Genomic DNA, 71,569 nt, shown 5'->3' on the forward strand with positions numbered 1-71,569 from the left:
CTGGAGATCACCACCTTAAAGACCAGGAGGTACCCTGCCTGTACCCTCTGCACTGTGGTCCTGTTCTGATTCCAGGTCTCAGCATAATCCCTGACCTCAGGAGACCACAGACTGCATCCAGGTATTTTCCAACCAAAAGCCTGTGCTCCAGTGTGTTACTCTCCTGTCCCTCTGGCCACATCTATGGGCTCAGATGTGGCTGGATGGATCTCTGGGTCTCCCCAGCAAATGTAGAGACACAGGTCCACAGGAGTTACTCATAATGTTGCCATGCCGATGAGACACATCCAAACTGACATCAGGATGACATCCTCTCCCTCAGCACTGACTCCTTACCAAAGCCACAGTGCTGCCATATTTTGGATTCATTACCTGCTCTCATAATGAAAGGGCTATTTTTTAATCCAAACAGGTTCAAAACCATCACCCCTGGCACTTTTTAACCTCTGTAGAAATCTGAAAGGTTTTCTCCTGAAAGGACACCTCATCACAGACTACTTTGGTTTGACTTTTGTGGTGTGTCCTTTCTGTTGTGGTTTCTGAAGATGTTGCAGGATTTGCAGAGCTGGCAAAGCCATGGAGCTGGGTGGAGGGAACCCATGGTGCCTGTGCTTACAGACTATGCTAATTTTATTTTTGCTTCTGGGTGGGAAGCCAGCAGTTTGGTTTCAATCCCAATTTGAATGTGTCTTTCTCAGAGTCTGGCTCTCTTCTTGTGTAACACTGTGACGCTGAGATATTCTGGGACACTTTTACTAACCATGGCAGAGATGCATTCCTGGAGAATGGAGTGAGGGTGTTTTTCAGTGCAGGGCCACATGTTTGAGTGATTCCAGCTGGGAAACCCACTCTCTCTGGTGGTCTGATGGAGCAGAGGTTTACTGACCTTCATAAAACTGTGCCACCCACTGCAGCATGACTGCCTCCCCCTGTCACACACATTCCCCTTCACTCTGCACACCCCTGTGACCTGGGGCTTCACCCTTGCTTCTCCTGGGCTTGGGCAGGCAGAGCAGTTCAGAAACAATGATGGCAGAGAGAAGGGAGGAAACAAAGCTACCCAAGAATGACAGCAGGTTTTACTCAGGCTCCAGTGGATGCTTTGAGGGATCCAACATGGCTTTTCGAAAAACGGTTTGTTACATCCCTAATTCCAAATAATCCTCACTGCTGAAATGGGAAGCAAACATTCTCCACTGTGATCCTGCTTCTCTCCTGCTCTTCAAAATAATTGAGGAGTGATTCTTACACAAGGTGACTGCCAAACCTAGCTCCTCTTGTCCCTTTATCTTCATTCAGATGCTAATGATGATTTAAACCAATGTTTGTGATTCACAGGCCTAAAGCAAAGCTAGGCAGAAGGTCTGTAGACAGTAGGGGAGCCAGCTCTTTTAACTCTCCTCCTTCCCTAAGTCAATATTAGTATAAGCAGCAATGAAAAAGGCCAACACACGGAGAAAGAATTTGAATCCAGGAGAGCTGCAGAAGCTGTCAGAACAAGCAGCCTCACAGGGCAAAGGGCAGCAGAGACACTGGCAGGTGCTAAGTGGGCTGGGGGACCATTTGTCTCCCACAAAAAAAAGCACTAGACTGCTCAGATATTTACAATGGCTTCTGTCCACTCCAACTGTCCAACTACCTATACATTTTAACCTCCCCTAAGCAGAGCTGTGTGCCTCCAGCATCCCTGTTAATGCAGAGGCTCTGGTTATGCTTCTGAGTGCTGCTCTGATCAGGCCCCAGCTGTACAGCTGCTAATGTTTCTGGAGTAAAGCATTTCCTCAACCCTTCATCTTGTCAAGTTGACTAAATCCTACAGTGTTTTGGAAAGGGATAATCTGAACAGGCTTCATAGATTCTTTCAGTCTACCAGAGATTCTGCTTGAAGCTTGCTTAGCAAGAGATTCCCAATCAAGTTTCATGGAAGTTTGGATTTCAATAATACCTTTTTCCTACAGTAGTATATGATGCATTGGGAGAAAAATAACTAAGAAAAGAAAAATATTAGTTTAGTGATGGAAATGATGGAAAGGAATTGCAAGAATTTATTTGGATTTATGTTGGCTTTACAAAGGTTTTCTCCTATTGCAAAGAGTGGGAGAGAATATTCTGTACTCTCTTGACAATAAGAGGAACATGTTTGTATTTCCTTTGACTATGAAATAAAAAACAGAGATGGAGTGACCTGTGCCTATTCCTTCTTCTTGGTGTCCATGACTGATGGACAAAGAGAACTGTTCTGAACTGAGCATTGCTTTGTATCCTTACTGCTATTCCTTCAACACTTAGCCTGTTAACAAGGGACAAAGGAAACAAAACATGGATGGGAATAGGGGCCAGGTTGGTGAGGGATTACCCCACACTTCCCTTTCTCTGAAAGAAATCTCGAATGTGTCAAATCAGAATGGGCTCCATCTTCCTGGCCCTTCCAGTACATGTTCCTTCAAAGTGGCAGCCTGGGTTCTCCTGCCGTGTTTGCTTCCTGCAGCCTCCCAAGGCACCCATGCAGGGCAGAGAAGGGTGGTGGATAAGCTCACTGCTACAGGAGATTGTGTGATGTGATGTGTTAGGGTGCTTCCTAATTCTACAAACCTGCTCAACAGGGAGATTAAAAGATTGCTCTGTGAAAGAGTCAGGTTCACCATGGTGTCTTTGTTCACTGATTCAGCAAGGAGTTCAAAAAAAGAAGGCTGGCAAGGCCTGACACTCAGGTACTTCTGAAATAACAAAATAGATTTGACTCCTCCTACATACCAACCCCACTCAAAAAGAGCAAAATACATTTTTCAAATACATATTCTTCATATCCCACAAGAAGGAATCAAAGATAAATTACTCTTTCCCCTTCACCCCTTCTTTTCCTACACACCCTAAAGAGAGATCTGGTTAATCCATGATTAAAATCTGGGGCCAGTCAAGAGAACGACAAATATCCTTGTGATTTCATTGGGGCTGAAAGGCAGACCTAACAGAAATGGATCAGCAATTGCAATCAAATTATGGTGACATATTTTCTACAATGAGCATGGAGCTAACAAATACAGTGACAGTGGACATAGAAACTGTTAAATGTCATCTCATTTTCTTACAGAAAATTGGGTAGCAATTTATAGTATTTCAGCATTTCTCTAGGAACTCCTTGCAGAGGTAGCTTTCCAGGGATACTAAGGAACCAGACGATTGTTCCTTCTCAATGTGTTGAGTTTGGCAGACAGATAACAAGGTTTGCACCATAAAAAACCCGTGTTGATTAAAGTATAAATTCAGAATTATTTCAATGCTTGTGCTGTGGCTAGAGTAGTGAAATTCATTACTTCAGCAACAAGCAGAAGCTTGCAACTGCCACAGCAGCATTTGTATTCTTTTAATGGAATTTGTTTTTTGTTTGGACAATGTCCTGCAAAATTAAAAGTTCCTGTACATAACATTTTAAGCACAGTTGGTTGTCAAGGGTTAACTTGGTCAGTGGAACCTAAGTGAAAGTTTTAAAATACTGCTGTCATAGAGAACAAATGCCTTCAAAGTGTCTATAGCATATGTTATTTAAAAGAGCGCTGAAATAAAGTCCTGGTTTTAATTATTTTTCTTTGCAGAACTTCTCTAACTTTATTGCCAAAGAAAAGACTTCCAGAGCCAATTTTTAATCTTAATTATACCAGATTCAATCTGGAATATTTCCCTTGAAGTTAGAGTTACACCAGGTTTACACAAAGCAGAATCTGGCCCAGTTTCCACATTAGACTCTTTCTCAAAAGATAATGTAGATTAAAAAGCAAAATATCTGACTAAAAAAAAAAGCCAGCAGTCTAAGGATCATAATGTAACTAAAATGCTGCTGTATCCTCTGTTCTTGAGCCACATCAGAGCTTTCCTGTCAAAGCCTGAACTGTAACTTCACATGCATGGTTACGGGAACCTTTACCTGCATTTTCCTCTCATCTCACTCTCTCATTTCTCTCTCCACTACCACCTTGCTCAAGAGAAGTGCATATAACTGAGTTCTCTGGAGGATTGTCAACAACAAACAGGCAAGTGATCATGTAACTGAGGCAGAAAGTGCTCTGCAGAATTACATGAGGTACAGACTAAAACAAGGGGATCTCAGAGAAGAAGGCCAAATAGTCTTTTGGAGAAGTAAAAAAAGAGAGGAACTGTTTCCCTTGACATTTCAATGTTTCAATCTCTCCTGTGCCTGAACTTAAAAAAAAAGGAAAATGAGGACATGGGCATTGGCCGCTTCTTGGGATGGCTTGAGGTGTGATTGCTGCCTGCTTGATGTCTTCCATCACTGATTAGGGCCGTAGAACCTTGAGTACAGGAGATGTGCAGGGCTGCAAGGAGAATGAGCACGTGATTCGTGCCTTCTGCTGGCATACCTCCAGCACGATCTCGGCAAATATGAGTAAAAGGAGTGAACTAATTCAATGACTAAGAGGAATGGCTGCTTTCATATCCAGGTCTGGAACATTTTGCTGACTGTGACAAACTCCTTGCAGCTTTGCAACTCCTAGTGGTGACTCCACACAAACTCCAATTCTGCAAGCTCTTAGGAAGCATTAATGCATTTCCATCTTCTCAGTCCTTGGGATGGGGCAGATCCAAGTTCAGAAACACTCCATGCCACAGAATAAGAGGGACAATGTTTTGTTTGCAGGGGTATTTTGGAGCATGAAAGATTGGGTGAGGAGAAGGATCCTTTTAGAAACCTAATTGCAATTAATAAACCTTGGCTGTTGCTCCAGTATTTCCACAGGAAATCACCCCAAAGGTGTGTGTTAATCACTAAGTGTCAGAAGAAAATCTGTTGTGAGATGAAGCAGAAAAATGCCATCCCTTGCCTGGAGCATGGGCGACTCTGGGTACTCGGTAAACAGAGACCTTTCTCTCCTGAGTCTGACATTTTATAGTGCTCAGCCAATCTTGGGTCTTCCATGGTAAGAATGTATGGTGGACATGATCAGCCCAGGAGTACGTGGGGACCGACGCTGACACAGATGCTGGCACATGCCCACCGTGTCACAGCGAGCACGGCCGCGACATCCAGGGTGGCCTGCACACCATCCAGCCCCCCGTGCAGAGCTCAGGGCTGGGCTCCCAAGCACAGTAGCCCGAGGGGAGCAAAGCTGGTACTAATAGCGAATAGCTGCAGAACGAAAGCAGCTTGGTCTGGCTGTGGTTTTGTCCTGCTGTAATCCATTAATTGCTGCAGCTCGAAAGAACAAAGGCAGGGATAATGGTCTCGGGAGTTACGAACCGAAGGCAAACCTGGGCTGAATCAGCAGACGATCCTTTGATTTCAGAGGGAAAACTTATCATTTGCGGCACGGGAGGAATTTATCTCTCTGCTTTGCTCGCAACACGCCACATCCCCGGAGCTGCTGAGCCGGGTGCGGGCTGGACCTGCAGGGCAGGAGTCATTGGGTTCCCGGACAGCCCCTCTCGGCCGTATTGTCCGGAGCCGGCCGGTCTCTGTGCCCCTGCCGAGCTCGGCTGCCGCTCCAGCGGGCTGCGGTGCCCTCTAGTGTCGCGGGGCGGTGGCACTGCCCGGCGGTGGTGCCCCGGTGCGGCGGAGCTGCTCCCGCCCGTCGGTGCCGCCGCGGGGCCGGGGCTCCCCGCACGGGGCCGGAGCGCAGCGGGAACCAGGCGGCGGCGAGGGGCCGGACGGGGAGCAGCCCCTTCCCCCTTGCTTTGCCTCGCCCCTAGATTGCGTTCAGCCTGCTTCTGGACCAGAGCGACGTGTTTATTCTGTCTCAGTCAAAAAAGTCAGGGCGGGAGCAAAAGGAAAAACAAAGTCTGTTTTTCAAAGAGTAAGGCTTCCACGGCTGTTTTGGCATCATATAATGTCGAGAGCCAAACGCAACAATGAAAGCAAAACAGCTCGACGTCGTGGCATCAGCGGCCTCGGTGGGAAAACGACGGGCATGGGGAAGGAAAACGACGGGCGCGGGGAACTACCTCAAACAGCCATGTGGCGAATAAAAATAAAGGCTAGGGAGGGCAGGCTGGGCAAAGTTAATTTCTTTTGTCTGGCTGCCTGTCCTCCCAGTGACACGGGATCCCTGCTATTCAGAGCCAAATTCTGTTGAACAAACAAAATGAGGGAATCTGTACTCGTGGAAAGATGGAAAGAAATAAAAATCTAAAAATCTGGTAAGACTGTAAATGTACACAAGACCCTGCCTCCGCCAGAACACTTTTCCAGAGGGGCTCGGGCCCTTGAGTTCCCGTGCTTAGCTCTCCTTCCAGGTGGGGCAGCCCTCGCCGCTGGATTCCCTCCCTAGGCGACAGATGTGAGCACAGATGTGAGGCCGCTGTGCTTTCTCCCTCTCTCAGGGGTTTGAGGGGTCTCTGCTCAGGGCTGTAGCTGCTCCTCACGCAGGGGTTCCTGCTCTAAAAGGTAAAAAGGGTGACTACTGCTCCGTGCATCGCGGAACGTGGGTAACGATAATGAAACCCAGACAAGCCTTCCCGTCCAGTCAGAAGGCTGCGGCCCCTCAGCGGAGGTCCCGCGGAGCCCGGGCCGGGGCACCCCCTCTCCCGGGCCTGCCCGGTCCCGCCGGTGGCCACACAAGCCACCTATTAGCTCGTTCAATAGGCTTATCCAGTTAAGCGCTCCCCTGCTCGCCCTTGGGAGAGAGCCGCAGGAAAGGATTTATTACTTGAAACAAATTGTGATTTCCCCAGGGAGGGGGATGCTGAGCGGGGAGGGGGTGTGTGAAGGGGCCTCGAAGGCTCCTAGCCCCCCTGGAAGGGCCTGAGAGCCGAGAGACCCGCCCCGCAATAACGCGGGCCGTCGGTGCTCCCGCTGCCCGGGGAGGGGACACACACACCCCCCGCCCGGCCGGGGACAGGCTGGGAGCACAAACAGGCCAGAGCGGCTCTAGCCCGGGCACCGCACTCTGAGACGTGCAGCTTCCATCTGTTACCGCATAAACACAGCTAACGGGATGCTGTATGCTGCAGCCCTTCACGGGAGGGGAAGGCGGGAGGACAGGGAGAGGCAAAAAACCCCCCACCCCCAGCCTGTCCTCTCGCTAACCCCACGGCCCCCTCGCCTCCCTGGACGGGACCCCCTGCACCACGCGGGGCGGGAGGCAGAGTTCAGCAGCCGTCCTGGAGGGTTTATTTTAACTACCACCGCCTCTGCGCGGGACCATTCCATAGGCACAGCGCCGAGGGATCGGCCCAGAGCGGGCAGAGCCCAGCTCCCGCCGGCTCGGTGCTCGGGCCCTTAGTGAGGGCAAGGGAAAGCTACGTCGGGGAAAGCGCCACCGTTCCCACAAGGGTCCCTGAGCCACGGAACACCTCCGTCCCTGTCTCCACAGAGCCGTCGGGCCCCCGCCAGAAGGGCCAGACTGGCCTAGCAGGCAGCCTCGCCAGTCGCCCAGTTCACAATTTTTATTTTTGGCTGGGTCTTGTGAGATCCCACGTGGAAGCCGTTAACGACCTCTGGATAATGATCGTGACAAAGGCATTATTCAAATGAGGCAGGTAATTGCAACCAGAAGGCACCTCCTCCCCTTGCCTTTCTCTCCTTTCTTTTCGAAAGAGTAACTCTCGCATTACATCCCATCCTGATGGTGTTTCGCCAGGAATCGCCCTGCACGTCGAACCACACACGCTCACGCCGGTGCAGCGCGGCCCGAGCCCTACAGGATCGCCCCGGCGCTCAGGCAGCTGATGCTCATCTTCACGGGGTTTAAATTTGCCAGAGCCCGCAGCTCTGATACGAGTAATGATAAAGCATTTCCCTCCGTAAATTAAGGGGTTCAGGGTGCTGGGTGTGCTCGCCCTCTCAGATGGAGAGTTCCAGGGTGCGGTGTGGGGCTTTTTTTCCTCCTGTGTTGTTTGTTTGTTTGGTTTAGCTTTTTTTCTCCATGTTTTTTTGACTCTCTGGGAGCCTGTTGTTTATTCACAAGCATTACGGTATCCTGTTAGCATTCCGACCAGGGGCTGCTCATAGATCTGACTCCGATGATTTCCTGGAGGAACATGTGGAAGCAATAGCGGGGTTGTGCACTCGCCCGAGCCGAGGACGCGCTAGTGGAGGGCGTGCAAAGGGCCGGGAGCCCCGAGAGCCCAGGCAGGGGCACCTCAGCCCTGAGCGTGCATCCTTGGGACGTGGTTCTCGTTTCTGCCTCTGCTCTCTTCGGGGCATCTTCGTTTCAGAGGCTGAACTCTCCCTCGCTTAGGATAGAGAAAAGACACTGGGTCCTGGCTCTTGACTTCGAGAACAAACTTTTGTTTAATGCTAAGTGGGAGAAAAAGGTGCGGGTGGTGTGGTGCTGGGCTGGGGAAGGAAGGAAAAGGGAGAAGCCCCGGCCCAGGGGCATCTGGGGGCCCGTGCCCTGCCCAGAAGGCAGGCAGCGGGCAGAGACCCACTCGGCTCCGTTCCTGGGGCTGCAGTGCCCCCTCTCCCGCGGCCGCCGCATCGCCGCCCCGCCGGCCGAGCTCGCCGCGCTCCGCACGAAGCCGGCAGCCAAAGGGCGGCGAGGGCAGCTCCCCGGCAGCTCCTCGGCCACCCCTTATCGCCAGCGATAGCGGCCATAAGGCAAGCAAGGCAGAGATAGCCAGCGCTGCTCCCCGGCGGGGATCAAAGCTCCGTCGGGAGCTGCTCAAACGGGACGGGCTCGGACGTGCGCTGCCCGCGCCTCCGCCGCCACCTCCGGCCCCGGCCGGGTCCCTGCCTTGGTCATTACTGGGCTCTGTTCGAGCTGAGCAAAGCGAAGGCAGAGACGAAGAGAAGAGTGTTCTCGGTCCCGTCGGAGCTGAGGGTTTTGGGGAGGCTGACTCCTGGCGAAGGTTACCTTTCGTTGTGTCTTTCATTCATAAATGTTAGTGATTCGTCTCTCCCCCCGTCTCTCCGTGCCTCCTGTCCTGGCTGGCTCACGGCCGTCTGTCCAGCTTTCTAGCCCGACCCCGAGCGCAGCGGTGTACAAAGGACACGAGGAAGCCGCGAATTCGTTTCCAAATCAAACTCCCCATCCATAAACTCACACTGTAAGCGTGGTCATCGAGCCCGGCGCCCGAGCCACCATCCTGGAGGGTCTGAGGAGGGAAGACTCATTCATGAAATTTGGGAGCACTCTGAGTTTTCATGAAAGTTTTTTGGGTCTTTTTTTTTTCCCCTTTCTTTCTTTTTTTTTTTTTTTTTTTATTTTCTCCCCCTGCAGTGCAAAACTCCCCGCTTCCCCCTTTCCTCCCCCTCGCCCCTGCCATATGGCCAGCCTCCCCCTCCCCTGCGAGGCTCCTGAAATCTGGAGGCAGAGACTGGCCCCTCTGCCTGCGTAAGAGCCTCCCGCCGGCGCGCCCGCCTCCGCCCGCGGGGCTGGGGGCGCCGGGCGAGCCAGCAGCTCTTATTCTGAAGGGAACGGAGGGGGGCTTCATTTCCTGACAGCTATTTACTTAAAGCAAATGATTAGTTTTGGAAGGATGGTCTATAACATTGAATCAATTACGGGACGCGGTTTGTGAGACCATTACAGTCGGATCGGGAGAGAGGGCGAGCGAGAGGGAAAGAGCGCGGCTGAGCAGGGAAAGTCACAAAAGACGTGGACATATTTTGGATGTTTTACAATCTGCAGGACTGGGGCTGCGGGTTGTAAAGGAGAAGGTAAGAGGTGCGGGGCATTTTCCCCACCTTTTGCTCTTTTTTTGCATCTTTTCTCCCGCGGTTTTTTCCTTGTTTATTTTATCAGGTTTTCTTTATTTATTTGTTGGGGGTTTTCTTTGGTTATTTTTCCTTTTTTTTTTTCTTTTCTTTTTTTTTTTTCCTTTTCCCCCGATGCCCTGAGCCGAGCGGAGGGGTTCCTCTCTCGGGGCGCAGGCGGCGGGCGCTGGTGACCCCGCGGAGGGAGCGGGGGAGCAGCGGCTGCCGTCGGGGTGCGGCGGCAGCAGCGCGGGCAGCGCTAATGACAAACACATTGGGACGGCTGCGGCCACCGCGCCGCATTCCTGCCGCGGGGGCGGGAGCGACCCGCCGGGCTCCGCGGGCAGCGGCAGCGCCCGCCCCAGGGGGAGAGCGGGGACGCGCACCGACCGAGTAAGCGGCTCCGTCTCTTCTCGCATCCCTCTCTTGCTTCTCTCCGCTGCTCTCCCGTCCCTTCCCCCACCCTTTGTTTTTCACCACCTTCCCTCCTTTAGATCCCCGTTCTCACCTCGCGCCCCTGACCCGGTAGCCTAAAATGCCCCGAGATCCCGAGCGGAGGCACGCACACAACCCCCGAAGGGCGACCCGACCTCCATCCCTGCGCGCCCCGTCTTTTTTTTTTTTTTTAATTTAAGTGTCTCGGTGAAGGGGAAGATGCTGAATTTAGACAGGGCTGGTACCTGGAGCCTTTCCAGCCTGCAGCCCCTCTCTCGACTGGAATGCCAGCCCTGCCGTATGCCCTGCCGGACTGCTGGACCCCGCTGCTTCCTATCCCGGGAAGGGCAAAGTCTTCGCGGCCACCTTTTGGATTTTGTCAAGCGCAGAGCTGCAAACTTGCCAGCCTCTGCCAGGCTGGAGTCCCCTGGAAAAGTCCTAGGAGCAAGTAGGAAATGGCTTTTTGGCTGTCCGCGGCATTGCTCAACATTTTTGGACTCGGATCCCATAGCTCAGGAACCGTTCCAGAGAACAGGACTTGGACAGCTTTTTCTGGAGCCAGCAGCGGCAGATCTAGCGAGGCAGCAGCAGCAGTCCCAGGGCACGGCCGCCAGCCCCGGGGCCCGTCCGCACCCCGTCGGGGAGGGGGGAGCGATGCCCTGGCCCCCACCAGTGCAGAGGGCACGCTCCCAGCGCCCCTCGACGGCATTCCCGGCCCGTCTCTCGCCGGTGTTCGAGCTCCCTAGCGCTCCTGCGGGGCCCAAGTCTGCACGCCCGGAGAAGGCAGCGCATCGCCTCGCCCTCATGGGAACCTAGAACCTATTCCCGGGGCTGCGGGCGCATGGCTCCCTCTTGGTCCCACAGCTCCCGGGGACACAGCCGCTGTCCCCCGCCGGGACCCCCGCCCCTCTCCAGACCCCGCGCCCCGGGGCTTCGTGCTTCGCCCGACGGAGAGGGCTGGAGGAGAAGCGTCGGGTCGTAGCACCAGCTCCGCAGGGAAACACGTCTGGGCTCCGCTCCTGTCCGTCTGCCCTGCCCCGCTTTTTCTTTTCCCCGACCACCCCACATTAAGAAAAAAACCAAAAAAAAAAACCAAAAAAACCCCAAAAAAACCCAAAAAAGTGGTCTCCCCAGCTTGGCAAAGGCTTTCCCATTGTTTCCCAGACAAACAGTGGAGGGGCTGGGAGCTGCCATCTCCGCTAGGTTTGCTCGGTGTCCCGGGCAGCCTTTGATGTGCAGCGGCCGTCGGGCAGCGCCGGGGGTGGGCGGACCGCGGGCAGCCGCGGCAGAGCCGCTGTCCCGCTGCCCGGGGGCTGCGCCCGGCTCCCCGCGGGCCCGCAGGGTCTGCCGGGCGCCTGCAGCCCGATGGGGGCCGGAGGGTGCGAACGGAACGTCCCAGCGCCATCCGCACCCCAGTCCCGGCCGGCTGCAGGCCACTGTCCCCCCGACGGGACGCACCGGGGAAAGCGGGATGGCTTGTTGCGCTCTCGGCGTCTCCAGGGCCGGTGTAGATACCAGCTGGAGCCCCAGCTCCGCTGACTAAGCTCTGTGTCCTTAGCTGGGACAAGACACGGGATCAAAGCAAGGAGACAGGCATCAAAGATCTCTCTGTCATCGTCTTATCAAAATCTGAGCTGTGGAGATCCGACTTTTAACTCCGTGTGTAGAAACGCTAGGAAAAGATCTCCCAGCAAGGGACTTTGGTTTTAGCTTCTAGTTAACAATGAGTGTTTTAGAACGGCACGCAGCTAACAGCGGTGTAGCCAACCTCAAAGCTTGGGGGGAAAATGCTTGCAGAAAAATGAGACCTCACAAAACACTGGGATTTAGGAGTCCACGAGCAAAGTAGCCCTCTCAGCCTGCAGGCACTCTGCTGTTGCTTTTAAATGAGATCCCTTGTTGTGGTCCTGCTCTTCAGGCATTGAGGGGCAGGAGGTGTGCCAGTCCAGCTGCCGTCGGGTACTGGGGCCAACTTTGCTGTTACTAGTTTGTTGATGTATGGGAAATCTTCATGTGGCTCTGAGGGTAATACATAGGTATTAGGTTTCAAGAAAGCAGGAAGTAATAAATATTTTAATAAAATACTTCTCTATTACAGCATTGGGCTAGGATTGAAGTACAGTATATCTAGACAGAAAGTCTTGCATAGCCCAGACCTCACAGATCATTTCCAGCTATACCCTTTGGTCTAAAGAGGAGGCTGAAATGTGTAAATTTATATAATCCTTGCCTTGCTTGCTTCTTTATTTCATCATGACTACAATTTTACCTACTTTTGTACATGAACTCTAAAATTTTTAATAGAAGATGTTTCCTTTTTTATCTTTGAAGACATAAAGACAAAGGAATGACTTCTGAGAGGTGATTTTTCCTGGTGGTGGTGAGAATTGCTGATAATGTAAAGAAAAACAAACAAGAAAGCAAATGATCCTTTCTCTCCCTTATGCCTTGCTCTCCTGCTTGACTCATCTCTTTCAAGCCTATGAAGCTTTGTGTGGGTGCCCAAGGGAAAAGTTTGCAACAGCTAAGCTTCCTAGCTCTTGTGGTCAGCTGAGATGGATATTTTTTTCCGCACAGTGCTTCTCAGCACTTGAGTTGGGATCTGAGGTGTTTTTTGATTTGATTCTGAGAACCCAAGGAAGATAGGAAGATATATTACCTGGAAGTGCTAGCTGGTTTGTTTTTTTTTTTTTTTTTTCCCCCCTGTTTTCTGGGACAGTCCAGAAAACCCTCCTTGGATCAAGTGGGAAAATTTAGGCTTTGCAATTCCCCCACCACCCTTAGCTCCTAGATGGAGGGACTCTGTCCTGGAGGGTTAGGCTGAAGAACTGGGACTGACTAGAAGGCTCCTTGGAAGCAGCCTCACTGTGTCCTGCAGAGCACAAAGTACTCAGCAGGAGACCAGAACTGGGCTACCCTTGATGCATGACTGTTCCTTGGGTTTTTCTTGATGCATAGTTTTTCTATGTACAGGCTATGCTGGATTCAAGTATTTGTAAAGGGCCGTGGAACAAGCCTCATTTTGGGGGAATATTTATGCCAGTCTTTTTCATTGAAGAGCTTTGAGCCTTTTCCCCAGCAAAACCATCAGACCCACATGTTAGCGCTGCAGGGCAGCGCTGCTCTTGTGGAGAGTTGAGTTTGCACTTTGGGAACTGAGGACCAAGAAATGTTTCAGAAGGTCCTGTCTGAACATTTACATTCAGCTGGTGACATATACCACAAGAAAGAAATGTCTTTTCTTGGGCTGGCCTTAGCTCTTCCTGGAAAAGATCAGCTTTCCCAGAAAGACAGACTGCCACTGTGACAAAATCACGACTGAAATTACCCAGCCCTCTCACAACAAGGATAATCATATCATTATGTGCCAAGATTTACAATCCAAATACTCTCCTATCACTTATGTAAATACAGAGAAAATGGGACCGGGGTTGCTGTGTTGTTGGGATTTGGATTTTTTTGTTGTTTTTTTTTGTTTGGTTAGTTGGGGTTTTGGTTGGGTTTTTTGTTTTTGGTTGTTGTTGTTGTTGGATTTTTTGTTTTGTTGGTTTCGTTTCGTGTCGTTTCGTTTCTTTAATCAGATGAAATTCAAAATGTAGGAATTTTGAATTTTGAATTTTGAGTTGATCCGGAGACCCAGTTTAGGCGGCTCCGTTGGAGGCCAGCGCAGCCTCTTGCAGGCAGGGGATGTGTCTGGTTAGTGCGGACCAACATTGCCATCCTGCGGCCGCCGCTGCGAACTTCAGCGGGAACCAGCCCAGCAGCCCAGCATCTCGGCAGATGGGCGGCTCTCTGCCTTGAAAGGCGTCTCCGGTGGATTCACAGCAGTATGAAAATAGCATTTACCCTTGGCTCTTCTCGGTCCCCCTCCGCTCTTTCTCTGTAGGTCACATAGAGCACTCACCTAGGAATATTGTAATTTTCTAAGCATGCATTTTCATTGAGTTTCTGAACATTGATTTTACCTTGCCTTTTGTGGCACAGTCAATGAAATCTTTCTTTATAGGAAGCCAGAGCTTGGCAGTTAGTGTTTGGAAAATTGACTCCTGCTCTTTAAAATTACCTTTCTGACTTTTTTTTTTTTTTTTAAACCACAAAAGTGCACAAGAGAGATACCAAGATTTCAGTCAGAACCTCTCAAAATCTGCATAAATTCAATGACCGTCCAACCCGGGCCAAACCCCTGCAAAGAGTTTGGCAAATCTGCCAGTGCATTACCTTGCTTTTACTATACACACCCACACTTCTATTTTCGCTAACAATATCCTAAGTATGCAAGAAAACAAGGTTTGCTCAAACTCACATTGTATATGTCGTGCTAATACTGGGCTTCAGCTCACATAAACCTACTGGCTTTAGCAAGGTTTCACCAAGTTATGGATTGATAGACCAGTGTTAGGAACTGAACCTGAGGTATTTATCCAGGGCTGAGATTCGGATAGCTGGGGACAACGACAACTGGTCTGCCATTAGGAAGGTAAAGGAGTTTAAAATGTAAATATAGGAACCCAGGATAGGTGTACCTGCTTGGTGTTGTGGGAATGAGTAAAATCTCGTGCCCGTAAGTGTGAAATGGTGCCTGTGTTAAACCTGGAGCCCGGCATGGATGTGTGAGGGTATGCTGGTGCATTCTTAAGTCAGATGCGTGGTATAACTGAATTCAAACAGGTTTTGAACACGAGTGATGTGAATCCTTAGTACATTATCCTGTCTTTCACAGCAAAGAAGTGTTGCTCTGGGTCTTGATGAGATTAATGGGTCATTGGGGAAAGATCAAAGCTCTGGGTTGCGAAAGAAGAGCCAGATGGAGAAAGCAAATTTAGTTAAGTCCTTGTGTTTTTAAACTGCAGAGCTACACTGAGACACTCATTGATTTCAGTGTCAGCCCAGCCAAGACAGCAAGTTCAAAGCTGCACTTTGGAAACGCCATCACCTGCCTTTCCATGGTTGGGCTTCAGTCCTCACTTAGACACACAGCTCTGCAACAAGTCCCCTTCAGCACAGCTTCTGGTGTGGAAGAGATGAGCTAGCTTTGTTTTTTCTCCTCCTTTGCTGCATCACTTGTACTGAATAGTCTGGCAAAACAACACAGGAGGGGGAGAGAGTTGCCTTTTCAGTCAGAAAAGGGAGGAACTTGGCAGAAGTGGGGCAATATTTTCTTGTGGGAGATCAGGAGTCAGATCAATAAAGCAGACCATGGTAAGTCTTTAAAGAGCTACAGAAGGTTACTTTTTTAGAAAAAAATGCAGGGTATAAATGTGATTAAAATGAGTAAAGAGGCTGAAAGTGAGGGAACTATTTAATATGCAAGAGTCTGTTATTGATGGGAGACAGACACATAAACACATGGCAATTATTGCTAATTGAAGAAGCAGGCAAGATGCCTTGTCTCTGCTGGAGCTTTGTTAGCTAGATTTCTGATGGTGGTTGTACATGATTTTGAGGAAGGTAGTCTTCTAATCCTTCTCTTGAGACCTTTATGTTTGACTATAAAGTTCTTTTGCTCTGCAAAGGGGTGCTGTCTGCTCCACCCATTGCAGGAGAAAAGCAGGACTAGATCAGAAACACTCCTTGGCATGTTGTAAGCATTTAGTTCCCATATGGCACTGCCACAGTTGTAATAACTAGATGCACCTACGTGCTTTCATATCTCAGCATCAGGAACTGAATACCAGAGGATGAATAGAAACTCTCCAGAACCTTTGAAAAAAAGTCCCTGTCTTGGCACATAATCCTTTATTTTACTCCTTGGTCAGTGTTTCAAATTAGGGGCTCTTCTGTGCAGTGCTTATTTAATCTCTTTTGGATTTGGGCCAAATCCAGTTGCTGTTAAAAGTCACCAACAAAGCATCTGTTGGTTTCAATGGGAGCAGGGATTGCAGGGTCTTCTCCTTTAGAAATTACCTAGCATGCTGCTAGAGGGTTTTATGTAGAAATGTCATTACAAGGCACAAAAATTACATAGATGCTGATTGCTATTGTTGCCTCTATAAGACAGATACTTTAGGATTATATGTTTGAAAGCTGAAATAATTGCATGTGATCTATGACTCTCTGCACTGTTGGGGAGAATAGATGCTCTATGAATGGCACTGCTGGCCTAGAGTATGTAATGGATTTATTTCATTAGAAAATTTCAGCATGTGTTTTAAATAGCGTGTCTCTCGATCAAGGGAATTCCTGCTAAATAAGCAATAAGCACTATTGTGTTACATTGTATTCTGTAAGCTATATATACACACATGTACAATGGCAAAACAAAAATATCACTCAGGGTTCTACTATTTGTAATAAGAGTAGCTTTAAAAATGTACTTTTTCTCCCATAAAAGCTGCTTGCAGCTGAAAGGTCAGAACGTACTGCATGAAGATGTTACATCTTCATTGATGCTTGTGAGGCTGCTGCCTCCATGCAGGGGCATTTCTGTGGGCTCAGTCCCAGAGGCTACAGTGGGAGCAGAGCTGCCTGCAGGCTGTTGGAGAGGGGATGCACCAGGACTTGGTTCCTTACACGAGGATTTGTTTCCTTACACCAGGATTTGGCTCCTTACACTGCCAGTGGGCAGAAGGGGTCGTGGTGTCTCATCTGGCTGTGATCAGCCTGTGGCCACACGCACCTGGTGGCAGTAGGTAGCGTGGGTCTCCCTGGGCTGTGGCTGTGAATTGGGGTCCCTGGGCCACTCCTCTTGGTGGCACTGTGTGGAGTGATGGGAAGCTGCACTTGGGCACTGCAGAAGAAGGGTCCTGCTAAGTCTTATGCACTTGTCAGTCCATTAATTGTCTCACTCCTGCCTTCTCCTTTCTGTTTCAGCTGTTGGCAGCTATGGGTACTTACCCACAGGCGTTCCTGATCCTGGGATGTTTTCTCACAGGTAATGTCCCTCAATCCTCTAAGCTTCCCTATCCCAGTTCTTCATAAACCCATGTTTAAACTCGCTTTCATTCTGCCCACAATAACAAATGCCACATGCTTGCCAGCTGTTTTTTTCTGCTTTTCCCCCCCGGCAGGCTATGACAAGCCCTACTGAGAAGGCAGTACTTTCACCGGCCCCTACCGGCCGCTCTGTCTCTCCTGAGCTGCCACAGCCTCCCACCGAGCGGCAGTGTGCGGGCACACTGCTCTGCCCACCTGTGGCCGTGCCCGGGGATCCCGGCAGGGCTGCCTCTGCCTGGCTGGGCTCCCTGCATCCTCCCCTGCCCAGCATCCCGGCTTTGCTGTGCCATGGGGATGGCAGGGCAGGGCTGGCTGGGTGGGCTCCCTGCATCCTCCCCTGCCCAGCATCCCGGCTTTGCTGTGCCATGGGGATGGCAGGGCTGGCTGGGTGGGCTCCCTGCATCCTCCCCGCCCAGCATCCCGGCTTTGCTGCACCGCTGGGCATGGCAGGGCAGGGCTGGCTGGGCCACAGCATGCCAAATATAGAAAGGGCCCCTAGAGCAAGGTAACTCTGGGCAGGAGTGGAAAATTATTTCAAAGAGTCTGGATTCCTGGTGCGGGTTTATTGCAGAGAGTGCCAACTTCACTCAGTGAGCCTAGGTGCTTGTTTATTGTACAGGTCATTTGGTAGACTGGAACCACAAACATATTTCCTTGGTGAATTCCTCATTTTGAAGGGTTTGTATCCTCTAATTTTCCTTCTGAGAGCTGGACTTGCACCAACCCACCTGCAAATTACCTAGACTTGCAAATCTGAGCCTGTAACTGGAGGTTTCATCTGAAAACCAGTTCCATCTACAACATCTAGTTCAGTGAATTGCAGTTTTATTTGGCTACAAGCCCTCTGCACATTTTGGCTAGAGGTAGACCTGATGTACAAGCTCCTGCTCCAGCCCTTTGCAGAAACCGAAGTCAGATGTAAAATGCAGGTTTTAGTCTTGGGAAGTGATTTCCAAATTTCAGCTGTGAGCTTTCTTGAAAGCTGACAGGGCTGCTGTGACCAGGGCTGTAAGAGGGTGTGAAGTGCCTGTGACCCAGCAGCCAGGGTGTGGAATTCACTGGTCTGCAGTAGAGCTGTGTACAGCTTAGGGCTGGCAAGCTGTGGTGTGGATTGGGAGCTATCTCTAACTTCACCTCTGTCTGTCTTTCACCTCTTGATTTGACAAACAGAAGTCAGCAAGCAAACACTTAACATTTCAAAGGAAGGCCATTTGCTATTCCTCGGGCAAAGCTTTGGCTTTCAACAAGGGCAGATTTCCTGGGACATCAGCAGGTCTGAAGCAGTCAGAAAAAAAAGCTGCTCTGACCCTCTCTGCTTCCTTTCACATCCCTGTGCTGAAGCTGTTTTGTGTATTGATGTGCTGTTTATTTGTGTCTTTTTGCAGGACCATTCCTAACATTTTGCCAGCTTCCTCTGCCAACTATTGTTCCCAATAGGAATGAAATGGTGGTACAGCTCTATTCCAATTTCACACTCAAATGCTCTGGGGACAGTGAAGTGAGCTGGCAGTACCCAGTGACCGAGGGGAACCACAGGATAGACATCAGACACGAAGAGAACAACAGCGGCCTCTTCGTGACAGTGCTCGAGGTGGGGAACGCCTCGGCCGCGCACACGGGCCTGTATGTCTGCTACTACAATCACACACAGGTGGAGGACGGCGACGTGGAAGGCAAGGACATCTACATCTATGTGCCTGGTAAGTGGGGATGCCACAGCTGTGCAGGGGGCTTGGGGTGGGAGAGGTGAGCCAGGGATGTTCAGAAGAAGTGTGTTGCTGGTGGCAGTTTACTGTCCGAGGAAGAGAAATAACCCCAGGGTCAAATCATGTGTAAACCAAGGCCAGCCCCTGTAAATCTATGGATATGTTCCTCTTTCTTTCTATTGGTTTTCACTTTTTGATAAGAGTTTGAGTTCTCGAGAAGAGTGATGAACTCAGAACTGGCAGACCTTGGTGGCCAGCTCAGCTCATCTGTGGGAGCATGTCCAGCCTTCAGGCTTGCCTGGCTGCCAGGTGGGGATTAACAGAAATTCCAGGCTTTTCAGGGGCCACTTGGGTGGCTATCTTGGATGTGTACTGACAAAACCAATGTACGTACTGACCAAACCATCCTAAAGCTGCTGCCAGATGAGGAAGGCCATATCCTTTTCTTAACCTGAATTAGGCTTTGACTGAGAGCTGTGAAAAGCTCATGTGTGGACAAGGCCTGGGAAGTGTAAAGCAATGGAGATGTCCTAGAGGTGACTGTCAGAGGGAGGGGAAAGAAGTGTTCTTGCTGGCCAATCTGACACAAGATTAAACACATGGTGCTACTGTGCAGTGCCCTGTAATTTTCAAGGCAAACACAGCCTTCCCAGGCCCTGCATTGCGTTTCTCTTTAGTGGTGGAAAACTGTTGGACTCAGAAGAAATGGCATCCTTTCTTTTTGGAAGTGCCTATTTCCAGCTTTGCCCTCCCACCCCCTTGTTCTGACTGGAAATCAGCTTAAAGGCTTTCCACAATCTCTCTGGGATGAGAATCTTTATTGTCATAGCTGAGATAGGCACCAGAGGCTGAGCCACGACTGACTGCTCCTGTAAAGCCCTGTCTGGATGTTCCCTCGGCACTGGCTGGGCTTCAGGGGGTGAGGGTCACAACTGCAGGGCCAGAAGAGATCAAGCCACTGGATTTGCAGCAAACATATTGAACAGGGAACAGAAGAGAGGAGAAGAGATTTCAAATCACCCTGTGAATCTGCAGCGTGTTCTGAAGGAGTCTGCAATGGCAAGGAAGATTCTGGAAGGGCAAAAAGCCAGGAGGCAATAACAGGACTTGTTTTAAGGGCTATTTTGCAGTGGCATTAAATTTTGCTGTCGACCGTGTGAGATTCAAGGACAGTGATTCTTCCAAGACTTTCCATTTGCCACAAATGTAAAGTGTTTGCCTTCGTTCTCGAAGCAAGATGTTTCAGCAGAGCAGGATACTGCCAGCTTTGGCACATATATCTCAATATCCAAGCAGCTCTAACCAAATTGCCAGAAGATGTTGTTTATGTTAAGCAGTCATGCAACTCACCCAGTGGAGGAATATAAAGGCAAGAGCTGGAGGATTTCTTCAAGAGGACTTTTTGGTTTGGTTTTCGAAAGCCTCTAGACATCAGCCTACCAGATTCGCAGGGCAGAGACACCCTGTAATTTTTTCCACTTGCTAACCATCAAGATGTCATAAAGGCAGAAACATATCCTTTTCTCCAAATTACAGAGAATGTCTCTGTTTCCACTATAAACTTTGTCGTTACAATTGTTTTTCCTGCAATGAATTAGGAGGGCAATGGGTGGCAGCAACCCACTTTAGCCAGGGAGGATTACGTTGGGACTTCACACAATATCCTATTTTCACTAACAGCACATAGAAAACCAAACTAGGTGAATCTTGTTTCTGTTTTAAATTACAGTGGGAAAATGAATACATGGAGTTGGCAGCATTTTTGGGATGGAGTGCTGTGTTTGGAATATTGCTACAAAGAGCCTGCCAGTGCAGCAGAAAGTCTATTGTTGGAGGGATTTGGATTGCTATTTAATAAATTTTATTATAAAGCTTTGCACAGAAGCTTCAGGCTAGCAGGGATTATTTGTTTATTCTGAATGGCCAAATGGAGAGAATTTGAGGACTATGCTTTTTATGTATAATGTTATGCAATTATGTTTTAAACTCAGACTTTGGATTGGCTGGATAGCAAAGTTGGCATGTGTTTTGTTGACTTTAAAAGAAATAAAACTACCAGGTTCTTGTTTGCTTTTTTTCCTACTTGAATACTGTATTTTGAAAACCACATGCTGTGACCATAATTAACTATGTCTCATAACTGTAATGTTGGACATGTTAGAAATACATGAAGATAAGTACCTTGAACTATTTTTGATGAAATGTGGCTTTAGTGGTGTTCAACACAAACAACATGAGACTGACTTCAGCTTGTTTTTTTTACTTGGAAAGTGTTTGGAATTTTTATTTTATTTTATTTTTATTTTACCCCCTGCTTATATATTGGTTAGCAGACAGCTACTAATAAAAAAAGGTGAAAAAAATCTAACTTAAAATCATGTGAGTTGTGGATAATAACACTTAACATTTTGGGGAGGGGATCTTTTGCCTTTTTCATTTTGCATCCTGAATTGTCACAAAGGAACCTAAGCCCTTTCCTGTTTTGTCCTTAAGAGAAAAGTTTCATTACACATCACATCAAGTAGCTAAAATAAGATACCACATGAAATTAGCAAACCTTACCTGCAATATCTGAAACAGAGGGAGAATGAACCGTGCAAGTTTCACTTATAAGTGGTCATTGATATGCAATGCTTGTACATGGACTTGCTGCAAACAAGACAGTGTAAGATTGCCTCTTGTTTTTTTACAGACCCAGACATGCCTTTTGTTCCTTCTATACCCGAAGACCAGTTCATCCTGGTAGAAGAAGGCGATCCTGCAGTTATCCCTTGTCGGACAAGCAACCCAGAGGCCCAAGTGACTTTAGTTAACAGCTTAGACAAGCCTGTGCATGCTTTATATGACGCCAAACAAGGCTTCATAGGGAATTTTCCTGCGGGCTCATACACGTGCAAAACAATGGTTAAAGGTGTGGAGTTCAAGTCTGATGAGTTCCTCATCTATATTATAAAAGGTATTTCTTTCTATTCATTTTTTAAAAAATAAAAAGTGCTTGTGTTCTCTCTTCACACTGTAAGAGCACCAGCATCATGGGGTTATATAGGATATTTCTGCAATGGTGAGCTCATTGCTTCTCTGGCAGTACTGCCACTTAGTTGCAAGTTTACTTACAATTTTGATGAGAATAACATGTCTTTAACTTTATCTTCTCCCCAAAATTATTGCAAGAAAAATATTTTGTAGTCCATATATTTTCAATCTATTTGCTGAAACACAACTTAAAAGGCTGGTGTTTACCAGTGGCTTTGAACTGTAGAACTCTGGGTAGCCTGAAAAACATATTGATTTAATTATTTTGAAAACATTTTTCCTGGCCATCAAGGAACTCTCAAAGACAGTCACTGATTAGCAAAATGGGACATTGTTTTTATTCCCAATGCCTTTTTACAGGGGGATTTGAGATAGGAACCTCTAATTGAAATTTTATTTGTGGAACATTTCTTTGTGGGATTGAACTGCAGTTCATGCTTTAAATACAAATTGTTTATATCAGTATAGTTCAGCGGTACTTTTAATGAATTTTCAAGGTGATTCCTCAGTAGAGGAATTGAAAGGGAAATCTTCCTCTGAAACTGCACCATGTGAAAATTGTAATGTTTTAAAAATTAAATGAAATCTCTCTCTCTCTTCTCTTAGCTACTTCACAGCTGCCTGTTGAAATTGAAGCTCTTAAAACTGTCTACAAAGCAGGCGAGAGCATCGTAGTAACTTGTGTGGTCTTTGACAATGAGGTGGTGAATTTACAGTGGAATTACCCTGGGAAAGTGGTAAATATCTCTCTTTCTTTTTTTTTTTTTTTTTTTTTTTTTTTTACAACATTTGTAGTTATTTATTTGGCAACCAAGTGAGGTTGTAAAACATTCTTCTCTTATCTGAATGAGGGCTGCTGAGGAGAGAAAACCAAGTAAGTTCTTTTAATTTTAGGTTACCATAAAAGAAAGTCAGCCCCAAAAGATAAATTTGCTGTTAGTAACTATGCAAAGCATGAGAAGAAGGTGAGGTATGACTGAGGAAGTAATGCTGTCTCTCAGGTCTCGTGCGTCTGCCAAAAAGAGAAATCTTGTGAAAATCGAAAGATCTAGGTATGTTGGGCATCTGAGTAGAGTTCAGCTGCTGAAGGTCTGAGCCTCTAAAACAGCTCTCTTAAATCCTGGTTCTTGGGGATAATAAAGGACAATGAAGAATCAAGTCTATAATCTTAAGTGCTCTTCATTATGCAGATGTAAATTGAAATAATTCTTACAGTCACTGAATTTACTAATGAGAAACATCTAGTAAGAAAATCTTGTAGAACCTTGAAATTTTTTAAACTGGTTGAACATCTTTTTGCAGTGAAAACTTTTATTCAGTGGAACTTGGCTAGGGCCAGGCAATTTCAGAGTATCCACTGTAAAAAGTCTGGTTGTTGAAGGAATGATGTAATTGAAGTGTACCTAGTTGTTACTCAAAATCCAGCTTTTTATTTAAGTAAGTTAAGAGCCTAGGAGGAAAAATTATTTGAGCAAGTTTTGTCTTGTTTTTCATCTTACACATGAGTATAGTCTCTGCTATATGCCACCTTTCAAAACTAGCCCCAGCATATTTTTGTACCAGCCCCTCATGATAACATGGTGTGTCATTTTTACCATCCCTTTACTCCCAGGAATTTTCTCCTTGTCAATAAATTAGTCTTGTTTTGAGAGTAGGCAGCACATAGCATCTATTAACTGGTTACTATTTGTCTGATGAAGGGGATAAAAATTGATCTTACTTCATGGACATTGAACAAAGGGGACTCAAGGGGCTTTTACATCTGAGGAAAAGGTAGTGCATAAAGAATAATTTTCTCTGTCAAGTTGCTTACCCAAATTTTCAAAGGTATTTTGGTTTTTGTGTTTTTTCAAAACACAAAAGGGTGTATTTTCGTAGGCACAGCTTTTCTGTTGTGGCTGAAAGAGGCATCCCTGTCTGAGTAAACAAGTCTTTTGCCACACAGAATTTAGATGTTTGCTCTCACTTCAGGGATATCAAAGATCCTCGGTGATGTACTTTCAACTCAGTTACTTAAGCAAGTTTTTTTTCCTTCTCCAAACTACAGAAAGAAAAAGGTCTGATAAAGCTTGATGATATCAAAGTGCCATCACAGAAGCTGGTTTACACCTTGACCATTCCTGAGGCATCAGTGAAAGACACAGGGGATTATGAATGTACTGCTCGGCATGCAACCAAGGAGGTTAAGGAAAATAAGAAAGTAGCCATTACAGTTCATGGTATGGTCTTATTTCAGTGTCTAAAATTATCAACACATTGGAAAACATCATTCTTGAAAAATGTTGCATAGTTTTGTTTACACAAGGCTTTTTCATTTGCAGACAAAGGCTTTGTTCACCTGGAGCCTCAGTTCAGCCCTCTGGAAGCTGTCAACCTGCATGAAGTCAAAAACTTTGTTGTTGATGTGCAGGCTTACCCAGCACCAAAAATGTACTGGTTGAAGGATAACGTGACTCTGATTGAAAATCTTACAGAGATTGTTACTACTTCAGGAAGAGTCCAGGAAACAAGGTAAAAAAACCTTCTGACCCTTACCTTGCCATGCTGACTTGAGCTCCTTCCCCAGAAAACTGGGCACTACTCCTGCTCACTTTTTACACCTCAGTTTGTTGCTTCTTCCTCAGTGGCATTTAAAAATAGTTTATTTGTTTTCTGTTCTAAAGGGCAATGCCTAATTTACTTCTTCTTACTACCTTCATAACATCACCTTCTTCAAGGTTCTTGAGCAAGAAACTTCTTCACTCCCTTTAACATGTCCCACACCAATAATTTCTGGCTGTTTCCAGTAAAATCAGGGCTTTGTCAGGTCCTTGCAGAAAGTAACTAAGGCCACTTCTTTCTCAGTTATATGTTGATAGTTATTTACCACTTGAGTAATGACTTAGTTAAAGGCATGCTAGAAATGCTAAATGTCACTACGTTATAATTGCAACATACCCAGATTACATGTTGCCCTAAAATGATTTTTTTATGCCTGCTTAAAAAATACAAACAAAAACTTGCATTTCTGCAGGTTTCAGAGTGTTTTAAAATTGATACGGGCCAAGGAGGAAGACAGTGGATACTATACTTTGGTTGCTGAAAATGAAGATGAGATTAAAAGATACACCTTCTCATTGCTGATACAAGGTAAGCAGCCCCAAAGCCTTGCCCACCAGAACTCCTGGCACACTGCAAAGACTTGATCCACTGGCACACTGCGTTGCCTGGAGCATGGACCCATGAACGGCACGAACCAGGCTGAGCAGAGGAGTGCGTGTTAGTCTCTGGAGCTCCTCTAGCCTGATCCTGGCTTTCACTTCTGCACTGGCCTTGAGCCAAAAAGAAACTTTATCCACCCAGCTAAGTAATTCCAGCTGACAGTAGGATGATAGCTCATTTAACATGACATGAAGACGTGGCACAACTGCAGCACTTCCTTCTCTCTGCTCTAGCCTAGAATCCACTCTGTGCTACAGGAGATAAGCACCTCCTGCTTGAGTCTGTGTCTGTGGCTCTTGCTAAGGTGTTGGCCAAGCAACACCTCCCCTGCTTTGAAATTTGAAGCTGCTTTTTTTTGTAATCACTGACAAATATTTTAACAAACTCCTGACTCCTTCCCAGTTCCAGCTCTGATCTCAGCCCTCGTGGATGATCACCATGGCTCTGCAGGTGGCCAGACTGTGAGATGCTTGGCAGAGGGGACCCCACTTCCCGATGTGGAATGGCTGGTTTGCAAGGACATTAAAAAGTAAGAGGAGTGGGTGTTTTCTTACCTGAAATACGACCTATATCCTCAATTATCTTAACATAATTAGTTACTGTACCATGTTTTCCTTATTAAGAGTCAGTAAGTTTCAGATAATTATTTCTTTTTAGAGGCATGTGTTTTGTATTTCATGAGATGCTGTCAGCGCCCATTTTTTTTACATCCTATAGGACACAAAACAATGCATCAATTCAGCTTTCTCTCATAAAAGCCTTCTGTTCACTAAGCCGACTCCAAGGATTTCACAGTCCAGATTTAAGTAAGGATTTTGAAAAGTAGCTGTCTCTCCATTTAGGGAGGATTTTTATTTTAAAGGAAGAAAGGTGCAGGTTTTTCAGAGATGCAATCTAAAGACCCTTCTGGCCCTTAAATTTGTTGTTGTCAGAAGAAATTTGCAGGGAAAGGTAATTCTTGTTCTGTTCACTCTTATTCATCCATACGTACACCCAACGCACATTTCCTCCATTATTCTTCTCTGCAGGTGCAACAATGACACCTCATGGACCCTTTTGACTAACAATATCTCTGATATACACATGGAAGCCCACCTGGATGAGAAAAATATGGTGGAAAGCCGGGTGACCTTCCAGAAGGTGGAGGAAACCCTGGCTGTGCGATGTGTGGCAAGGAACGACCTTGGTGCCGTTACTCGAGAGCTGAAGCTTGTGGCTCCCAGTGAGTTTGCTTTGTCCTTCTGTGCAATTACAGCAGCTAGTTTGGCCCTGCTCTAACTCCCCCCAGTTCAGTCCTAATGGATAAAAATATGAATTGTTGTAGATAATAAATTAAAGTGAATTTTTTTTTACCCCAGTATTTCTGAAGATGATGCCTTTTACAGGTCTTTATGGTGCATCTGCTTTTTGCTTATGATGTGGTTCCATAATTCACTTTATCACTTTATTAGTACTGGCAATGGGACATTCTTCTAGAAAATCTGCATTTGGTTTTGGAACACAATGGCAGAGCAGCTCTGGGCTTGGAAAGACTTTATAGTCACCAGCCTCAGGAACTGCTCCTGCCACTTCTGCAGGACACAGGAACTGCAGTGAGAGGGGAGGTGGGTGTCTTGTGTGTGTGATGTCCCTCATGGCTCATAAAGAAAATGTGGTCTATGTTTTTACTCCACAGCCTTGAGATCAGAGCTAACTGTGGCTGCTGCTGTCTTAGTGCTGTTGGTGATTGTGATAATTTCACTGATTGTCCTGGTTATCATATGGAAACAGGTATGTAGAGAAGTATTTCAATTTGGGTGCTGAGCCCTGCTGGGTTTTGATCTGCTCTAAAGTCAGGTCCAGGACTAATGCTTGGTTTTGCATTCAATGTGCTCTGCAGAAGCCCAGGTATGAGATCAGATGGAGAGTCATTGAGTCCATCAGCCCTGATGGCCACGAGTACATTTATGTGGACCCAATGCAACTGCCTTATGACTCCAGATGGGAGTTTCCTCGAGATGGGTTAGTGCTTGGTAAGTTTTCTGTGAGGGGCTGGCCCTACCCTTCTTTGGGGAGAAAGACATTCTGTGACCATTCTGAGGTGTCTGCAGGATTTGCAATGGAAGATATGGCCACCAAGTCCAGAGTCTCTGTCTGCCTGTTCTCATCAGTTCTCCTTCCTGATCCACTTCTAGTGGCATCAGCCCTGAGGTCCTTCTGTTAGTATCTCCTGTGCCTGCGTTCCTGTTCTCTTCCTGTGTGCAGCATCCACCCCTACGTGGCTTAGGGGAGTCTCTCAGTGTTAAACACCCTTTTCAACCCTCATTTCTGCTAAGGCATACACAAGAAGGACATAATTATTTTTTTGTTTGCAAGACATTTATATAGTTAGGTGCAGAGACCAAGAAAATCTGCAACTAGTCATGTAGTTTTATTAAAAATATTTTTAAAATTATTAATCCAAGCCATGCACATATCAGTGCTGAGTAACTGCATATTTTTGTGGCTACTGTCCTTCTTTCTTCTTCCTTCCCCTTCTGCTTTCTTGCTTTGCTATTCCTCATTGGAATTCACGCACATTTCAGTCGTAATTATTTCCTCAGGGCTGGCCCAACCTCTCATTTATATCAATGGAAAGTGTAATGACTATAGAAAATTTTATTGCTTTATCAAGATAGTGCTTTAAACATACAAGGCTTCCCTCTCTTGGAGATATCTGTGAACCAAATTGCATTGCAAAACACAGGAGAAGTTGAAATGTGTCTTTTGTTTGATATATTTCAAGAAACATACTCCCCTGGTGTAATTCTTCACCATCACAGAGAAAGAGTTAATTCTTGAAAGAAGCAAGAGAAAAATTTCCAGTTCAGGAACAATATCCTTTAATTAAATTCATGTTGCTAATTGAAGACTAGAGGAGGGTGAATGTTTTATGGAATTATTTTATTACAACCCAGACTTTAATTATATGCCTAAATAGGATTTGTCAGATCTGAGTTGTTAAAGACCACCACTGTGACTTTGTCTCCCTCTGAGTCATGAGCACAGCCTGCTTCAAAGCCTTCTTGTTTACAAGTGTATTCAGAATAGTCAGTAACTTTCAAACCCAGTGCTCCATATCTTCCTGTCAATCTGGGCTGCACAATTGCTCTTCTTGACACACTCACCTGCTGGCACTTTTGAGGTATTAAATGCTTGCTGGTGAGGGGGGACCCTCTTTTGTTTCTAGGGATGACAAATCTGATTTGTATGGATTTTCTCTTATCTAAGTGGGAGATGACAGCAAAGCAATTACACCTTTAGATCAGGGAGGCTCTGAAGCAGGTCACAAACCCATTTTGGCTCTGCCAAGATGAGTATTTTCCATCCTAGCTGTGTAAGCCAGCTGGCATTTATTTGTTTTTTCTAGCCAGTAGTGCCTGGAGTGCAGCGCTGTGTTAAAGGCCAACTCTGAGCATTGGCTGGATGGAGCTTCAATTGATAAATTTGGGTTACACTGCAAATTTCCCTTTGCAATCTCTGATCCACAGTGTATGCAGTGCACTGCTCTTTACAGGGCTCCTGAACCAGTGCAAGTCCAGGAGATGTGTACCAGAAGGAACAATGCAGTAATGCCATGAGCTGTTTGAACACCATGGCCTTCTCCTGGCTCTGCTGAGAACTGGTGAGGTCCCAACAGGACCTGGACTCCCTCATGTGGCTGACAGAGCTGAGAGCAGCTCCTCTTGAGGCATGGGGTCAGAGTGTTGCTGCTCAGGATACCAGGGTGGCTGGACAGAGACAGCAGAATTGCTCTCATCACTTCCCAGCAAGCCACTTATTTGTCCTGGTGACCTTAATTAAATGAAATGCTGGTCTGACACAGAATCTGACCCATGCCTATTTGAAAAAGGCAAGTTAAGATTCAGGTCACACAACAGTCAGAGATGTGATATCTAATTTAATGAGTCTAGAAACTGGGTGTAGATTATAAAGCTTGACACTTGTTTGGCTTTTAATATAGCCCAAGAGACTTATGGTTTCATTTGGAGTGGGTTGATTATCCCAGGCCAATTTTAGAAAAAGAAGCATCCAGCTGAGATGGCTGCATCTGGAACAGATTCACACACCCCACCCTTGTATTCTCTGAGCAGAAAAGCAGCACCTCTCTGGCAGGCACAGCAGATAAGCTCTGTGGATGGGTACTGAGGCTGAATTAGCTGCTGTTCCTCCACTAGTCTGAGGAATCTTGAGCTGCTGCTGTGTCTGCACAGTCCCTCTGTGGTGGTGAAGCAGCGCTGCTCCTCCAGTGAGCAGATCACAGCCGTGCCTTTATGCTGAAGAGTAAACTCTCACTGTAATTTTGAGCCTCAGTGAAGCACTCACCAAGAATATGATGGCATTACAGATGCTTCCAGTTCTTGGGCAGTTAGCTCCCACCTGGCTCCCAATTTCAAATGCAAAAGACGTGGGGCTTGGGCTACATCTGCAGAGAGGGTTGGAAAGGGGAAATAGCAGCGGTGGCTCCCTGCCATTCCGGAAGTGCTCTCACTGCCTCCACATGCACCCCAGCCCAGCAGAGGTGATGGAGAGGGAGATGTGTGCCTCGTGCTCAGCTGACAATATGGTTTTGGGGAGGAATTGGCTTGTGAAGACAAGAAGATCAAGGAGCATCAGCAGATGCCATCACATTCTGAAGGGCTGCATCCTGCCATATGGCTCCCAGACCTTCAGCCTGAAAAGTTTCAGGGGCCAAATTTCAAACTCAGGTTGTTTGAATTGGTCTAAAATTTAGTGTGAAGCTTTCTCACATCCTGATTGGGAAGGATAACCTTTGGAGCACAGGAATCTTGAAAAGAAATCACATAGCTTCTGTGTGCATGACAAACTATGCTGTCATAATCTTGGAGAGGTTCACCAGTGTTAACTCAGCTAAGCATTCTTTAACCATTTCTTGTGCTTTTTAATAATGTAGATATTGTTTGGCTGGAAATTTTTTTTTTGAAAGCATGTGCACAATAAAAGTGGGGGCAGTAGCTGGAGGATAACAGAAACATATGGCATTGCATGCCAGATAACACCTTCAGAAGTGTAAAAGGTGACAAGTTCAAACCGCAAACGAACGTCAAAGACAAAATGCTGTGTATCTCCATAGTAAAAGTTACTACTCATTCTTTCTGTGCTTCAAGTTAAAAAGTAACATAAAACCAAAGTGACAGCTTGTCAGGCATGTGATTATATTGTGGCATCTGGACCTCATACACAAGTTCGTTCACTAAGTGTTCCCTTGATGAACTTGGTTTTCAATGCAGGAGCTATGAAATACAGCATTTAGGAGTATGTTCGTGCAGTTCATATTTCTCTAAAATCTTAATCTGTACAAAATTATTCTGGAGACTGTATCCATATTAGAAGACAGGATATATTAATCCCAAATTTTTGTCTAAATTGATTTGTGGCAAGAGTAAAGGGTCTATAAACATTAACTATTTCATTAGAGCACTTGGAAATTTGCAATACAATTTATGCCAGCAGATGAAACACACTTGTACATTAGACTTCAGAGAAATTTCCCCTCATATGTGATCAACATGTATTTCAGCTTCTTGCAGATCTGAAATGATGCTGCCTGTCTGAATGGGCTGTTCATGTGCTTTAGTCCATTTTACTGCTGGATGTATCCAGCATTATATAAAAGAGCAAAACTACAGCTGAGGGACCCAATTAAGGTTTGTAAGTCAGGAACACGCCTGTATTTTAATTAGGTGTTGACTGAGGCGAAGAGGTCAGCTTAAGCCTAGGACAATCCATGTTGTGAGAGGATAAAGTGAAGATGGCAGAGCACAGGAAGGGATGAATTTGAATGAGCTGAGCTTACAGGTGTGCTCTCGATGTTTGCTGGCATCTTATTAAGAATTGTACTTAATGATAGCACTTCATATCTTCTTTTTCTGTTTGAAAACAACAATAATAGCAATAATACTGGTGGTCTGGCTAAGGGAATGTGCCCTTTCCACACAAGAATCAACTTGTAGAGGAATGGAGATAGGAAAGGAGCTGAATTGCTGTTACTTTCTGAAATGAATAATGCTCTCCCTTGTGTTCAGGTCGGATCCTTGGTTCGGGTGCATTTGGAAAAGTGGTTGAAGGGACTGCATATGGATTGAGCCGCTCCCAACCGGTGATGAAAGTAGCTGTGAAAATGCTGAAACGTAAGTTGTCATGGTTCCATTTCCCAAGCCAGGCAGGGCAGGTTCCCACAGGGTTATTCAAATGTTGCTTGTTATAATTCTTTGTGTCTGAAGTTGAAAATGAATGGTGAAATGGTGGGATTTTCAAATTATATGTTAGATTGCTTGATGGCATTTCAAGCCTGAAGGTACCCAGGCTTTTGAAAGCATCCAAAGTTTAGGTTTAGCTGAACAGCTACAATAACTCAACAAATACTGAGAAAGATAAAGTAACCATGAATGCTTGCGAACAAATGAGGGCTCTACAACAAGGGGAAATAGGCAGGTCTTGTATAAATTCACTGAAGATTTCCTGCTTCATGAGAACTGAGAATCTGATGCAGTGATTCTCTAGGAGCCATGGGGAGCTTGCTTGTGTTGAATGAGCAGCTTGTAGAGTGCTTCTGTGCCATGTGGCAATCCACTGGCCTCTGGAGAGGGACAGACAGACTCAGCCAGCTACTGAGCTGCATCAAGAGAGTCCCTCATTAATCATTTGGGTTCCTCTCCAAGTCTTAAGAAAAACATGTATCAAGTAAGGGACGTGGTGGCAGCAATGCTTCAATGAGGCAAGCAAGGAGAATTTTTTGTAAATATGGAAAAGGTGACTGCTCCCACCAGGTGGCTAATGTGTTTTTTCTCTACAGCTACAGCTAGATCCAGTGAAAAACAGGCACTCATGTCTGAATTGAAGATAATGACACATCTTGGCCCCCACCTGAATATTGTGAATCTGCTTGGAGCTTGTACAAAATCAGGTGAGTTTGGCTGACAAAATAAAGGTTTGCTGTGGGATCATCATTCAGTATCTAAAAAGCACATTGATGCCTAAAGATTTTCAGCTTTTTATCTAATCTTCATGTATTTGTAGCTTTGTAGACTGTTAAATGCCTAGGTATAACTTCTAGTACTTTTCCAGCTTTCTTCCCACAATGAACAAATGTTCATTGATGCATTCCTTAATTTTATCTAGTCTTGCCTGTTAATTTACTGAGGACCTTTTATTTTGCACCACGTAATCATAGACACAAGAAAGATAGGGTAGGAGACTGGGGGCAGAGCTCCAGTGGGGCAGAACACAGGGTGGAGGTCACCTAACCAACTGCTCCTCAAATTGGACAATATTGGCTAGATATTCTAATTGCCCTATTTTATAAAACTGTACAAATTTAATTCTGAGCATTTTTTTTTTGCCATACTGCATATCTGAAGGTTTTTATATTATCATTCTTAAGTTATTTGGAAAAGTTTGTCTTCTATTTTCAGGCATCAACACAGGTTTCAAGTAGAGGACTTACCAATAAATATAACCAAATATAGATTTTCAGAAAACCTCTTGATATTTGGTAATACTTGCAGTCACAACTTAGTAGATAGAAATGCATTAACTCACAACTCTATTTTCTAATACTTTTGGAGGCTTTTTGTATTTGTTTCTGTTTTTCAAAACCCCCACTCATCAATGCATAATTTTGCTTTATTTTAACAGGTCCTATTTACATCATTACTGAATACTGTTTTTATGGCGATCTGGTGAACTACCTGCATAAGAATAGGGACAATTTCCTGAACCGACACCCTGAAAAGCCCAAAAAAGACTTGGATATCTTTGGGATGAACCCCGCTGATGAAAGCACAAGAAGGTGGGAAAAAAATGAAAAAAAGAAATCAGTGACCTCTAATTTAAGGACTTAAGCCATTATAAACCCTTATTGCATTACCCTCATTCATTGGTTTAAACTCCTCCTCAATTTTTCTCGTTAGACTTTTATTTGTCACATTTCATAGGTCTGGGAAGGTTTCAACAGTTTTTATTCAATCTCCCTGACATGTCCTAGATCTGTGTTTCCTGCATGTAGACATGCCTGCAGTCTGAGGACCCCTGTGGTTTCTCCATAGATACCCCAGTGCACCTATCTGTCTCCTTGTTTCCATGCTTGGGGAATTTCCAGTGTCTAAAACTCCTTCCCTTCAAGCAACCTGGTAGGGCTTGTTCTCCAAACTCAAGTTCTCTCCTTTATCTACCAATTATAGCCAGTATCAAAAGTGTCCTAATTGCTAATGTTCATCCCAGAACTTTTTCCAGATGATGGTTGAGGAAACTTGTCATCATATATTCAGCAATAATATAATACCATAAAATAAGCCAGGATTTAAAAGGTGGACAGAGATTCATTCAAAAAATCACTCAGAGAAGTAGATCAACTGCCTTGGTAGCTGAGTAAAGCCAGTGCCATTCATCTGGGCATGGGTTTGTTTGGCAGGACTGAATTTGATGCAAACTATATGAATAAATTACATCTATCATTTGGAATACCTTGAGCTAAAAGCCCTAGGTAATGATACTTGAGTTCAGTGGGATTTTGAGAAATAAGGCATGGTTACATACCTGAGTGCTGGCAAAAGCCAAAGCTTGTGTTTGACTACAGTAATACACAGTAACATGTATTAATAAGTGATGGTTATATAATACATATGATATCTGGTAATGATCTTTATATATGTATATTTCCTAACAAGAAGGCAGCTGTTGAATTTCACCTCAATACAATGGTACACATTAAATGAATGGTTAGATATGCACATGCTCTGACAGGGAAGTCACTACCTGATACACTTGTGTTTTTTTCCAATTTCAGTTATGTGATACTATCGTTTGAAAACACTGGAGAATACATGGACATGAAACAAGCTGATACCACTCAGTATGTGCCAATGCTGGAAAGGAAGGAGGGCTCTAAATACTCTGATATTCAGAGATCTGTGTATGATCGGCCTGCTTCCTATAAGAAGAAATCCATGTCAGGTAATGTAACTGTCCCTTCTGCATATATCATTGGTACAAATCACTCTTGTGTAAAAAGGTATCTGATTTTTGTCCTCTAAATGCACACAAACTGTTTAGCTCTGTTCAGCAAGAGTGTGAGCATAAGCCGTAAGCTAAAACCTTGTGGTTGTGTTCTTCCATCCCGCTCTGGGGGTAGGAGTGCGTGTTGCTGGGGCAGAGGGGGTCCCACTGTGTGTCTGTTTCTGTGCTGAAGCACTGGGCAGTTGTGCTCAGCAGTGGGGCTGTAGGCACTCTTTGGAGGCAGAGATTTTATCAGCCTTGTAGTTTGAAGGACTTTGAGCATTAGCAACGACCAATGCTAATGGTAGTTTTGTTTCCACTTACATTTCACATTAACTGACACTTAGCAAATGCAGAACACTCCCAAATGTTTTCCTGGATTATGTAATGAAAATAATGAATGCATCCTATTCCCTGTCCCTGTTCTCAGAACCCAAATATGCTTTTGTTTAAAAACAGACACCGCCACCTCTGCCTCCAGGCCTCAGAAATGGAGCCATATCCAGTCCCAGATTTACATGGCAGACTTATGTACTCATGCTCTAGGACAGTCAAGGAAAATGAATCACTGAATTTTGACTGGATTTTTTCCGGCATTTTTCATAAAATAAATAAGAACTGTTGCCATGAATTCCTGACCCTTTTTGCTGGTATTGGATTAGTCCCAGTGAATACTTCCTGGGAAACAACTGTGCTCAACAAAAGTAAATGGATAAGAATGTACATGCATGCACAAAACCCTAATGAAGACAAAAATAAATATTTTTGTACCACACAATGAGAAACAACCTGTGTGACAGCCCAGTAATGTCCAGCAACAATTCTTTCTCACTTTACTTTTTCCTGCTGTTCACAGGGGAAAAAATTACAGACAGGAAAAATTCTAACCTGCTATTTTTTACTGGCTGTTTTTAAAAATGCAGTATGTGTCAGTGACTGATACAGACATTAGAAGTGGCAATAGTTACTATGAAAAGGCTGTTTTGGTCATGGTACTCTGCTGAAATTATCAGCTTGGAATCATGATAGGTAGGGGAAGATGGATTCTACTTTCACACTCCACAGCAAAATCACGTCTTTCTTCTTTTTTTGATAGAATCAGAAGTCAAAAACCTTCTTTCAGATGACAGTTCAGAGGGCCTCAGCCTATTGGATTTGTTGAGCTTCACCTACCAGGTTGCACGGGGAATGGAATTCTTGGCTTCTAAAAATGTAAGTAAATAAAAAAGTACGCAAAAATGGAATAAGGTGTAAAAATGTCTTCTGCAGCTATGGTTTTAAATTTAGATTTTGAGCATGTGACACAATATAGTATTATTTTTGGAGATACAGACAGCTTTCTCACTTACCTGGAAATGGAGATCACCATGGTGGGAAAAAATCAAAGTAGCAGTCACTTGTCTTCCCCTGCTTCATCCTGTGAAATTGATGGAGTCAGGGTACCAGAGATGGTGGAGGGTCAAAGCAGGGTCTGGGTGAAGGGTCCATGCTGTCACAAATCAGCATGGTGAGAAGCACAGGCATATCATTAGTACATGATGGGAAAGGGTGACCTCACTTTTGCCTCCTCCCCCCTAAAATGCATCTGTGTGAGATCTTGCTGGTCCTGAGGCCTGGTGCCTCCCTGCCACTGTCAGCAGGTGCTTGTTCAGTAGAAGGCCTTGTTAGGACTGCACCTAGAAAGCCAACTCTTTTGTAAGGCAGTGGCCCTCATGGAAAAAGCATGTCCTTGAACAACTCCCTTTTTCTCCACGCAGTGTGTGCACCGTGACTTGGCCGCTCGTAATGTCCTCCTGGCTCAAGGAAAAATTGTGAAGATCTGTGACTTTGGGCTGGCTAGAGACATCATGCATGATTCCAACTATGTCTCCAAGGGCAGTGTATGTACTTAATCTCTGGAGCTCTATCATTTCATGCTATTTCATGTTTTTGCCATTCAGTGTTAGATATAGTAATTGACCACTGGGATGAATGTGCCTCAGAATAATTTATCTTCAGATCATTAATTCCTGTAACTTTTCTAACTCTGTTTTAAAATGAAAAAGTACACATCAGTACTTCACTTCAGTCTGACATTTTTAACTGGCAAGTTTTGTGACTAGATAAATTATTAAGGAACTGTCAAACAATGACATATCAGACCTAGTTCATCAGTGTCAGATTTTGCATCATACCTTCAATCATTTACTACCTGGTCATTTGCCAGTAATGAAATGAATACAGCTATGGTTTAACTAGTTTTTGTGGGGAGCAACAAGTAGCATTGCTTATAATCCTGCTACCTCTGTATTAAATTTAATTAAAAATAAACACTAGCAAGGTTAACATAACTTTTCTGATAGAGAGATGTTATTCCTGGCTATCAAACAAGAATTGCAATAGTAATAATTTATTTAATGACTAATCTGTGTGTTTGGGCTTTCTTTCTTTTTATTACAGACTTTCCTCCCAGTAAAATGGATGGCACCTGAAAGTATTTTTGACAACCTGTACACGACATTAAGTGATGTCTGGTCTTATGGCATTCTGCTGTGGGAAATATTTTCTCTTGGTATGTACTGTGAATATTTTCCTATGTGTAGTGATCAAGTTTTTTCAATTCAAACTGTTCTACATGAAGTATTTCAAATTCTGCATATAAAATATATATGCATGAAATCCACTGTTAGATGTTCTTCTGTAAGGGATTTCAGATTCCAGTGTTAGGTGTGAAGTGAAATGTCCATATTCTCCCCAAGTTCTCTTTAGTTTTGGTATGGATTTTTTTTTGTTCCTTTGTTTGAGGGTTTTGCTTTTTTGGTTTTCTTTGTTTGTTTTTGAGACAGACATTTTTTTTCTGTAAAACTAAAAGAACTGTGTGAAAATCTTTTGTGGAAAAGTATTGGTGTGCCACAACAGGATTGATTTTCTGTCAAATATGAGAAGGAACATGTTTCTCCCTTGCAATGGGGTGCCTGGGGCTGCAGCCAGCTCAGCAGCTGCTTTGGAACAGTCTCTATACACGTTTCAAAAGAGCCTGTCTTAGTCCCATTACAGAATGAAAATAAATGTCAATCTTCTGGGACACTGATTTCTTATTTCCAGGTCAACACTGCTCACACAGTTGGTTTATGGCAGCGTAAAGTGGTTATGACAATATATAGCAGTTCCAGACAACGCGCAGCTCCCAGCTGGGAGCAGCCTGGCTCTCTCCTCAGCCTCATTAGTTAATTAATTAGCCTCCTGGACGGGTGGATGGCCCGCTGCAGCCAGCCTGCATTGCCCAGATTTACTGCCAGCAGAATTACTCATGCCTCTGTGGTGTCTACTGCTGCCCCACGGCAGCCCCAAGCCTAATGTTATTTGCTAGAACAAGTTGTCACATAACTGCTTCTCAGAAAACAACAGTTGCACCACTATTTATGGTATTGATTCCTGTAATCTCTGGGCATCACAGACTCCTGTAAATAGCCATTCCCTGATATCCCTGGGAGGCATTGGACAGCTCAGGAACTGAAGCACTAAACTTCACTGCTCTACCTGTAAAGAAGGTTCTGAAGTTCATTTTTAGGTGAAAACCCTGCTTTTGAAAGGGCAGAGGTTTCTGAAGTAATATTATAGTACGCCTCCTCCATCTGAGAAAATTGTTCCTTTCTGGAAAGCAAAACATATCCTCAGCAGTGTTTGTTAAAAACACTTGATACCATGTTGACTTCAGCTTGAATTACTCTTTTACACATCAGCAACAACTGAGCATGAGGGCAATGATGTCTCTGTGCTGCAGCCCCAAATTATTGGTTGACTGTGGTAGCTTGGGCCAAGCCCAAACTTTTTGACAACCCATGCCAAAGCAGGCTGATTACCTGATCCAGGTATTATCCAATCTCTGTCCCCAGTACATTCTATAAACACTGCAAAGGTATTTTTTTCTAACTAGCATCTACTTCAAACTTTCCTAGCCAGTGTTTCACATTAGGGCTTAACGTAGCTATTGTCACCAAGACAATAGCTCTGATGTGAAACACTGGCTAGGAAAGAATCATTCTGATGTCATGTTAAATTGTAGTGCTGACATTAACAAGAAGATAGTATTTGGGAACTCTGCATGGAAATTTAAGTATAGAGTAGTACTTTTGCTTCTCTTTCTGCAGGTGGCACACCTTATCCTGGCATGATGGTTGATTCTACTTTCTACAATAAGATCAAGAGTGGATACCGAATGGCCAAACCTGATCATGCCACCAATGAAGTGTATGTGTGCATTTGGCTTTTCCACACCTGCCCAGTCTCCAGAGAATTCTGGCTTCAGTTTCTGTTTGATCAGTTATGTTCCTCTACCAGCTGGTTAAATTGGTTTCCTTCTTATCTGCAGGTATGAGATTATGGTGAAGTGCTGGAACAGTGAACCAGAGAAAAGACCTTCTTTCTACCATTTGAGTGAAATTGTGGAGAGCTTGCTGCCTGGAGAGTACAAAAAGGTTTGTAATTTTCTCCGTGTTTTCTGTATACTGCTTCAGAGGGAATTACAAGCATTGTTCCAGCCATGAGCACTGAACTGGCACATTCTAAGCTATGTGAATTATGTGATTAGCATGGGAACATTGCATGTTTGGTTTCCTCAGTCAAACTAGCTGAGAGAAGCAGTTCTGCAGTATTAACTGGGAAACAGAACCCTTTATGTCTAATTAAATACTAACAACTCAATTTTTCTACTGGAGAACTAGTTCTGTATATTTTCATGGGATTTTGTAGGCTGTGAAATAATTATATAAAAGGGACTTCTTGGCCCATGAGTATAATCTCCCTGTCTCTTCTTCAGATCCTGACACCAGCAAGTTTTCCCCTCACATTTCTGATAGCTCTGAACAAGTTGTGCCTTCCCCATCATTCAGTGTTTCATTTTTCTGACCTACCTTAACTCCCTTTTCCTTACCCTTCTTTCACATCTACATGTCTGCTTTGTGCTGCCACAAAGCTTTGCTCCTGCATCATCTAAAACTTACATATCACTTCTCCCTTCAAAGCAATTGAACATTCTGGACTTCTCTATCCAGTACTGCTGGCTCATAGGGCAGAATATTTGCTAGGCTAATGAATCACAGCTGCCCATCTGAAGAAAGGCAGCCTTAGTGAATAGCATCTAATGAAGGGTTGAAATTAATATTTTCAGAGCTATGAGAAGATTCATCTGGACTTCCTGAAAAGTGATCACCCAGCTGTCACACGCATGAGAGGGGACTCTGACAATGCTTACATTGGTGTAACTTACAAGAATGAAGACAAGCTAAAGGACAGGGAGAGTGGATTTGACGAGCAGAGGCTGAGTGCTGACAGTGGATACATCATTCCCCTGCCTGACATTGACCCTGTTTCTGAAGATGAGCTTGGCAAAAGGAACAGACACAGGTAGGTGCAGTTTACAGATCCCTTAGCCCATAGTCACCACTTGGGGTCATGTTCGACAATGTCCATTTCCCCTTTCCAGCACAGTACTCTGCAAATGGTTTCCTTAGCTCTGTTCAAACTACTTACCGGGGAAGTTGCATATAAATATGGTAGTATGACTGCCCACAGTGTTTCCAATGGGAAAAAGTTAACTTTGCCTGTTTTGTGGTTGCCAGGGTAAGGTGTCTGCTAGTAGGGGTATTACGTGTGTTTTTAGGACTCCTTTAATAACTTGGTCAAGTCACAGGAGCTGTTTTGTGGATCTGTGGGCACATTTTGAAACACATTTTGCCTCCCTGGAGCTTCATATGAGACCTCAAAGGATTGATTTGTTTGTGTGAGACAAATTCTAAATCTAGGAGAAGTTTTTGATAATATCTTCTATGTTCTATGTCTATATATCTCCTAGTTTTCTATGAAAGCAGGGTGCCCAGAACTTTTTACCTCTTTCTTGACAATTTGCATGACCAATGCCACTACAACACAGCACTGCCTGACCCTAATTGTGAATGATGGAGGTTTAATTCAGCCCTTAATTCACAGAGTACAGATTCAGCAACCTAGAAATGCCTTTTTTCATTTTCTTCTTCTTTTTATTTTTTATATTTTTGTGCTTTATTCAATGAGGGAAGAAAGAAGTCCCTAAAAGTACTATCAAAATTAAGACATGTTATCTCTGTCTGTTATCCTTATCTTGCTGTTATTGCTATCTTGTTTTCACCTGACCTCCCTAGATTTAACTAAGTGACCTATTGTCACAGTAGTGTCATAAAACTACTTCTCCAACAAGTATCTGGCTGAGAGTGCCAGCATGCTCCTTTGAATTCCAAGGTGGTTCACTACTTTTGATATACAAGGTATGTCATGTCCTAAGAAACTGGTGGTCATAGTCACCTAAGATTGCACTGTGGGTCAGAAAGCATCTGGGGAGGTAGTGTTCAGTTCTGCCAGAGGCTGGGGTGTTTACCCAGCCAGAGTCACCACGTACCTTATCTCTGAGATATCTGTCTCTTCCAGTTCACAGACATCTGAAGAAAGTGCCATTGAAACCGGTTCCAGTAGCTCCACCTTCATCAAGAGAGAGGACGAGACCATTGAGGACATTGACATGATGGACGACATTGGCATCGACTCCTCAGACCTGGTGGAGGACAGCTTCCTGTAAGGCACGGCCACCCGCCAGCTCTGCACACAGGGAGCCTTCCCCAGCTCTCCACAGACTTCTGCTCCACACAGAAAACCACTTTATTGCAACGTCAAGGATGTGAAGAGGAGATGGATTTGTAGAAAGGAACGCCCAGGAATGGGCAGAGGACTCAGCCTGAGTATAAATGAAAGAGACATGTTGAAGATGGATATTTTACTGTTGCTTCTTGCAGTACTTCAGTAGCATCTCAGTGTTGTTTGCCATTCCAACTGATAGGAGGATGAAGGAAAAGGCCACAAACAGACTGGTTTTGTGTTTCAAGGGCATTCATATGACTTTGATGGATCAATTTTCCACTGCAGCAATACTTCACCATTGTAATTATGTAAATAACTGACTACTCAAGGATCTTTTGAGGTGCACATTGAACAAATGCCATGGATTTTAGAAGAGGTCATTCATGAATTCTGTGTACTTCCTCCCTCAATCTCAATGTCAGCTGCTGTTGAACTATCATGTGAATTGAAGAACATGCGAAAACCACTTTTGGACCAAAAAGGTCTAAAACCACAAGGGACTGACCAGTACTATAAAACATGTTACTTTCCACCATTAATGCAAGTAAAGGGGAATAATAATGATAATAATAATAATAATGATAATTAAAATTCAGTCTATAATAGGTGTTAGAAACCTAGTAAGTCTTTATTAACTATAGAAGGTAGCTGTTTTCAAAATAATACTACTACTGTTTTCAGTAACACTAAATGTATATTTTACAATCCATTGTCCTTCAGTAAAAGCACAATATCAAAACACTTTTTTAAGTTCAGGGGAGAAATTTCCAGCCCCAAAAATTTTATGAATTTTTTTTTTTTTATCTACACCGAATAGTAATTGTTCTGGTTAGCTAAAACTACTTTAACATGGAGAAAAAAATTAAGATTTTTTTCTTTCATGAGCTGAGTAGCTTTTCTAATCAGATGTACTAGAAGCAATTAGTTTTCCTCTGATTAAGTGGGGTCCTAAAAATTTCAATTAAAAAAAATTATACCAGATTTCTAAGATGTTGGAGAATGGAAGATTATGATAAACCACCAGCAATACCTCATTATTAGTGTTTCATGGTACTCAAAAGAAATCTTATCCTGAGGTTAGCTGTGAAGAATTGATTTGATATTTAAACTGTTCAAGAAACAAAGACATTTCCCCTAGCCTGAAATGCAACTTCAAATAAGGAGAAATAAATATGCAGAAAACATTCTTTTCTTAGTTTTCAAGTTTAAACAGGAGCAGAAATCTCAACCATCTTTGCAGACTGTAACTACAAAAGGTAAATGCTTCGAGGAGTGTTTTTTGGAAAAAAGTGCATGAAAATGAATCTGCTCTCAGCCTGCAATTGTTGATTTTTGACACCACTTATATGAACAAAGTATTATGATTACTGCTATCACTGTACAATGTGTTATTGAGATATGACACTTTGGAAGACTTACATGTGAAAAATATTATATCACTGCCAAGGGCTCAATCCTTTTTGGTACTCAGCTTTCAAACTTTGCCTTAATTCAGTGCAATGAGCACCTCGTAGGATATGCCCAACCTCTGCTACGATACAACCAATGCAAATGTGGTGCAAACTCATTCCTGTGTTGAAGTATTTTCCTAGGAAGTGTGTAAGAGTGACTGACAGAACATGCTCCCATGTTAAACCACAGTTTACCTTCAAATAGCCCTACAAAAAGCTTCGTAAGTCCCCTTGACTTCACTTGTGGACAGCTACAGATCAAACAAAAGCAAATGCAATTTTGGCAGTGTTACAGTGTGGGACACTGCACAAATCATTCTGGGTCTGAGTTTCAAGCTGTCACCTGGCTGAGGCCATGAACAAGATCACAGCAAATGTGGAAACAGGACCTGAAGCAAGCCCCCCACATTTCAACCCCGATGGAAGCTGACAATCAGGAGGAATGGTGATTGATGGTGCATCCTCTACTTCTTGCATTTGACAGATGAAGAACAAGTGTGTTCCTGGGACCATGCTTTTGCCAAACACTGAGCTCTGTACGGGGACAACTGTGAAACATAGACTCTTGGTACAGCCAGGACAGATGAGATGGTGTGAAATCTCCCTCCAGTTATGAACCATGAATTGAGGAAATGCAAATTGTCTATGGATATCCCAGATATCTGAATGGCCACTCGAGATGACATGTGCCTTAATTTGCATGTGTGGTCTTTACAACTACACATTCAAATTAGGCAAGATTCACCTGCATTTTTGCACATGGCCTGGTGTTCTTCAGGGTTTGAAAATCAACCCCAGCATGTTTTATTATATCAGTACTGGAATCTAAGGACATTTTCGTGCAGCTTTGCCTTCCCCTCACCAGCCTCATTCTGCATCTCACAGTGCATCTCAGGCTAGACTCAGCCAATGAACCAGAGCTGGCTCACTTTCTGGTACATGATAATGTTAATTCCCCATCTTGTCATGAGTATTGTACAGATCAATTGCATCCCTGGCAGGGGTCTAGCAAAACCCAGCTCACTGCAGGCTTGGAATCAGACAAGCTGGCCTGGAAACTGGAATGAGAAGAAGAGGAAGAGAGAGGATTTATTAGAGAGGGAGAAGTGTGAAAGGATGAGAATGAATTGTTTAGTTTCACAATATTATCAGTATTACAGACTTTTTTTTTTTATGGCTTACTTTTTGAGAAGCCACTGGAAGAGATATTCCCAAACCTTTAGCTACAGTAATTGTATAACGACAATCAGTGTTATCCTACAAAATGCAGCTTTTGATTTGGAATGGCCAACCAATTCCTTACAGCGTGGTCTGCGACTTGTACAAAATGGTCCTATTACATGATGAAGGACGTGAGATATGATGATGTTATACATCAATATGTATATAAGTATTTTTATATAGACTTCTAGAATACTGCCAAAACATTTATGACAGCTATATCACTGCCTTTGTTTATATTTTTTTTACTGTGATATATTCCACAGGCACGTTAACTGTTGCACTTTGAATGTCCAAAAGTTATATTTTAGAATAATAAAAAAGGAAGTGTTTCCAAAATGATGGCTGTTGTGAAATGTTTGAAGAAGGGCAAACTGGCCTGAATGATGGTAGGCACAAAATGTATTTCAAAAATGCCCCTGTTGATATTTTGTCTTTGAAAAAACCTTGTAAATGAAGATCTTTATATTTCAATAAATGATATATAATTTAAGGATATGTGAGGGGTCTATACTCACTTATTGAAAGATGGTTATAAAGAATCAGTCTTGCTCAGGGATTTTTTCCCTCAAGAGGTCTTTGAGCTGTCTGTGAAGCCATCAATCAGTAAAGACAACCCTGTCTCCGAGCCCTTCCATGGGCACAGTGAGGGAGTGCTGGCAGCAAGTGACCAGGATACCGAGTGACATCTGTGGGCAGTCATGTTATCTCCCAAAACACAGCAGGTATGGTGCCCCAGCTCTGGGTGGGTGAGTGGGTGGGCACTGGGCTCCCTGCCCAAGATGAGACCCTTGGCCTTGGCACCATGTGTGCTGGGGTTGGGGCCTGCTGCTCTGCACACACTCAGGAAAGGCCCTGGCTAGAGGGTTTTTCAACTTGTGCTGAACTCACCACCATCGTGAATCACACTAAAGTTCTGTGCTCCCACAGAATCAATTTTACACAGCATATGTAACTGAATGTGAATTTGAGAAGATTTGCAAGATTTCAACCTGAAATCAGAGTTAAACTTGGCAGCTGTACCTCCTGCATGAAAGGCTCTCTTGGTTTTCCAGTGGGAAACCAAGGCTAGGCTGGCTGTGGGAATGCCCTGTGAATGGGTAGGTTAGCAACCTTCTGTCCTTGGGGTGGTTCCTATTCTTGCTGGGAACTTGCTGGGAGATGAACTCTCCATCTAACAAATCCCCCTCCTCACTCAAATGGGGTGCAGCATCCTGGGCCCTGGCCTTGGATACGAGCTACAGTAGGTTGTGTCTCCTTTGTGTGTCCTCGCTGAAAGGAGCCTTTATCCTGAAGCCTGCACAGACACACAGCACTTCCTGCCACCACAGGGGCACAGGAAAGAGCCCTGGAAGTGCTTGTGCCCTCACATCCTGCTGGGCTGTGCACCTGCTCTTCTGGCAGCTCAGCAGCTGTGTGAGACACAAGGACCGATGGAATCGTCATTTCTGCTGTGTGAGGTACCAAAATCCCTCTCTATGCAAGAGCCTGGCTACAGAGCCTCCTCCCAAGCACAAGGCATGGCTGTGTGTGCCTGTGAGCATATCTGTCCATGCTGGGGAGAATGGAGAGCGAGTTTCTCACCTTCTTGCTGAAGTGGATCCATTTTGGGCAAAATTCTAGCTCCTTGCTCCACCAGGCTGGGGGTCCAACACGAGTTCCACACATCATCTTGCTCCCTGTCTCAAGGCCTCAGCAAGTATTTGGATGGAAATGTGCTGAGGGCATGCAATGGCACAAGGCAGAGGCAGTCTGCCCAGGAAACAGGAGCTGAGAGAGAGCAGCACTGTGCCAGGAGCTGAGAAGGGCAGGCTTCTGGCCAGGAGGATGGGAAGAGAATTACTTCAGGTTATGCAGGTAAAAAGATTTTTGGCTAAGTTGTGCTGCTATGAGTGGAAAAAGTAGCAGGTTCACAAGCCAGGAAGAAGTTATCCAGCCCTCTTGAGATGCTCCCCATGGCTCTGGAAACCTGAGGCATTGTGCCTCTGCAACTGTCTCAGCAAGATTGCTGTGTCCCATCAAGTTATTCCCACTGTTAGAGGCTGTGTAGTATGGGAGGTGTGTGCTGGCATAACCCCCAGGAAAAATGAAATGGAAACAAAGAAAAGACTTTGTAGGCTCAAAAACAAAGAGAGAATCCACCTCATGGGTCTGGGCTAGCTCACAAAGGCAGCAGCTGATGCAGAGTCCATGCTCTGCTGGAGTCCCATCACTGCTGCCTTCAGCAGGGTGAGGGTGAGGTGTAGCACCCATGGGTTTGTCCTTCTGACCCCATCTCCGTCCTGCACCCTTGGCACAGCAGCTTATGTGAGACCAATCAAGAGTGTGTGGCAGAGGAGGCACCAGCTCCTTCCTCTGCTGGCATTGGTGTTCAATGCTTTTCAAAGGGAAAACCTAGCTTCCAACCCCAATTCATTCCCATCCAAACAACTGGAGCTAAGGATTAGAACCACCTCTAAAAATTCCAGTGTTTCCATTCATTTGTTAATAATAACTTACCTGAAATAAACCCCCAATTTTTTCTTTTCCATGTTGGCCACAAGATGGAAGCAACAGACAAAAATATGTGAAATTGTTCTTTTCCTCATCCTTTCTCTGTTTTTGCTTGCACAGCAACACAGATGTATTGCCACTGCAGAGGCAGAACAGCTGGAGCTCTCAAAGCAATAGGAGGAACACACAGTGTCCATCAGCTCCACTTTTTGTTTGGAAGAACTTTGAACCTGTTGTGATAACTGTGGTTTTTTACAGGATGAGACTGGCAACTGCCTTGCTATCCCTGATAGTGCTGAAGGGCACTCTGCCTTTGCCTCAAAAACTGTACCTCTTGTGGAGAGAGAGGGAGGGATTTAAAATAAAATATGATTTAAAATGAGGCAAGAAGTGATACCTTGGTTATCCCAATATCACCTGAGATGATGTCTTTCTCTCTGCATTCATTCTTTTGTTGCTTTAGTGCTGTGCTGGTGCTTGATGGGGAGCTAAAAGCACTGCTGAGCTGAGGGCCAGGTTCATGTGTCTTTGTGAGATTCAAAAAAATAGTTGGGACCAGCCTAAGGTACGTACCAAGACCCCCAAAATGTAACCCCTAGAGAGCATGGGGGGGTGGAGGTTAGCTCCAGTTTGCAAGTTATTCCCTGCAGCAATCTGATGTATCCACTGTGCTGTACCACCCTGCCATCAGCTCTGCTGGCCTCTGCCACAGGAGCATTGTCTGCTTCAGCATTTCTACATAAAAGTGATCCAGGCTTTGTAAGAAGGGGGATATAATTTATTAGACCACCTGATAAATCTGAAAAAAAAAAGAGAAGAAGCTCACATCAGGTACTCGAGCCCTTGAGGTGGGGCTTGGGTAGCCAAACCTGGGTTGGGTTTTCCAGCTCTACTAATTTGCCTCATAAAAGCCTTCTTTTGCATATTACTGCTGGGTGGCTGAGACAACAGCCCTTGTGTTGCCAGCAGAAGCAGGTGCCAGCTCACACCCAAGTCTAAGAGAGCCATTTAAAGGCAGCTCTAAGCTTTGAAATTGCAGCCACCTTGTCTAAGGAAAGCCAAGCATGTGTGGGTTCCCAGAGACAGCTCTGCAAAAAAGCACATATAGGTGTAGTCGTATTTATACCAAGTGCATTTGTGATCTCGTTGATTGAGTGCTTTTAAAGGTAGAGTTCTGCTTTTTTCACAATCTATTTGACATGCAAAATGATGGGTGCTTTGGTAGGCAAAACTGCTACTATATTGATGTGGGAACAATGTCAATGCTCTAAAGCTAATCTTCAATTACACAAAAAATAGAGTCTACTCTAGTCATTTAACCTGGCATGCTGTATGATACAAACCAGAGGGTTTTCCCAAATTAATTCCCATTTGAATCAGAGCCTGCCATCTAGAAAAAAAATACGCAGGCTTTTCTCATCTCTGTGAATCCTTGTGTAAATATCAGGTTTTGCAGCTGCTTACATATGAGACAAGTGTTCTTAGTTCAACACTCTGGGCATGCACCAAACCAAGACTTATATTTTCACACTGTTTGCTCAGAGGAGCTCAGAAACCCTATCATTTCTAGTCTGATGGGCTGGATGAGCAGGGAAGTGGGATTTCATCAGCATATTTTAGTTGGTTTTAGTGTAGTTCCTGGTGTCTGCCTCCAGCAGTCCTGGTTACGTGGGTGCAACACTGATGCTCTGTGTATGAAGTGGGAACTCCTTTGGCTAGAAGGTAGTGGAGGTGGACTGCCCTGAAGGAGAAAAATGCCTGTAGGGAAAAAAAAACAAAACATAGCACTTCTATTCAGTAAAAACATGCAGGTGAATTTAGTTAAATGTGTTTTCCCACTCTATCACATGACCTTTCCATGCTTCTTTGAGCTGTGTCTCCCTGTTGTTGGCTCAGAGAGATTGCTCAGTGAAGAGCAGGAGGGGTGCCACTGCCAACCCCTCCTGGGCTGGGTCAGAGCTGCTTGCACTTGGCTTTTATGAATGCAAAAGCAGGAATGTTAGAGGACCCTCCATGGCATTTCCAACTAGAGTGCAATGTAGCCACACAGAGGCTTTGACACTGCCTTTGGCTGCAAGTACAGGGGACAGCTGTGGGCAGGTCAGGAGATGCTCTCTCCTGACTGCAAGGCTTGGCACAAACAGTGACACAGTGCTGGGACATGACACAGTGTTTTTCCTGCTGTCTTGCTAGGACTGCACCATTTGATCAAGGGTGCATTTGACTTGGCCCTTTTCTCCTGTGCTACCCTTTTCAGCTTCTCCTGGATGAGGGCTGGGAGCTCTGCTGCATCTCTGCTCCACTTCAAACTTGGACAACACCAGCTGCTGCCAAGGGCCAGAACTGGAGGGGTCCAGTGCCACTTTGAGCTGCCATTGCTAATGCATTTCCACGGCTCCTCCCTGGATCCTCGGCTGTTCCCCTGGCAGTGAGAAACCCTGAGAATCAAATACCGTGAAAAAGCGTTGTTGAAAATGTTCAAGAGAAACTGCATTTCAAGAGAAAATGCATTTGAAAATGTCAGCATACTGTAAAAGAAGACGAAAAAAATGGTGCGAATATATGTTGCTTTACTGTCAAAAACTGAGCAGCCTAAACCTGTCCTGAGCTGCCAAAATTAAAAACTTTATTTTTTGGCTTGAATATTTTGGTGTTCAGATTTTTTTCCTGAAAATTCCTTTTTGGCTGTGAACTAAAAAGCAGGCTATTGGGTTTTTTTGACCCAGTTGAAGTCCACTTTTACGTCCTTCCTCCTGAGGTTCCAAATAAATGCTGGGAGGGGATAGAGGATAGAAGACAGAGAACTTTGTCTGCTGGGTTTCTGCTCAAACTGTGGATAAGGGATACCCAGGCATGAAAGATGCATATTTTCCCCTGCTGTGCCCTGTGGTTGTCAGCTCTGGGAGCCAGTGGGAGCCTCCTTTTCCAAGGGGGTCCCCGACACAAGGGCTCAAACATGCGAGCAGAACACAGTGGCATGTGTATTTGGGCACATCTGCCTGCTGGCTGCTCCCTGCTCACAGGAACCTCACCTTTATGGCTCAGGAGTAATGGGAAAGAGGGCTCTGAGCCCCACCACAGCCTTACAACTTCACACTGGTCAGAGACACAGCCAGTGCTGCCTGGGTTTTGCCAGCTGTGTGGATGGGGCTCATAAAAGACATTTCCAACCTGCCAGCATATTAATCCTGAGACCATCGTAGCCACGGAGCTCTGCTGTGCCACACTGAATTTTGTCACAATACTGCTCAGGTTATCTTCTTCTCCCCCACCAGGGAGAGAGCAGGAGGCTTGTGAGAGCACTGAGCCAGTAGAAAAGAAGAATTTTCTTACACATCTGCTGAGCAGTGGCGATGGAGCTCACGGCAAACCTGCCTCCCTGTCTTCTCCTCTCTCCAATACTTTATATCTGATTCCAGCAGCTTTCTATCATGCTGTCCCCAGGCTCCTGATGAGGTCTCTCAGCCACACACGTACTGCTGGCCCTACTGCTGAGACCTGTTTGACTCATGGTGTGGGAGGAACAGCAGCTCTGTTCCAGGAGACCCCTCCAATAACAGGATCTGCTGCTGGTGAGGGAGGTAGAAGAGAGACAGTCTTTTTGGTAGAAGACTATCTCTTCTACGAAGACAGCCCTTGGTAGAACTGTCCAAAGTACAGTTCTAGATGGTGGGAGAGGGAGCCATACCATGTAAGCACTAGAGAGGATAAACACTATATTATGGCACATCCTAGAGTGCTAGCAGGGATTAAACCCTGTCACCTTGCCCACAACAAAGCACCTCTGTTCTCACTCCCACAGGAGCCAAGACTCTAGTCAAGACCAGTAAGTCAAAAGTGTGACACTCGTGGACCACCAAGAGGGACTATTAAGGATTTAGCCTTGAGGTTATCACCAGAACACCTTCACAAAACCTTAAAAGAAACTACTGCATTGAAGGAGGCTCCTTTAGGGCTCAGAGAATGCTGTGATTCTGGCTTGAAGCTTCTAACTTCTAGATGTGCCTTACCATCACTCGAGACATCCTTGCTGAGTTTTGTGCATTGACATCTCTCTCCTTGGCAGTACTCTGTGAGCTTTTTTGGCCCTGTGAGGAGAACAGAGGCATGGGTAACTTAAACCAAAGGGAGTAGAGCACTGTCTTGTTTTACTGCAGCCAAACAGCTGCCAGAAGGTAAGGGCAGTGATGATTCCATTACTGCCCTACTGCTGGGGGCAGCCTGGGCTGGATTTGAACAGCTGACAACTGATCCTCCTGTCAACTCCCCAAATCACCCATTCTTCATTTCACCTTGAGTTTTACGTCCAGTAGCCATGCAGCAGCTAAAATACTGTCAGATTATTATTTTTATGTCATTATATTGTTGAATCTGATCTGATGTAATGACATTGTATTGTTTATATTTATATAAACTTGACTATACCTTCTCTCTCTTTGAATAGACAAGCACTCCAAATATTGGGAGTGTTTACAAGTTCCTAATTTTTAAATGAATCTGGAAAAAAGAAGATATTAAAAATAGTTGAAAAATTTTAACAATTTTTAAAATAGTAATAAATAAAGTAAATTGAAAAATCAATTATTATCTATCTCACATTACCCACAGCCTAGGCTGAGATAAAATCTTTTTAGTACAGCAGGCACATCTTGAAGACATACCATCTTTGCTAACCATCTGAATTCTGGCTTTAGTAGCTCTATGATTGGAAGCACTCAAAGTCTAGACACAAGTACTAATACTTCAGAACAAAAGTGAATATTCATTTATTACAGAAATTGTACATCTTTCAAACTTTTCATTACATTGTCATGACTACATCAAAAACAGCTTGTTGAAATGCAGTTTTAGCTTATCAACCTTTGCATGTGATCTTACTTGTCAGGAATTCTGTATAATAAATTCTGCTAATTATGTGAATGTACAGCTATATATCTGCACAAAAGGGCCACATTTTCTAAGCAGAGAACATTTTTCATGAAAATGCAGTTATTGTTTTGGACAATGAAAGAGCAATAAAAGCAAAGGATGTTAGGTAATGAGAAGGTTCTGGGAGAGCTGGAGGAGCTGGGCAGTGACTGGGCTTGCTTATATCCCATCCCAATATAATTCCCCCACTTTAAGTTTCAGCAAGCTCAGCTCTTTTAGCAAACAAATTGTCAGAAATATTCCTTTGCATGCAACAAGCAGAAAGTGGCAACTGGTAAATACTTGTCTTTCCTGCTTCCCTCCCTCCCTTCTAATTCTGCAAACATACAATTATGGAAGTCACAAACTAACAGCACTGTTGTCCTTTCCTGTCCTTCCTCTCCCTTAAGGCCACATCACCCCCATGATATGTCTGTGGTCAGTACCCTGGAAAATCAGTTTGACTCCTCCTTCCCTCCCTGCAGGTGCTGTGAGTCATTTGCCTGAGCCTTGCTCTGGAGGACACAAATGCTTTGCTCAGTGCTCACTGAGGTACTTTGCTCCATGCTCACTGCAATACTTTGAATCACATATTGGCCTTGGGTTTAAAACCTACAGGTTTTGAAGGGCCATACATGCGAGTAACTGTGCAGGAACTCACTGGGATTGCATCTTTAACAATATGTATTTTGATGCAAAATGTGCCAAATGGAGAAGCAGAGAAAAGCAGAGAAACCGAATTATCAAAATGATAAATGGACAATATGCATCAGTGTCCCAATATTCTCTCCAGTTCCTCAATTCATGACTCTTTAATCCTTTGTAAATTAAGGCACACTTTCATCTCTGCTTCCAAAATATTATTGAAGAGTTATTAAAAAAGTCTTCATATGCCATTTCATCCCTATTCATATTCTAGTACAAGTCTGGAAATATTCCTACTGGCATAGAAAGATTTTGACTCAAAGTCTGTCTTGATTACATAGTGGGCAATCTGCTCCTTTCTGGCTGACCTTATTAACCCTGATTGGTGCCTAGGAGGCAAAATGATTATGGCGCTCAAGAAAATACCTGAAGCACTGCTGCACCAAATAACAGGAGCCATAAGCTGATCCTCCAAGGCAGGATTTAAAATCAAGACAAAACATGCTGGGTTCTTTCAGTTCCACTTGATGGACTTTCAGGTTTGTGCTTGCTTCACATGATGTTGTTTAATCTTTTACGATGAGAGTTAGCAATGCACAAATGAAAGTGAAAAATCTGTGATTCCAGCAGGTGGGACTTTACCATCCATCACAAAGACATGGCAAAGGAATCTGGTACAGCCCATTACCAGTCCCACTCTCCTGCCTGAAGTCCACAGGAGCTCACAGATTACAGGGCTTCTCCAGAAATACTCTCTGTGGGAAAACCACCAGCGTCCAGCTGATCAAGTAGGGTTGTGTGCTTGGTTACATGGTTTGTCAGGGAAAAAAATTCTTTCTCTTGTCTTTTTCAATTTGCAAGTAACTTAAAAAATGAGAATCCTGAAATCTATTGCTCAATTGTTCTAGAATTTGCCTGTTGAGCTTCAATAACTAGCAGCAGTCCGAATAAAACTGAAAGAAAGTTCAGGAGCTATACTGAATAGGATATTCAGGCACTGCCTTCAGTCTCAGATATTCACACCCATAAAGCAGAACTGTAAGAAAGCCATGATTAATTTCTATTTATCTCTCCCATTTCCAAAAAAGTCAGGTTTATACTGTGTCCTGTGCAGTCATTAGCATGTAATAACATAGATAGCTAAATTCCCTTATCAAAGGGAGTTGTTAGTCTGCTTTTCATCTTCTGCAGGTTGAGATGGCTGTGTGTACACAGTCACAGGTGTACGTGCACGCTCTGGTTTGGATCTGACACTTCCTCTTTCTTCCCATCCATTCCAAGCCAGGCAGTGAGGAGTGTTTTGTATCTCTGAAGTCCATTTCCCTTAGCTGCTCCTTGTCATTTCCTAGCAGGATTTGTCTGTGTATGTGAAGGCACAGCTGGAGAGGGGTGATGTTTGTCCTTTTTTTTCCTACAGCTGCTCTGTGTGTGTCGAAGCTGTCAAGGAGGCTTCTTGGTCACAATGAGGAACAGTAGAAGACTGTGACCTTGGAGTCTTCTCAGGACACAAATCAGCTCCCTGGTGTTAATTTGGTACTTCCTGGGGTTTTCGATGTATAATTATTTTCCCTTTTTGGTTCTTGGAAAATAAATTAATGAGAAATGGGGAACTGAGAAAAAAAGCTGAGTGTCTTGGGTTAATGAGAAGAGGCAGGAAAAGAGCGGAGACAAGTCCACAGCTAGGGAAGGTATTAGAGATTAAATGAACCAAAGTTAAACCTGGCTCAAAGTTTGCAGCAAAGGAGCAGCTGTAGATGAGGAAAGGCCAGTACCAGAGGCAAAGGTGGTGTTTATACAGAGGCTGTGAAACCAAGGGCAGGTACTAATAGACTTCCTTCAACCTGTATTACACCAAAGCTCTCATTCAACAACAGCATTAAAAGGCACTGAAAGCTGAATTTAAAATATCCTTTTCTAGACTGATTTAACAAAAACTCGCATTCCAGCAATGACTGGCAGTCAATTTACCAACAGAAGGAGGGTTAGGTCCTCTAAGAAAAGCACATCTTACCTTGTAAATCTCTACGTTTTTTTGTTAAAAGTGTACTGTCAAAATGATACCTGCGTACTTCCTAAAATGAGCTAAATGTAGCTTGAGGATTTCACCTGTCTTTGCCAATTTCTATCATTAAACAATTTCCTGTCTCCAGTTTTGTGCTTTATTTCCTGCTGATGTCTAAAGGATGCGCACTGACAGCTGAAGAAAGCGGCTGTTGTGCAACACTGGCGCTGCCTGTGGGGCCGTGATCAGCAGCAAGGCTGACTGGTGAGCCCGGGTGAGATGTTTGCTTTTGTTTTGATCAATCGTTTAGCGTGAGAAAAACGTGGCTTTGGCAGATCTGGCACTGTTCACTAATTGGGCTGAATGTACAGATTGACTAAAGCACATGCTTATGGTTTGGGTGATCCAAGTTCAACTCCACCATCTGCTTCAAGCCTCGTCTTCCTGCAGCCCTTGCTGAGCGGGCTCTGGGCTGAGCAGAGCTGGCAGGTGCAGAGTCTCTCTCAATGAAGCTGTTACACTTTGCATACAAAGATTAAATATTTATTAGTGCTGATGGTCCTCTGTGTCCCAGCTCCCACGTGGGTGCCCCAATCCCTGCACTGTAAAGCTCCCTTTGGAGCAATTCGTGTTCAATGTAACGTGCAAAACGAGAGCACACCAAGGGGAGAGGTGGCTAAAGCCTTCCAGTGCTGTGTAACAGTCTGCAGGGATAAGACAGTCTCCTGGGGGAGGGATGCAGTTATGAATCGCCTTGTACAGAGGAAAGCAGGGCAGAATTGGGTTTTCCTTCACTCTGAATGTGTGCCAAGCTTGAAGCTCTGTGGAGTTCCCCTTTGGGTGTGGAGACTTCTCCAGTCTCTGAGCTGTGCAAAGGACCATGAAAAGTGCTCAAGAAGCCTGAGCCCGCAGGCAACATTTTAAATCCTTTGTACTAGCATCCTCACCTGGCAACTTTGGGGAAATTCAGCTAATCAGAAGAGCTGGAAACAAGTGGAGATGCTGAAGTAAAGGGCTGCCACACCCCGCAGAAGAATTAAAACTAAGACTAGTTGCATTCTCTTTTGGCTTTTATCAGTTCAGGTGAGATCCATTCAAGTATTGCTGAGGTCTGAAAATTGCCCCAATCAACAACACAACTGCAGAACTGATTCTTTCCTTCAAAATTTCACAGGCCCAGTAGGTAAATATAGTTCAGACACAAATACAGTTTTAGATGAAGAGTGTTCTTTCAAATCTTTTTTTCTCTCTACTGAGAGTGCCAAGTAGCACCAGTTTTGAAGTAATTTCTGAAATGTGGACATCTGTCTTCTAGGATCTGCACTGAAAACACCATCCTTTTTCATATGGCTTACCAAACAAGTCATTCATTAGTAATTAGTTTTCATTTTAATGACTTTGGGTTGTAATGACTATTGGTTGTAACTCCTGAACTTTGTGCCACTGTCAGTGGGGTTTGCATGAACGTACATCTGGGTGTAGAACTGAATCTGTCCCTCTTTCTGGTCAGACTAATTATTTTCATGTGATGTTTCACAGGCCTTCATTGATCTCCAGAGCACTTCTAAAGTCTGAGAAAGAAAAAGTTGCAGAAGAAAAAATATGCCATAAAATTACTCTAAAAGTAACAGTTAATCTCCTATTTGAGATGTTAATTAATAGAAGGAAATATTTTGGAATATACCCTGAATCTTGTAATTAAGTGACTTGCTGTTTTTTTGAGGTGCTTAAGTATGTGTTTTAGCAGGTCTTTTAGCAGTAGTTGAAAGGTATTTCACATCAGTCCACACGTAAGAAAAAGTATTTCATCAGTCTGAAGTAAGGTATAAACAACCTCAGGAAGTTTGGAATATGTTATTAAAACTGTTCTCTAGTATCCTTCTTACAGTGTGTTTTGGCATCTCCTCCTTTAATGTAAACTTATTATGTAAGTCACTCGTAGGTTCGCCTCTGGTCCATCCCATGATCTCTCATTAGAAAATCACATTGTTTTGTAAATGGGGTATGGCAGGAGAGACTGCTCTGTGCTGCTATTCATCAATGATTCATCTGACTTGCTTTCCCCCTCTTCTAGACCCCCTCTGTATCTGCATTTCAATCTATCTGTGTCTCAGGCATTTCTCCTGACTTTCTCTTTCCCATGTTTTGGGCACATCTGCTCTCGAAGATGTCCGGCTTGCCTTTGGTCGCTGCCCTGAGCAGGGTGTCAGGGATGTGCTGGCCCTCAGGCCCTGCTGCAGCCTGGGGAGAGGCTGTGGCACCCAGTGCACACAAAAGCCAGCGTTAGAATGTAAAGGACACTAAGGAAAGCCCCTTTGCTCCCCTGTTGTAGGGCTGGAGCTGAGCCTCCCCAGAAGATGGCTCTCTCTAAGGCCTGTACACCATCCCATAGCAGGCACGCTGCCACATTCAGGCTTTGCAAAGAGAGGTGATGGGGACCTAAACCTCTGCAGACACCAAAAGGTGTTTAAACCTCTTTAGAAAGGGAAATGAGGCACCCAGATATTTGTGCTTCCAGTTTCCAGTCAGTGCCTTGCTTCTTACCTCATATTTGATGTATTAAACTAAAGGATGCCACAAACAGATCCTGTACCTAGAGGGTTTTGAAGATCAACCAAAATATCACTCTTTGAAAAAACTTTGAGGCCCTGTAGCTGTGGATGCAACAAGAGCTGTTCATTAATGAGGTATAACTGTATGTGGTCGCAGGAAAATATGAAACCTGAATATGAAATATTTACAGCACTGAACAAGGAAAAGCATCAGGTAGCTAATTTTCTTTGACAGCATTTCTTGAAATGAATAGGTCAATGTGTTCCTAGGATGACATACCTCAGAGTCTTCAGAAGTCTTCAGGGCTGTAATCATCTGTCTCTTTAAAAGACCCTTGACCCCATCCTTTTATTGGTCATGCTCCTCATGCTCAGTAAAGTCCGTAAATCACCCAGCAAATCAAGTAACAGACCTGAAAACAGCTGAGCAATGGGCGCTGCTGAGCACCACCGAAGAAAAGTCAGCTTGAGCTTGTGGTGAGGTTATGTGAGCTGCCCAGAAGTCCCAGGATGGGTATGAGCTCAGCCCCCCAGGGCCCCCTGCACCGCCTATCACACCATCGGGAACCGCGGGCATCGGGGGCACACGTGCCGCGGCTCACAGGGCATGGAAGGAGGAGGAGGAGGATGAAGGCAGGGATAAAGCAAACCTTCAGAAATATTTCTGCACTTTCTAAGGCATTACCAAAATTTGACTCCATGCAGGAGTATCTGGAAGAAATACTTTGGTGGCAATGAGTCCAAAAAAAAATCCCATTAAGTGAACATTGCCAGGGTTTGCAGATACTTCCTCCAAAATTGCTTTGGAGGTGGAAGCAACCCTGAATATTTCTTTGCTTTTCTTTATACAAAGGTATGTTTAAGATACCATTTTTAAAAGGTTATCAAGTGGCTGTAAGATGATATATTTGGGAATTTTTTAACAGAGCTGTGAGGTGAGGGATGAGCAGCAGGATCAGAGAAACCCAAACCTTGTGGTGGCAGGGTGGTGTGGCTGGGGAGCAGAGTGGGTGGCTGCAGTGGCCAGGAGGGAGGGCAGCAGCCTTCCTGTGGGAAGTGGAAAAAGCCTAGGAGAATGTGCTTGCAGAGGGAGAAAATACACAGCAGCTGGTTACCTAGTCTGTCCTTGTGGCAAGTTGAAGCCCATCAGTAGAAGCTGCTATGGTTGTTATACACTATAGTTATGATATATAACATAGTTACATCTATTGTCCCTCAGGAATTAATAATGTGTTAATATCACCTTATCTATTAATAAGTACTATAATGTAGGTAACACAGAATTCTGTTCATTCTCTGTCTCTACATTTTACTCTCTCTAAAAAAGGCAGGTCTGTATCTACTTATTTGCTTATCTGAATTGCTTTTGCTGCTTTTGCTACCACTGCTATAAATTTCCTAGGAAACCACCCTGCAAAGCCACGGTAGGAATTCAAAATTTCTTCAAGGTCACTCACATCAGAGGTTTTGTTCAAAGCTTTTAAAATAGCTAGCCTGGTGCTGAGTCAAACATATTTTTCTTGACTTAGTTTATATTAAAGTCCTGAGCTACAAACCTTACTCAGGCAAAACTTTATTTTTGCCAGGGCTTTGGCTCCTGTTGCGTCCTGGCTTTGCTTGCTTTAGTAGAAATCAACTTGCATGACACCCTGACCTACACATACAGTTGGACACTAACCTTCTTTGACCAAGGCATCCTTGGTCATCCTGTGCAGGCAGATATGTTATCACAACAGATATGGACATAACAGTGAGGGAGGGTTTGGACAAACCACTGGGACACAGCCATTTCCTGAACCTCACGCACAGCTGGGTAAGGCCATCATGAAGACCTGTCATTCTTCTGGGACAGCAGTCAGATATTTGCAAAATATTCCCCCTCAACCTGAAATGTTCTTTCAGGGGCCAGGAGAGTGAGGTGAGGCAGCAGTAACTGAGCAGGAAACAAAGGTGGCCTGTCCATGCAGCACAGATGTTCCCAGGAGCTCCACGGGCTCCGGGAACTGCTCTGCGTGTGCGGCTGGGCTCTGCGACTGCATGGAAAGAGCAGAGTGTCTGGCTTGACTCTCAGATTGGTGTTTACAAGGCAAGCAGAGGAAAAATGAATGTTTTACTTGAAATGTTATGGAAATCGTTCAGAAATAATGCCGCAGAAGGCAGTTCTCAGAGTCTATTTCTGTTCGTGAAAGGCGTGCACCAGAATCAGAAATTCTGCAAATCCATTTCCTTTTGTTTTATCGCTGCTAAGTTCATGAACTAAAAGAGGAGCCTGAGCAATTTGACTCTGTTTCCAAGGGGAATTATTAGGTTTAACTTTTTGAAAAATATATATATGCTCAAAACTATTGTTTTTTTAAGATAAACTGGGATTTTTTCCTCCATACAACAATAGTTAAATCTGATACTCAGTTGCTTGACTAAGAGACTGATAGGATTAAAACCTAAAAATACAAAAGATAGAAACCAGATTGTGTTATCTAAAATATACATCCTCTCCTGTCGTGCTGGTAACTTAAGTTCACACAGTGTAAACAGAGAACTAACAAGCTCTGGTATTGTCATTTGGGCTAAGGATTTTTTTCTTTTTTTAACATAAACTAGCTCCAAGCAGCTTACAGAGCTCTCTCAGAGAGCAGGTAGATAGGTTTCAATGTGTCTTCAGTCCACAAATGTTTGATTGATATAGTACAGTACTCCTGTTCGTGTAAATATTTGAAGTTTGAAAAACCTTCTGGTTTTAATTCTGTTAGAAAAGCCCAAGAGTTTAAGCTAATTTCTCATGGCAGAACAGTACTTTCACACACACACACACCCGTATGCAGCTCTGTTTCTTGTATGTAGATCCCCACCAAGAACAATGGGCTCCATGTAACCGCTTGGCCCTCGCTGTTTCTTACAAACCAGCAGGAAGGTACCAGGGGCCTGATCCAGAGCCAGCTGATTTTTCATATTCCTCACTAACTTTGGAGGACACTGGATTAAACAGAGTTGTAGTGCTACTTGCTTTCTGGGTTTCATGTGTTTCTAGGGATTTCAGTCATTCTCCTCACCCCTCATGAAAGCTGCAGTCCCAGCACAGCAGTTACAGAGGTAAGTGTCCTCACAATAAAAGGCCTGGACACCTCACACACAGATCTACTGGTCTGGATGTTCAATTCGTATGGAAGCCTTTTTGTTGCATTCACAGCTTTCTGAAAACATAATGCAACATTTTTATTATGCTGTTATGAGAAAAAAAATGTTACCAACTAGATAGATCCCTCATAAATGAGTATCTGAGAGAAGGGAAATGAGAACACTGCAGATTCTTGTCATCCTGGGACACGGGCAAAAGCTGTGAGTAAGGAAACCTGGAAGAGAATGGTCAACAAAAAAGCAATTGCAACTGACATTAAAAAAGCATTCTGAGATGCTTTGCTTGACAAGATCAGACCTGGAAACCATGTGTAAGAATCCTCAAACAAGGAAAATAACAACTAAATGTCAGAAAAACCAAGAGGCTGATTCCATAATCAATAAAGGCAAAAGACACCCCAAAGTCAAAGGCATGAGACAAAACTAGACTCCTGTGCTCTGGGTTTGCTGGTTCCAAAAGTTGGTTTTTTTCCTTCTAGCTTCTCAGTTTCTCTACTAGGACTTCTCCTTCCTTACAATCTAGCCCTGTGTGGTGGTTTGACCAGGAAGAAGTGGGAATTCTGGGAAGCTGTGGTCAAACCAATGAAGGTTTTGAGTTTGAGACTGGCACCTGGTGTAGCCAGTGGGGTTTGGACACACCTCCGAGAATACACAGGGGTTAAAAAGCAGGGCTCTGGCCCTGGCAGGCTCTCTTGGGACGTCGCGGCGAAGAGGTCAGATCTCCCCCCCCCGTCCAGCCGCTGCTGCTGGCGGGGGAGGGGCAGCCATGTGGTAGGCCCTGGGCCTGGACAGAGATGGGAGGTGAGGAGGCCCTCCAGGATGGAAGGGTGGAAGACCCCAGGGAGTCAGCCCTCGGGCAGCCATTCCCCCCCCCCCCCAGGAGGGAGAGAGAGAGAGCCGGCGACACCGAATGTGATAGCAGCCGGCCCAGGAGGAGAAGGGGGAGAAGAGTGCCCGGCCGGAGCGGCAGCGTGTGGGCAGCGTGTGTGGGAGTGCCGCAGCTCCGGGACAGAGACTGAAAGTTTTAACCCCTTTCTTTCATGATTGGGGCCTTGCAAAAAATGCTAATCCTCCTCGAAGCTGAATAAGAAGGGAGATAAGAGATGAGATGAGATAAGGACCTGGCCCGAAGAACGTGGAGATGATTGAATGGGGAGAGATGATTTGGAGTGGCCTTTTGGCTGGACTTTTCTTGTGGCCATGGACTCAATTGTTCCTGTGACACAGAGACTGCACTTAGGGGGAAGCAGTGGCTCAGAACCAGGAGGGTTCATCGTGAGGACCCCCCGGCCCCAGGGGGTTGGAAAAATATGGGGGGGACAGATGTCCCAAAGCAGAGACTGTGCCTTTTTGGAGTGAGACAAGGCATCCTTGAAAGACAACCCTAAAAGCAGCTCTGGTCCATGCGCAGTGGTGAGAGCACTGGGCATGGAAGGAAGATGTCACAAGCGGCAAAAGGACTTTTTTCCGGGCGGTGCCGAAGTGACAGGGAAGCACACGAGGTTTCAGTGTGTTTCCAGGGGAAGCCTATGGAACAAGAAGGACTCCTTTCCTCTTCATGAACTGAAGTTTGAGTATACTAAAGTGTGGTGCCAGGCTGGGCAGTTGGTGTTTTGGGAGAATGTATCGGATTGGGAAAGTCAGGTAGTGGGGAGGAGGAAAGTGGTTTTTGTAAGGTTTTCAATTTTTTTTTCTTTTCCTTATAGTTTTTCCCTATTTCCCTGTAGTTTAGGTAATAAAGTGTTCTTTATGTTTAAGCTAAAGCCTGTTTTGCTTATTCCTGGTCACATCTCACAGCAGACACCAGGGTGAGGGCATTTTCATGGGGGGCACTGGCTCTGTGCCAGGCTCAAACCATGACACCCTGAAAATACCATTCTCCTGTAACCAGTGTGGATCATGGCATTGACGAGCCCAGTTATCCCAGGTGGGGAGGAGATGTCTGACATACTCCAGCTCCAGCCTTGGATCAATTCAACACTAATAAACCAAGCACCAGCAGAAGTCAGAAGCAATCTTTCAGATGCTGTTCATGTGTGCAGGGATGTCGGCAGCAGCTGGAGACGAGTGTGACTCACTGAGCACAGCTGGTAAAGGCTCCGAGGTGCCTCCATCACGAGATGCACGCCCTCCAGACTCTGCCAAGCGTGTTGGGAGCCACAGTCTGACTCCCCGTGAGGAGGGACCTTCAAGGCTTTGCCATTTCACTAGCCTAGTTCCTCCATGAGCTCCATGAGTTGGTGAGGCTTTGCCCATAGTTCTTTCAGGGAATTAGAGGTGCAGTGACAGTATTTTTAATTTTAGGCAGGATTGTTAACAATTTTGCACTGAGTATCCACCCATCTGGGAAGTAGGAGCCCACAAGCACAGTCACAACATTGAGAGACATTTGCACTGGTTTCATTGTCAGGGTGGCCTTTGTCCTTCATCCTACATAGAATCATGGAATAGTTTGGTTTTTGGTTTGGAAGGGACCTTAAATCATCTAATCCAACTTCCTGCTGTGGACAGGAACACTTTCACAAGACCAGGTTGCTCAAAGCCCTATTCAGCCTGGCCTTGAACACTTACAGGAATTAGGCACCCACAGTTTCTCTGGGCAATTTACTCCAGTGTCTCACCACCCTCATTGTCAAATTTTCTTCCTTATATCCAATCAAAAATTACCCTCTTTTAGTTTAAAACTGTTGTCCCTTGTCCTGTGACTGCAGACTCTGGCAAAAAGTTTTTCTCTGCCTTCTTATCTGTTTGTGCCCACACAAAGTCTGTGATGCATGGAGGAGCTAACAAATGTGTGTCAGCAGAGGAAGAGGTAAAACCTTGTGAAAAGTGGGGTGAAGCCGTGTTGTAGTGTTTATTCAAAGCTGTCCAGACCAGGTCAGCTCTATATCCCTGCAGGTTGCTTTCCTGGAGCAGCTGCCTGGTAACCTACAATTAGCAGCTTCCCTGAGTCTTGAACCCTTGTGAGAGACACCACTTTTCTGGGAGAAGTTATTTCAGAGTCAGGAAGCCTGTGGAAGGAATAAGAGGCTGCTTCTAATATGGTGTGAGCTCAAAAGCCTATACAGTGTATTGTTCTGTGCTTCTTGATACTTGGAATTGAATACAATTGCAGTGTTTAAGAAGGTAGGCTGCCTCATTTAGTTTCACCTTTGTAACTTTTAACTTGTTTGCTGTGCTGGTGGTATTTTTTTCTTTTGTTTCCTTTTTATTCTTTTTTTTCTTTTCTTAATTCTGGCTTATACAGGTGGAGCCAATCTATGCATTAGCTTGTTCCTGTCTTCCTGTGGCTTAGCCATGTATTTTAAGACTGTTTTCCTTTACAGGAAATGGGAAGCTGTGGAATGCAAAGTATCATTTTAATAAAAATAATACTGCCTAACAAACCCCAAATGATTTAGTGTATGCAAAAAAGCCAGATATACCAGAAAGACTCACTTGGAAAGTGTATTTTGTGTTTAACTTTTTTTTCCACACGGCACTTTCCACACTAACTAACTAAGTTAGTTGGATACATCTAGAGAGGCTGACTTGAGTAGGTGGTTTGTTATTCCTCACTTATTTTTCAGCTAATTCTCCAAGCATACACAAAATACAAACATATTCATTCTGCACCCGTGTTCCCAGCAACATTTCTGCCTCTAACACAGTCAGTCTGAAGCCATTATCATATACAATACAGAATTATCGCTGACAACATGAAGTCCAAGGAAGGTGGGCAGATAGTTAACCTTTGGGATGAGTTACTGGTTAAATATGAATGTATCAGAGATTCCTTATTCATTGATGAAAAATAATAGAATGCTGCTACTTTTAGTGTTATACTGAGGACTGAGAACTTAATCAAAAAGGTGATGGTGAGTGTTTCTAATTACCTAAAAGATAGATGAGTGCTGGGGTGGCCCGTGGCCTGCAGGATGTGGCTATGGTCTGCAAGTGCAGAGCCTTGCAGGGACAAATCTGCTTTCAATAATTTCACCTCCTCAATGACCTGGCTGCTATTCCTTTCCTCCCTGTTTCCCCACACATGCACGTGTGAAGCAGATCAGCTAATCAAGTAGAAGATGAGCCAATTTGTGAATATTTTCCATGGGCAGAGGGGAAATTAGGGCAGCCCCTTCAGTCTGACCTTGGGTGTGGGGCATGGGTAGAGCCCCCGAGTCCTTTGCCCTTGCAGGTGCTGAAGGTTCATGGCTGTCATTGCAGTTTGCCATTTGCAGCTGTCACACTCCAGGCACCAGGAGTTGATTTACTGTAGCTTGGCAGAGTTGGTGGGTGTTGGAAGGGGTCTGTGGCTTAGCTGCCCACCAGCCAAGATGCTATGCCCAGCAAATCCTTATGTGCCAGAATGTCTTCAAGAATAGCAGGGAATCCCTCTGCAAGCTATTAACTTATTTAAGCTGGAATTTCTTGCACACACTAAATTTATTTGCACTGAATAATTCCATCCTCAGCAGTGAATGGTTAGTTTTGTTTGTGGATGGACTGCAGGAATGAACACAGACTTTTCAGCATCCGTAACTCAGTTTTGACCATGAAGAGTATTTAAAGAAAATATATTAAATGAAGTTTGCTTTAGCTTGCATGTTGCAAAGGCTTCTCTTGGCAGCTCCAATTACTTTCAAATGCAGTGATAGGGTGCCATTGTTCTGGCAGAAACTCTCCACAGCAAGGTTATCAGAACAACTTTCAGCAGGCACACGTGGACAGGAAAGTCAGCCCAGGTTCCATGGGACTGCGACCATCCCTGAGAGCCCTAAGAGCTCTGTTTTGCTTGCCAGGGAAATGAGGGAGGATGTGCATGGTGCCACAGCAGAAAACAAATTAAAAAGAAGTTGTGAATCCACTGACAAGCAAGGTAACCATACCAAGCATATCTCTGCCATGCAGCTGTGTCAATTTGGTTAAAATATTTACATTTTATACATGTCAAAAATACAAAGTATGCTACTGTGTTTTTCTTAGAAAAATGATAGCATGTTTAATAGTGTAAGTAAGAGAGAGAAACCCTTATTTTATAAACAAATTTGCTACAGGTATTTTTCTTCTTTTATATGAGTGCTTATAATAAAACATCAGTGGGAAAACATAGGCCATTGCTATAGCAGGTCATCCTTCATGCTGACCACAGTGTCAGGCAAGTACATCTTCCTGAGACACCATTTGGCATCATGATTTTGTTTCTCCTGGACATCATCCTTTTGTTTTGGAAGAGGGGAGAAGAAAACAACATTCGCCTGCTGTTGTCTCATGGATGCCTCATGCCTATTTATTTCATTTAGTTGTTTTTCATATTCCAAAGTAAACACATTCTTCCTCACAGTGTTTGGTGTTTGCCATGTGCTGGAAAACAGATTACTGCTGTCTGGTACCTTCTCTTCTGTTGAAAGGAGTCCAAACCAGCAAGGTCTCCAACCTGTGAGTAATAGTTACTCAAATAATGGGATACTGCATAGAAATTACTAACTTGAGCAAAGATTGAAAACTCAGTTTTGCTCTTAAGGAAACACTACTGAACGTGAACAGAAAAAGGCAGAATTAAAAGCTGAGAGAAGGAAAAGAAACAACAACAAGAAGAAAAAGATGAAAACCTGAAGGCCAGAGCTTCAAGTCCTAGAATATACCTCCTGCACAGTATTTGCAAGTAAGCAAGTTGCAGGCAAAAATTAAGTGTTAGGGAGTTAATTCCATTTAGGTTCTTCAGTGCTTGATATGCGGGTACCACCAGATGATTGATGGTTACTTATATCAATCACACCAGGTCACAAATACTGGCTGTGAAAATTGTATCTCAGTGCTTAAAAGCCCAAAAGCAAATCAGATGCTGACATCAGGGCAGCCCAAATAGCATGCCTTATTTCTTTAAAAGAATTACAAGTGAGAAAAACTCCATCAGTGCCAGTGTTTCTGGCTTGCAATGGATTTGGGTCAGATCATCACCAAGAGGAGTAAACACTGTAAATGGAAGCATCCAAATGCAAGCTGGCATTTTAAAGTGATATTTGCTGAAAAAAAAATCACATAAAGCCTGAAACTTTCCCTGTGATGTGGTTAAAGCTCACACTAAGGTCACTGAGGGAAGGATCAGCTCAAAAAAAAATGCCTCCACAGGTAGTGATGGCAATTTGAATGTTGTAAAGAGTGAGCTCTTCGATCTAGGGATGCTCTCCCAGTCCTCAAAGTGCCCCCACTCCCAGCTGGGAGCAGTGCCCTTGTTCAGGAGTGCTGGCTCTGATTATCAGGGAAGCCTTTGCTCATCTGCTGGGCTAGCCCTATTTTCATGAGACTGCCTGTGTCATGCTAGTTTGAATAACTGGCTTTTCATTTTACTCACAAACAAAATGAGCCTTTTTAAAAACCAGAACCACAGGGGTAGATACAGGCTATCCAGCAGACTGTATTAGCACTACCAAACTATTCAGGGTTGATTCCCATCTCTCTGCAATGTCTTTCCAGTTTTTAAGTGCAAAATTTTTGTTTAAGGCAAAGCGAGAAAAACAAAAATTTGCTTCTGCCCTTTTATTCCTCAGCTGTTAAGCCATGGTGCCATTTCAGTGGTCCAGTGTGCTGGAAATAGGTGAAAATAAGGCCATTTCCAGAGTAAATCTGGGTCACTCTCACCCTGTTACCTCATTGTGAGATTGATGAAGGTTTTTTTACTAAGTTGTAGGTCCAGCAGTTGAAATGCTGCTTTAAGATGTATTTCTGAGTTGTACTGCTGGGCCCAGCTGTCTCCAGAACAGAGAACTGGGAATACTTTTTGTTAGCTAGAAAAGGCCTTTAACAGATATTTTATTCAGTGCAGATCAGTCTAGCTTTGATCTCCTAATTTTCAGTGTACTTTATTAATGAAAAAAATACATTTCTTTTGTAATAATGTCACACTTGCAATTGGTGATATTTATTCTTACTCTTGAAGGGACAAGTTTGCTGCTTTATTTGTGCAGTTCAGTTGTAAGAATGTAATACTAAGATCATAGTGCAAAGGAGCTTTCCTTCTCTGTGCTCAATTCCACTTCTTGAAGCCTCTATACCTAATATATGTATGTATGAAAAGTGCTGCTATGGAAGACTCAATTTGTTGAGAAGCATAGCTATTGATTTGTGATCCTTTTCTTCTGCTGTAGTCTCATCTATTGCATTAATGCTAATCAAATCATTTTCTTTGTGAAACAATAGCTTTTACACATGTGTGCAGCATTTTTATTACAGCTCCAGTTCATAAAAGGTATAGATTTACCTTAAAAATTCAACTTCTAGGCTTCTTCAATTTGTTTTTGTTTTTAATTTTTTTTTTTTTTTTTTTTTTTTTTTAGTAATGAAGAGTTTAGCCCCAAACTAATATTTTTTTCCAGACTATTGTTGTTAGGCCTGGATAGTTTTTAAGTTGCTTAAATGTTAGGTATTAGAAAAATTCAGTTCATGAGAGCCCTTTTACCAGTGCTGGTAGCTTTGGTCCAGGTGTCCATTATTGCAATACTCTAAGGAAAGATGTCAGTATATGAGCTTGTGCATATGCTGGGTGTTCCTCAAAAGAGACTTGATTCTCTGTCTTCATGGAAGTAAAAAATTTTGAAGCCTTTGTTTCCAGCGAATATCCTGTGCACTATTTAATGATTGCCAGCCTCTGAATTGCTCTCCTTTTGGCTGACTCCAAAGTTTCCATGACACTGGATTAGGGAACCATAAGCAGCATGCCTTACAGATTCAATTACAGCCTGAGAGAAGAAAGGTGAATAAGATGGAAACTTGCAGCCAGAGCAAAAAGCTTCTCTCTCTAAAGGGAATCCAGAATAATATGCTTAGGAAAGGAGGGGGTTTACCTTAAATACTGTGAAAAAAAGGAACAGCAGTTTCCTGAAAATAAAATGAGGCTGATGTGTATTCTCTTGTGTGTGTCACTCTTGTAAAGTGTATCTTTTTCACAAGCTGGTTGGAGTTGAGATGATAATTTGCATGTCAAGCAAACTGTCTTAATTTCCTTGTTCTTGCTTCCCTCCTAGGATGACACTGCCTGATATGTATTCTAACAAACATGTTTGTCAATGAAGAAATCACAGCAAATGCACAAGTTAATGACAGTGTTAGCTGCTCTCTGACTTCATTGTCAAATCTTCTGGTAAAGATAGCCAGCAACACACTCAGGTACATGCAAACCAGCTCAGGAAATCTGTAAAACACATTATAGTCCAATATTTCTCCTCACAGTCAAATTAACTTAGAATTTAAAGTGTTTTAGCAGTTCTGATGGGACTCTCTACCTGCATACAATTCTGGTCTGAAATGCATAAAAAGCCCAGTCATACAGCTCTAATTTAAATTAGCTTTATCCTTTGTAGCATTAGCATTAATTTTGTGAAACTAAATGCACTGTAATTACAATAAATCCATTGGGTTTTCTAGTCCATTAAAAACACAAATGAGGAAAAAAAAGTTTTTTTCCCCTTCCCAGAAAGCAATGGTTTTGAACTGGGAGAAAAACAGACATTTCAGGAAGTCCAGGTGTTAATGTGAATGACTTTATTGTTTCTGCTTCAAGGCATCCTATTGTGACAAGTACAAAAATATGAATGCAGACATTTAAAATCAATAATTCCACATTGATAAGGAAATACCTTTGTCAAGTACACTGTTAATTACTGGCACAATGATATTACTAAAATGAGAAAAATCTTAGGGGGCAAAAAGGAAAAAGAAAAAGACATTCAAAAGGAAAGGGAAAGTGTTATAAGAGAAAGCCATGCTACCATCTCAGAAAGCGATTGTAAACTAGGTAATATCTTCTAATTTCAGGGTTCACTGGAGTTAATAATCTTGCATGTTCTGCTCATTCCTGAATCTTCATGGTCAAGTAGCAAATATCTAGCCAAGGCCCTTTGATGTGGAGCAATATTAAAATGCATTCTATGCACCAATAATAATAATAATAACACACCTCTCACTTATGGCCAGGAAGTCTCAGTCACGTTTTCACACTGGACCCTGCAATAAGGGCACACTGGCTCAACTGCTGCACTCTCTCAGCACAAAGCTTCTGGCAAAAACACTCAATGTAAGCACTGAGGCTCCTGCACAGGATCTTAGCCTCTATAGGCATCCACTAGAATACACCATATACTGCATGAATAGTCAGTGCCACTGAAAAGAGAGGTGCACCTTGAGTGGCTTTTGAGGCAGAGCTCAAAAGGGCCAGACCTATATAGAAAAAAAGCAATGACTGGCCTTCATGTATAGATGGCCTACACATGTAGTTTCAAAACATTCCAGTACTGGTAAATCTAACTCCTGCTTCCATGAGAACCACCCAGCTCAACTCAGCATTCAGGTCTACAGGCAATGCTTCTCAAAAATGAAAGGCATTAAAGGAATTAATTAGAGATGAAAAGGATATATATAGTATTGCATGCTAAGCAAACCAGCTATATTTTCTATTTACTTAAAATAGAAAGATCCTATGTTCCTGAGAGTGATAATATTTTACCACACACACTTCAGGTAAAATTGAAATACTCTACTTGAAAGTCTCTGAGGACATCCTTATTGAAAATTCACCTTCCAAGAGAGTATCAGTGGCTTTTCATGGTGTCAGAACGCAATTTTGTAATTTTATAATCCCACTGGTTACCTATTAACAAAAACCTGTCCTGCAGACAGTCAGCACCAAAATATTAATATTCTATACATCTGTCTTGGGGAGGAGGTACCTTAGCAATTACAGTCACTTGCAGATGTGTGTTTTGTAGTGTGTTGTAAAGATTTTTTTCCTGAACATCCTTTTGCTCTGCAGCATGTGTCAACTGAACTGAATGAATTTCTCAGTGTTTTCCTGGGCTCAGCCATTGAGAGCAAAGGCTCTTCCTCTGTCTTCGCTGATGCTTGTGCATTGAGCATTGTTGCTGCATTTCTATCGTTCACAGATGGATTGCTAGGAAATGTGTGAAACTGCCTTGGGCACCAAGAAAGCAGGGGCATCAAGCCAGGACGTTCAAAGACTATTTCCAACAACTGCAGCTGCAGTGTGCCTTACTCCACACTGAGCTCCGCTTTCCTCTCCTGGCTGGTTGGCTTCCTCTTTATGAAAGAAACAGGGCATGTTTCAAGTGCAAGCAAGTTGGGGATTTACAGTAAAAATGAAAAGATAATCTCCTTTAAAGCATGTGTAAATTCTTTCTTTGGTGCTCTAAATCTGCACATTCCCACATATGAGATGAGCTATGGAAGTGCTTAGACCTGAGCATCCCTCCCTGTTTGTGCAAAAGTGCAGAGAATGCAAACTGCAGTACATAAGCACCAAAAATTAAACAGCAATGTCATTTAAAATTTTTATTTTAAGCCCGATTTTGTCACTTATTTTTTCCTCATCATTTGATGAGAGTGATGGTCCCCAGAACAATTTGAGAGGAGAAACTGGGAGCAGGAGGGAAGATGAGCAAGCTCAGCATCAAGAGCTGTAAGGAAAAGATAGGAATCACCCTCCCATCTCAGTGCCCAGCAGACCTGAGGCACATCACAAGCAGAAGGGAGCAGTTAAAATTTGGCTGTAAATTAGAAATGTGGGAGGCTGCAAAATCAGCAAGTAACAGGCTCTAAGAGGTGTACCTGTCCCTGGAGAAAAACAGAGCTCAGGCACAAAAGAAAATCTTGCAAAATTTTGGCTAAGTGACAAAATTACAGATACTACTTGAGCTTTTAAGGAATGTCTAAGAGAAGACGAAAAAGAGATAAAAAAAGGATATATTTGATACCAATAAAAAGGACAAATATGTAACCTACATCAGCATAAATTATACTGTGGCAAGTCTAGGGCATCATTTGTCTGTCTTACAATATCATCATAACTGTATTCTCTGCATATTGCAGCTCATTTCATCATTCTGCATCTGGAATGCAAAAAACCCGAGGACACCAAACTGGAAACAGATGGAATTCCCTCTACCTAGATTAATATTTACATTTCTAGACACCTAATCTCAAAGAAACACCAGAAATGGAAGGGACATAGTGAAGTGAAAAAAATGAGAAGAGTACAGGGAAAACTGCCCTGGTGAGAGAGCTGGATTGTAGAGGAAGGGGGGAAAAAAAGGAAAATAAACTGAAAATAAACTGAATAAATTGGTAAATCCTGTTTCATATTACAAGAAGAAGAGAGAGAGCCAATGGAACTGGAAATCAGTAATCAGAAAACTAATTAAATCACCCTGCTTTGTCTTTACACAATGCATAATTAATCTATGTCACAGATGTTTTAGAGTCAAGAGAGATTAGATGATTGTATACATAATATGAACATCTGCAGCCATGTGATATAGGATGGAAGCCCTTGTGGTGTACAGTATGACCCAGGTACTTACTGATGGAGCTTTGGATCAAACTTCTCTTACTAACAGGCCATTTTCTATGGGCTGGCATTATATTTAAAGCAACTGGCAAGAGAGCTATAACACTGAGTTCCTGACATGTTAAACTATTTGGCCTTTTCTGACCTGTGTCATTTATTCCACACTGAATTAAAGACAAATATGTGCCCACATATCAACCTCACATAATAAAAATCTCTCCTGAAAGAAAAATAAATATGCCTTATTTCTTCACGTGGCTTAAAGCAAAGATTGTGTCTTAAACACTTTGATTAAAAATATGTATTAATCCTGCATATATTATACAGAATTAATCATATGGATGCAGATCTCTTCCATCAGAAGGCTGGCTGCCTTTAAGCAGCTTTTCCCTTTGAAAACCCTGAACTCTGGATGTGACAAAATCATTAGTATTTTAATAGAATTACAATGAATGCTAAAGAGAGACCCCCACTTCCCACATACAAACTTTCTGGCAATAAAGAGCCTTTTCAGACTGTATAATCCTATTTACTGTTCTTAATTGGAGAACTGTGTTTGTCAAAAAGTACAGAAGTCTTCAGTTATTTGGAAGTGAGTCTGGCTCATCAGCTCCCAAGGGAAGAAAAGAACTATTTATTTTAACTGTTAAGCCTAAATGCAAACCACACAATAAATTTGTCTATCCAAATACTGACCTATTTCATGTAATGTCAGGATGAGGCTGGCCTCGGTCTATAAGGCTATTGTGGCACGTAAAAAAAAAAAAAAGCAAACCCTATTACTGAGCACTGGAAGCAGCTTCTAGGAGGTGGCAGGGTGAATGACTGCCAGCCCCTCTGCCCCCCTCACCCCCAGACCCTGTGCCTGCCGGGAGGCTGGGAATGAACCTCAATGGCCCAGCTCCATCTAGTGTTTGGGAAACACATCACTCACTCCCTGCCACCCGCCCTGCCCGCTTTCTGTTTGCCCGAGAGGGAAGCGCGCTGCAGAGCGGGCAGGGATGGCAGCGCTGTGATGGATGTGCGTGCTCACACACCCATGGCCACAACCACCCAGTTTCTGTGCCAAGGTGTGACAGTGATCACAAGAGTTTCCAGGGTGAAGAGAGAGACGAGAATGTTGACTTCATGTTCAGAAGGCTTAATTTATTATTTTATGATATATATTACATTATGACTATAC

General features: G+C 44.1%; 1 protein-coding gene across 1 annotated transcript; it reads left to right on the plus strand.

Annotated features, from left to right (window-relative positions):
* Positions 1-9,389: 9,389 nt before the first annotated feature.
* On the plus strand, positions 9,390-43,811 carry PDGFRA (platelet derived growth factor receptor alpha). The gene is made up of 23 exons (XM_064710392.1): positions 9,390-9,613; positions 16,895-16,955; positions 18,403-18,717; positions 21,416-21,679; positions 22,363-22,493; positions 23,804-23,975; positions 24,078-24,267; positions 24,770-24,885; positions 25,360-25,486; positions 25,986-26,179; positions 26,633-26,727; positions 26,837-26,969; positions 31,023-31,127; positions 31,793-31,903; positions 32,635-32,788; positions 33,785-33,951; positions 35,090-35,205; positions 35,751-35,873; positions 36,433-36,544; positions 38,124-38,223; positions 38,345-38,450; positions 39,143-39,378; positions 40,435-43,811. Exons 2-23 carry the CDS (start codon positions 16,907-16,909, stop codon positions 40,580-40,582), a joined length of 3,264 nt encoding a protein of 1,087 aa, XP_064566462.1. The 5' UTR covers positions 9,390-9,613; positions 16,895-16,906; the 3' UTR covers positions 40,583-43,811.
* Positions 43,812-71,569: the final 27,758 nt, after the last annotated feature.

Source organism: Zonotrichia leucophrys, chromosome 4 (genome assembly GCF_028769735.1).
Source record: "Zonotrichia leucophrys gambelii isolate GWCS_2022_RI chromosome 4, RI_Zleu_2.0, whole genome shotgun sequence".
Taxonomy (NCBI): domain Eukaryota; kingdom Metazoa; phylum Chordata; class Aves; order Passeriformes; family Passerellidae; genus Zonotrichia; species Zonotrichia leucophrys.

Excerpts from the sequence above, each read along its gene's own strand:
- PDGFRA (XM_064710392.1), top strand. The coding sequence starts at position 16,907 with ATGGGTACTTACCCACAGGCGTTCCTGATCCTGGGATGTTTTCTCACA. Across the intron at positions 26,728-26,836 it reads TGGTTATCATATGGAAACAG|AAGCCCAGGTATGAGATCAG; the intron begins GTATGTAGAGAA and ends TGTGCTCTGCAG. Across the intron at positions 31,128-31,792 it reads AGCTGTGAAAATGCTGAAAC|CTACAGCTAGATCCAGTGAA; the intron begins GTAAGTTGTCAT and ends TTTTCTCTACAG.